Raw genomic sequence first — 72,089 nt, 5'->3', positions numbered from 1 at the left:
GAGAAATGTCCAAATTTAGATGTCTATTGGGTAGAGCTTTGGCAACACCATTGCCAGTTCTAGCTTTTTAGAATTCTTGAAATAATCTTATCAACCTGCAGATGTTTACAGTATCTACAACACTGCCAATCACAGTGTGACCAGTGAAGTAGTATTGGCCTGTAATCTGATAGAGTTCAGAAGTTCAAAAACACAGAAATGGAGAGTAAGTATATCTATCTTTTCTTTTCTTCTTTTTCTGGAGATGGAGTCTCCCTCTGTCACCCGGGCTGGAATGCAGTGGTGCGATCTTGGCTCACTATAACCTCTGCCTCCTGGGTTCAATCAATTCTCCTGCCTCAGCCTCCTGAGTAGCTGGGACTACAGGTGCACGCCACCACGCCCAGCTAATGTTTTGTATTTTAGTAGAGACGGAGTTTCACGTGTTGCCCAGGCTGGTCTTGAACTCCTGAGCTCAGGCAATCCACTGGCCTCAGCCTCCCAAAGTGCTAGGATTATAGGTGTGAGCCACTGCGCCCGGCCAGCATTTCTATCTTTTATAGCAATTTGACACTGTCATGAAATCCAATGTGATCATTTTTCTAGTAATTCATTTTCATTGAATTTTATGAAAGCATTGATCCATGGTGGATTTGAAATTTAAAAATATAACCGGTTTTTAACCATAGGTAGTTTGAGAAATATCTAGCTATCAGATGACTGTGGATGAATTAAATTTAGCCTAAAGCTGCCTCCTTGCATATTTTAAGTTTGGCCTAAAGATTTATCCATACATAGTGAACTGTAACCTAACTGGATGTGTAAACAGACACATCCTACCCTTGTAACAAGCAGCTGAGTCTCAGCCAATCACAGCAGGCATACTTCGACTACTCACAGCCGAATGTTCAAACCGTGTTCAAACAAGGAAAACACTGAGCTGTAACAAGCTGGTTGTCTCTGTGCCTCACCTCTGCTTTCTGTAAACTGCCTTCCTGTTTCTGTCCATAAATCCTTCTGACCATGCAGCAGTGCTGGAATCTCTTTCTATCTATTCTGGTTTGGGGGACTATCTGATTCATGAATCCTTCTTTGCCCAGTTAAACTCTGTTAAACTTAATTGGTATAAGGTTTTTTTTTTTTTGACAACTGAAAATTAGGCATCTAAATTATCTTGAAATACATCAGCGGATGTACATACTATATACTACATAAAAGGGCTACTTGAATGAGGAGCTGAAGCATTTATCAGAGAAATTCATATTTCATGTGCCAGAAATCTCAGAGATGTTCCCCTTTGAGACTAACATGACTATCTGCCATCTGTTAAAATGAGATTATTGGGCTACGGGTGGAAGATAAGATGAATAAAAACCTTAAAAATTAGGGGATTGTTTTTCTGAAATCCAAATCTCTTGGTATTCCCGGTCTTTCAAGAAAGAATAACTAGCAGAATGTCTTTCTACCAAGCTCAAGAGGTTGATTCTTAGGCAGGAGTAGACGTAGCTCTGAGAAGATGCAGCCATCTGCCTTTTTTGATTTATTGTAATATTAACCTAAAGCTACTTTTTTTTTCTATTCACTAGGTGTGAATGGACTGACGTCCACCAGTGGAAATATAGGAAAGCCAAAAAATACTTTTTGTGTTCTTAGACCTACTGACCGTGTGGAAGGAAAAGCTTCCATGGGTAGTTACCCACCAAGGGTACTTGCTAAATTCTACTGATAATCCTGTAGTTTTTCAGTGGGGCTTTAAAAAAATGCCCCTCAAATGCCAAAGAAATTCAGCATGATAATTTAGAAAGCTAACATGGGTATTTGTACTCATCTCAAGAATTCCATTAGATACATTTATGTTGTGCTCTTAAATGCCTCTCCTTCATCAATTCCTGTAGTTTCTCCTCTTTTTAGCTCCCACATTCTCCTATCTCTTGTATTAGGTGATCCTGTTTTGGACTATCAACCCTGGTTTTTATCTTGGCCAATCTTTGGGACAACTACTAGCATTGGATTGGCTCTGTCAGCTTATCTCTGGTAAGAGGTTCTTCATTGCTACTCTCTACTCCTTACCATCCTCTCACTGCTTCTCATCATCCTCAGTTACCTTATATAAGGTTTCTTACTGGTTCCCAGTAAGAAGGAATGGGTGAGGAAGATAATTAGGATGGGTTACATTTAATCATAAGGCTGTGTATCCAGGACATGTTGAATTAGTAATCACCTGTTTTGTTTTCTGAAACTCAATAGAGTGATTGAGAGAAGAGCCACACGTGGAAAAGATGGAAAGAGTCCAGTGGTTCTCAAACTTGAGTATGTATCAGAAACCCATGAAGGCCTTGTTTTAAACAAAGATCCATCTCCTGTCTTTCCCTGCTGAGTTGCTGATTCGCTAAGGGTAAAGGCCAAGAATTGCATCTCTTAACAAATTCCCAGGTGAGGCTGATACTACTGCCTGGAAAATCACACTTTGAGAATCCCTGAGCTAAACAATGTCAACCAGGCAAAGTGTGTGTATTAGCATCTGCAGTGAAGTGGGTTTTTTTGGAAGGGAGGCTAGGTTTAATTACCTTGAATTAAATCAAGAAAGCCAATGTTAAGATCTGAATGCTGCATATTGATTAATATGCTTACCTAGGACACAAACTCATCCATAATGACATCTTCTTTTCCCTTCTGGAGTGTATGGTCAATAGACAATCTAGACTGAGAGGATTCCTTCGTTGCAAGCTAAGTTAGCTTCTGCTAAGTAAATGAAATAGGTGTGTTCTATATTTTATAGGCACTGAAGATTTAAGGCAAGTTTTTATGACCAATGAGAATTCTCTTTTTCATATGTAGAAGTAGCAACCCTTGCCCTAAAAATTATTTTAGAAATTGTGATGGTTAATTTCATGTGTCAACTTAGCTAGGCCAGTATACCCAGATATTTGGTCAAACATTATTCTGCCCGTTTCTTCAAAGGTATTTTTAAGGTATTTTAAGTTAAAGTTAACATTTAAATCAGTAGACTTTGAGTAAATCAGAATACCCTCTCTATTAATCTGTTTTCATGCTGCTGATAAAGACATACCCAAGACTGGGCAATTTATAAAAGAAAAAGGCTAAATTGGACTCACAGTTCCATGTGGCTGGGGAGGCCCCATGATCATGGCAGAAGGCAAGGAGGAGCAAGTCACATCTTACATGGATGGCAGCAGGCAAAAAGAGAAGGCTTGTGCAGAGAAACTCCTGTTTTTTTTGTTTTTGGGTTTTTTTTTTTTTTTAAGTCTTGCTCTGTTGCCAGGCTGGAGTGCGGTGGCACGATCTGGGCTCACTGCAACCTCCGCATCCTGGGGTTCCATCGGCTCTCTTGCCTCAGCCTCCTGAGTAGCTGGGACTACAGGTGTGTGCCACCACGCCCAGCTAATTTTTGTATTTTTAGTAGAGACGGGATTTCACTATGTTGGCCAGGATGGTCTCGATCTCTTGATCTCCTGATCCACATGTCTTGGCCTCCCAAAGTGCTGGGATTACAGGCGTGAGCCACCCGGCCCAGCTGAAATTCCAATTTTTCAAACCATCAGATCTTGTGAGACCACTCACTATCACAAGAACAGCACAGGAAAGACCCGCCCCTAAGATTCAATCATCTCCCACTAGGTCCCTTCCACAACACGTGGGAATTATGCGAGCTACTAATGAGATTTGAGTGGAAACACAGAGCCAAACCGTATCACTTTCCATAATGTGGATGCACCTCATCCAATCAGTTAAAGGCCTTAATAGAGAAAAAACTGAGGTCCCAGGAAGATGAGGGAATTCAGAGCAGATTCCCTTCAGACTCTTTAGAACTACAACTCTTCCCTAGATTTCCAGCCTGCCAGCCCACCCTGCAGTTTTTGGACTTGCCAGTCTGCACAATTGAGCAGGCTGATTCCTTAAAAAAATCTCTTTTTCTCTCTCTCTCTTTCTCTATATATGCATCTAACTGGGTCTGTTTTACTGGAAAATACTGACTAATAAAGAAGTAATGACAACTCCAGAAAACTTCTTGCTACTTGATGGGAGAAACATTTGTACAGCATTTCCTAGGATGTGATCCATAAAACCCCGTTCTGAAGAATGTTCAATAAAAAGGGGGACTCTGGAGATTACCAGTAAGTATTAGCTCATAACAGGCTCTGAAAATCTCCATAGTTAAGAAACTCATTGACTTCTTTAAACTGAGAAGTTCCCAAATAAATATGATCTTGGAATCTTTTTTGCCCTGCATTAGTTACTGGCCACCGAGGGAATCTATATTACAGAACAATTTTGGGATCGACATTTTAATAATTTCATTCTCCCTTACCCTAAAAGTTGTATTCATCTATACCCATTCTTTCCTCTTTCTGAGGTGCAGATGGTTTCTGCATCTGTCTAAGGCTGATCCATCTGTGTCTTAGGCCTCTGTATTTGCCTCTTAGAGTTCTCATATGTCAAGTAAGAAATCCAGCTAACTTTCTGCTGCCATCCTGTTAGGGAGATACCTTGGATGTCCAGCCCTCAGGTATTCTTGCTATCTCTGTAGTCACCAGAAATGTGACTGAAGAAGGTTTCAGATGATTCCTGTCCTAGCCAACATCTGAGAGCAAACACATGAGAGACCCCAGTTGAAAACCACTCAGCTGAATCTGTAGTTGACCCATAGAAGTTCAATAATAATAATAATAATAATAATAATAAATTGAGGTTTCAAGTCACTAGGTTTTGGGATAGTGTCATGTGCTGAATATTTGCTCCACTCCCCCCCATTCATTTGTTGAAATTCGAACCTCTAATGTGATGGTGTTAAGAGGTGGAGCCTGTGGAAGGTAAGTAGGTCATGAGAGTGGAGCCCTCATGAATGGGATTAGTGCCCTTCTAAGAGGATGCCAGAGAGCTAATCTGCTCTTTTTCAGACACGTGAGAGATATCTATGTGCCTGTGTCGCTCATCAGATTTTAAATTCCTGAAGAGCAGATAGTGTGTCTTATTCTTCCTTGGATCCCCAGTACAGTGCCTGGAAACTAATTTGATGAATAAATTCATGTTAAATACTGAATAACATAAAGAGTGCGGGAAGAAGTGCTTGTGAGTTGTCAGGAAGAAGACTATCTTGACTACTGTATTTGAAGGGGGGCTTTAAAAGATGTGTAGGTTATGGCCGGGTGCGGTGGCTCACGCCTGTGATCCCAGCACTTTGGGAGGCTGAGGCAGGTGGATCACCTGAGGTCAAGAGTTCAAGACCAGCCTGGCCAACGTGGTGAAACCCCATCTCTACTAAAAATACAAAAAGTAGCCGGGTGTGGTGGCAGGTGCCTGTAATCCCAGCTACTTGGGAGGCTGAGGCAGGAGAATCACTTGAACCTGGGAGGTGGAGGTTGCAGTGAACCGAGATCGTGCCTTTGCACTCCAGCCTGGGCAACAAGATCAAGACTTCTGTCTCAAAAAAAAAATTATATATATATATATATATATATATATATATATATATAGTAAAAATAAAGAAATAAAATATGTGTAGGTTATTGATAGGTAGCAAGGAGGGCATTCTGAGTGAGGTGAACCATTGATTAAAAGCAGAATGTATTGGGGATACAATGACTAAACCAGTATGCCTGGAGCATAAGTTTCATAAGATTCATAGAGATATTATGAAAAAGAAGATGAGATATGGAGCTAAGAAAAAAATAACGTAGGGCAATGCTCGTTGCTACATTTCAATGGGTTTTGGCTTTTTTTTAATTTAATAAATAAAACCAGCAATTTCAAATAGTTTGACCTAAAGTAATAATAAACATGATCTTGGACAAACCTATTCATTCCTTTAAATTATTCAAGGAAGCAAATGTTATCTTTCTACAAAGTGCCGACAAGGATTCTGTCTGACCCTGATGATAATTAACAAGTACCTAGAGAAAGAAGAGACGAAGAGGTTAAGGAGTGGAAGAAGAAATTGCAAAATTTTAAAAAGTTAAAACAGATCGAGACCATCCTGGCCATCATGCTGAAACCCTCTTTCTACTAAAAATACAAAAATTAGCCAGTTGTGGTGGCATGTGCCCGTAGTCCCAGCTACCTGGGAGGCTGAGGCAGGAGAATCACTTGAATCTGGGAGATGGAGGTTGCAGTGAGCCAAGATTGTGCCACTGCACTCCAGCCTGGAGACAGAGCGAGACTCCATCTCAAAAAAAAGTAAATAAATAAATAAATAAATAACAACAAAAAAGTTAAAAGCATTAGCAGGCTAGGCGCAGTGGTTCATGCCTGTAATCCCAGCAGTTTGGGAGGCCGAGGCAGGCAGATCACTTAGTCCAGGAGTTCAAGACCAGCCTGGTCAACATGGTGAAACCTCCTCTCTACAAAAAAATACAAAAATTAGCCAGGCGTGGTGGCGTGTACCTGTAGTCCCAGCTACTCGGGAGCCTGAGGTGGGAGGATTGCTTGAACCTGGGAGGTGAAGTTGCAGTGAGCTGAGATCACGCCACTGCACTCCAGCCTGGGTGACAGAGTGAGACCCTGTCTCAAACAAACAAACAAAAAAGCATTAGTGAAGAAATAGCAGTATATTTGATTGTTGAAAATAAGATTAGAAAATATATTAAAATGAGCACATACATTTCAATTGATATTTACGTATGTAATTTTATGTACTCAGAAAAGTAACCTAGTAGATATGTAGATATTTTATTACTAAGGAAGGAGAAACTTTTAAATGAGCACATAGATTTCAATTGATATTTACGTATGTAATTTTATGTACTCAGAAAAGTAACCTAGTAGATATGTAGATATTCTATTACTAAGGAAGGAGAAACTTTTTTTGGTCTTACAATTAATGGGAATGTAAGAAAGCTTTGAGAAGTTTACCAGTTTTCACGCCTGTGTTTAAAGAGGACAACTCTAACTTGGTTCATGTGGATTCTTAAACATACCAATCAAACCAAGGACTGCAAACGTGATAATACGATATGAAGCTTAATGCATATCTAAGTGAAATGTTTACCTGTCTTTGTAATAACTACTGTTGTTGGGCTGGGCATGGTGGCTCATGCCTGCAATTCTAGGACTTTGGGAGGTCAAGGCAGGTGGATCACCTGAGGTCAGGAATTCAAGACCAGCCTGTCCACTATGGTGAAACCCCCTCTCTACTAAAAATGCAATAATAATAATAATAATAATTACCATTGTCAAAGGTATCAGTGATTATTATGCTTCTGCTCATCAAATTCACTTAACCTAGAGTGGCAAAACACCATTGATATAATTGACTACTGGAGAAGTCAGAAATCTATTTCAGCATCACCTTTCTTATTATCTTTTGACATGATGGTGCATTTGATGAATATTTTTATACATATATAAATTTATAGAAATGTATGTATAATCTGGTTTGCCAAAATTACATACTTTATCAGCAAAGTGAAAAATCCTAATTGGTTTAAAAAAAAAAAGGCCATGAATAAGGGCTAGGTGCAGTGACTCATGCCTGTAATTCCAGCACTTTGGGAGGCCAAACGGGGAGGAGTGCTTGAGGGCAGGAGTTCGAGATCAGCCTGGTCAACATGTTGAGTCCCCAGCTACTCAAAAGGCTGAGCTTGGAGGATTGCTTGAGCCCAGGAGTTGGAAGCTGCAGTGAGCTATAATCATGCCATGGCATTCCAGCCTGGGTAACAGAGTGAGGCTCTGGCTCTTAAAAAAAAAAAAATGCCATTAGTAACAGTAAGGAAGCATTTGGAAGAAAATGTGCCCTACCAAGTTTGTCTGTATCCAGAACCAACAACTATTTGGCTGATGTTTCATGTTGAGATGCTTTGATGGCATTGCTTTACTGTCTTATTAAATTATGTCAATGGAAGGTTTTCACACATCTTTATCGAGGTTGGACTGGTTTGTCACTGACAGAAGACTTATCTTCAGAGTAAGCTACTCTTTTCTAGACCAATCTTTTTCCTTTTGCTAATTAAGAATTGACTCTTCTGGAATCCTTTTATTGACCATGAAGGGTGGTAGGAAGGAAGTCTCAAGGAGAAAATGTTGGCGAACTGATGCTGTAATCTATTCTAAGCATTATTTAAAGTTGGCAAAGAAAAATGTGGGACATAGTGTTCTCAGTGTTAGCCATTTTTATTCTACTAGCAATTTTCTCCAAAATCAGAACATCTTGAGGTCTCCAGATTGGAAAAGAATCAATTTTTGTGGCAGAGTGAAATCAACCTTTTTCAAATAACCAAGCTGTGGTGTTGTAAATTCAAAAATAATCTCCAAATAGCTGCAACTTTCAACTGTTCTTACAAATAAAAACATTTTTTAAAAAACAGTTTTATCCACTTCCAAATCCTAAGACAAAGAATTAATTAAACTACTTCATGGAGAAGAGATAAACATTTTAAAAAATCAAATGCATTCTGATATAAAAATATTACAAACACTTGCTTACTTAAGATTAGAAAAACCAACCAAAGTGATGCCCATAAAAATGGTGAAATTACATTACGAGCCTATAGAAGAGCTGATCTTAACTATCATATTCAGTATTAATTTTTTGAAAACAATATTCATCTTAAAGATTTTTCACTATTAAATATAATCCAACCTTAACAAACATTTAAAACAAATGCTTGTGTAACCACCATGCACGTTATGAAAAATAATACTGCTGCCTCTCCAAAGCAACTCCATAACCTTCCCCCAGAGACAACTTCAGCCTGACTGTGGCAATCACTTCCCTACATATCTTTTACTTAATATATAAATATGCACCTAAATATGCATTCTGAAATACTATTGTGTGAGTTTTGCCAATGGCTACTGGCTACTACATTGAAACATGCAGATATAGAACACCTTGTCATCTCAGAAAGCTCTCCTGGACATGCTGCTCTAGAATGCCAACAACTTCAGAGCCCAGGCTATGACTCATTCTTCTTATATCTCCATGCCCTGCCCCCCACAACAATGCCGGACACAGTATTCTTTTGACAATTGCCTGTTGGACTAGACTACCTCCAAGGAGGTTTAGAGTCCAGTGGTGAAAATAGAAAATAAGCAGAATGCTAAATGAGGTTCCAAAGGCTGAGAACATGACACAAGTGGCCAATATAATAGTTTCCCAATGCCCTAAATATGTGAGAAGGAGACTATGAAACAACTATTAGTGATCACTTACCTTCAGCTTATGAAGGGGGACAGGTGGTGGTGGGGTGCGGAGAGAGAAAAGAGGAGAGAAAAAGAGATTCCTTCAGATAGGTTTGGAATGTTCTTGTATCACTCCCAGTCTCTATTCATAATGTAATGTGGGATAAGGAGAGGATTGCTTTCTCTTCGTCATAAACCAAGTAAGAAAGGTATTAAGGAGACTGCTTAAAGAGCTTGCATGTGTCTCCTGGAGCCTGGAGAACATAAAGACGTCAAAAATATAATATTTGGAATCCCTGGCTCTTTGACTTGCTGACTGTGTGACATTGGGCAAGTTAGATAACCTCTTGGTATTTCAGTTTCCTCATTTTAAGTTTTGGATATGACAACACCTATTTCACAAGGTTAACATATGCATTAAATGAGAAAATCCATGCAAGGTACCAATACTAGCTAATTACTTCACTTCATTTGAACTGGGTCTGCTGGTTGGCAAATTCCTTTTACTATAAATCTTTGAACATGGTCTTAAGCTCAGCAGCTTATGGCAGCTAAGCAGAAAATCTGGCTTTCTGCCAAACATGTGCTCTTTATTGTAAAATATGGAGTGTTGTCTCTGGGAGACACTTTGCTGGGCTCAGGACTCCTTCCCCTCCTCTTTTCACTCTGATATGCCCATGTCACAATGATCATCAATGGAGTGTGAGTGGAAGTGATCTGTAATACTTCTAGACAAGCTTTCCCTTTTTCCTCCCTTCACACATTCCACCTTATCCACCACCATCTTGCCTCAGGTAGCAGGTAATTGAGTTATTAACTATCTTTAGTTTTTGACATGCTATTATTTCATTTCTTTTTTCCTTTTAGCTTCCATCTCCACACCCTTGCTGTTTTTCCCCATATTCCACAGACAGCTGAACTCTGATATTTTGGTATATCTTTAGATACATGTGTATCTTAGAAAACTCTATTGTCCTGTGTGTTTTAAATTCATACAAATAATATGGTGTCACAGTTCTTATAAAATGTATATGCATGCATCCCCATCAAGCTACCAATGACTTTCTTCACAGAATTGGAAAAAACTACTTTAAAGTTCATATGGAACCAAAAAAGAGCCCGCATCGCCAAGTCAATCCTAAGCCAAAAGAACAAAGCTGGAGGCATCACGCTACCTGACTTCAAACTATACTACAAGGCTACAGTAACCAAAACAGCATGGTACTGGTACCAAAACAGAGATATAGATCAATGGAACAGAACAGAGCCCTCAGAAATAATGCCGCATATCTACAACTATCTGATCTTTGACAAACCTGACAAAAACAAGCAATGGGGAAAGGATTCCCTATTTAATAAATGGTGCTGGGAAAACTGGCTGGCCATATGTAGAAAGCTGAAACTGGATCCCTTCCTTACACCTTATACAAAAATTAATTTTTAAAATTTTTGGTAGAGATGAGATCTTGCTATATTGCCAAAGCTGGTCTTGAACTCCTAGGCTCACATGATCCTCCTGCCTCATTCCCTCAAAGTTCTGGGATTACAGGTGTGAGCCAGGTCTTTTTATAGTTTTTAATTTTTAATTTTTTGGGGTACATAGTAGGTATATCTATTTATGATGTATAGAGGATATTTTTGATATAGGGATACAATGTGTAATAGTTACATTAGAGTAAATTGGGTATCCATCCCCTCAAGTATTTATCCTTTGTATTACAAACAATCCAATTATACTCTTTTAGTTATCTTAAAATGTACAATTAAATTATTATTGACTATAGTCACCCTACTGTGCTATCAAATACTAGGTTTTATCCATTCTTTCCAACTATTTTTTTGTACTCGCTAACAATCCTCACTTCCCCTTGCGCCCACCTCCTCACTACACTTCCCAGCCTCTGGTAACTGTCTTTCTACTCTCTACCTCTGTGAGTTCAATTGTTTTAACTTTGGGCTTCCACAAATAAGTGAGAACATGTGAAGTTTGTCTCTCTGTGCCTGGCTTATTTCACTTAATATAACATTCTCCAGTTCCATCCATGTTATTGCTAATGACGATCTCATTCTTTTTCTTTTTTATGGCTGAATAGTACTTCATTGTGTATATGTACCACATTTTCTTTATTCATCCATCTGTCGATGGACACTTAAGTTGCTTCTAAATCTTGGCTATTGTGAATAGGGTTGCAATAAACATGAGAGTGCAGATATCTCTTCAATAACCTGACTTCCTTTTATTCAGTATATAGTTAGCAGTGGAATTGCTGGATCATATATTAGGGCTGTCAGACTGTGTAACATTTGATAACTCTATTGATACTGAAGACCTGGTTAAGTATCTGACATAACGTTTTATCCTTAACTTCTTTTTATGGAAAAATTTTAAAATATACAAAATTAGAGAAAATGGCATAATAAACCATTATTATTCACACCTAGTGTCAGCAGTGATCAATCCATAACCGAATCAGTTTTATCTATTTCTCTACCCAATTATACAGTCCCATTTATTTTGAAGCAAATTCCAGATAGCATAGCATATCAGTCTCTTAAAGTTAAGGATTCTTCAGTTGGAAACGCAGAAATCACTTGCCTTCTGTATTGGTCTTGCTGGGAGCTGCAGACTGGAGCAGTTCCTATTTGGCCATCTTGCCAGATTCCCTGGTTCATCTCACTGGGACTGCTTAGACAGTGGGTGCAGCCCATGGAGGGCAAACCGAGTAGGGTGGGGCGTCACCTCACCTGAGAAGTGTAAGGGGCCTGGGAATTCTCTCCCTTAGCAAAGGGAAGCCATGAGAGACTGTGCCATGAGGGAAGATGTTATCCAGCTCAGATACTATGCTTTTCTCATGGTTTTTGCAACCCGTAGACCAAGAGATTCCCTCAAGTGCCCAGGCCACTAGGGCCCTGGGTTTCAAGCACAAACTGGGAGGCCATTTGGGCAGACACTGAGCTAGCTGCAGGAGTTTTTTTTTTTTTTGCACCCCAGTGACACCTGGAACCCCAGTGAGACAGAAACATTCACTCCCCTGGAAAGAGGGCTGAAGCCAGGGAGCCAAGTGGTGTTGTTCAGTGGGTCTCACCCCCACAGAGCCCAGCAAGCTAAGGTCAACCTGGGATGCCGGAGGTTGGTGGGGGGAGGGGTGTCTGCCATTACTGAGGCTTGAGTAGGCAGTTTTCCCCTCACAGTGTAAACAAAGCAGCTAGGAACTTCAGACTGGGCAGAACCCACCACAGTGCAGCAAAGCCGCTGTAGCCAGACTGCCTTTCCAGATTCCACCTCTCTGGGCATCTCTGAAAGAAAGGCAGCAGCCCCAGTCAGAGGCTTATAGATAAAACTCCCATCTCCCTGGGACAGAGCACCTGGGGGAAGGGGCGGCTGTGGGTGCAGCTTCAGCAGACTTAAATGTTCCTGCCTGCTGGCTTTCAAGAAAGCAGCAGATCTCCCAGCACAGCGTTCGAGCTCTGCTAAAGGACAGACTGCTTCCTCAACTGGGTCCCTGACTCCCCTGCCTCCTGACTGGGAGACACTTCCCAGCAGGGGTCAACAGGCACCTCATACAGGAGAGCTCCAGCTGGCATCTGGTGGGTTCCCCTCTGGGATGAAACTTCCAGAAGAAGAAGCAGAAAGCAATCCTTCCTGTTCTGCAGCCTCCGCTGGTGACACCCAGGCAAACAGGGCCTGGAGTGGACCTCCAGCAAACTCCAGCAGACCTGTAGCAGAGGGGCCTGACTGTTACAAGGAAAACTAACAAACAGAAAGGAATAGCTTCAACATCAACAAAAAGGATGTCCACACAAAAACCCCATCCAATCAACAGCATCAAAGATCAAAGATAGATAAATCCACAAAGATGAGAAAAAGCCAGTGCAAAAAGGCTGAAAATTCCAAAACCAGAATGCCCCTTCTCCTCCAAAGGATCACAACTCCTCACCAGCAAGGGAACAAAACTAAATGGAGAATGAGTTTGATGAATTGACAGAAGTAGACTTCAGAAGGTGGGTAATAACAAAGTTCTCTGAGCTAAAGGAGCATGTTCTAACTCAATGCAAGGAAGCTAAGAACCTTGAAAAAAGGTTAGAGGAATTGCTAACTGGAAAAACCAGTTTAGAGAAGACATAAATGACCTGATGGAGCTGAAAAACACAGCACAAGAACTTTATGAAGCAAACACAAGTATCAATAGCCAAATCAATAAAGTGGAAGAAAGGATATCAGAGATTGAAGATCAACTTAATGAAATAAAGCGTGAAGACAAGATTAGAGAAAAAAGAATGAAAAGGAATGAACAAAGACTCCAAGAAATACAGGACTATGTGAAAAGACTAAACCTATGCTTGATTGGTGTACCTGAAAGTGACAGGGAGAATGGCACCAAGTTGGAAAACACACTTCAGGATATTATCCAGGAGAACTTCCCCAACCTAGCAAGACAGACCAACATTCAAATTCAGGAAACAGAGAGAACGCCACAAACATACTCCTTGAGAAGAGCAACCCCAAGACACATAATTGTCAGGTTCACCATGGTTGAAATGAAGGAAAAATGTTAAGGGAAGTCAGAGAGAAGGTCAGGTTACCTACAAAGGGAAGCCCTTCAGACTAACAGCAAATCTGTCTGCAGAAACCGTACAAGCCAGAAGAGAGTGGGGGCAATATTCAACATTCTTAAAGAAAAGAATTTTCAACCCAGAATTTCATATCCAGCCAAACAAAGCTTCATAAGTGAAAGAGAAATAAAATCCTTTACAGACAAGCAAATGCTGAGAGATTGTGTCACCACCACACCTGCTTTGCAAGAGCTCCTGAAGGAAGCACTAAATATGGAAAGGAAAAACCAGTAACAGCCACTGCAGAAACATACCAAAATGTAAAGACCAATGACACTATGAAGAAACTGCATCAACAAATGTGCAAAATGAACAGCTAGAATCATAATGACAGGATCAAATTCACACATAACAATATTAACCTTAAAGGTAAATGGGCTAAATGCCCCAATTAAAAGACACAGACTGGCAAATTGGATAAAGATTCAAGACCCATCGGTGTGCTGTATTCAGGAGACGCATCTCACGTGCAAAGACACACATAGGCTCAAAATAAAGGGATGGAGGAATATTTACCAAGAAAATGTAAGGAAAAAAAGCAGGGGTTTCAATCCTAGTCTCTGATAAAACTGACTTTAAACCAACAAAGATAAGACAAAGAAGGGCATAACATAATGGTAAAGGGATCAATGCAACGAGAAGAGCTAACTATCCTAAATATATGTGCACCCAATATAGGAGCACCCAGATTCATAAAGCAAGTTCTTAGAGACCTACAAAGAGACTTAGACTCCCACACAATAATAGGGGGAGACTTTAACACCCAACTGTCAATATTAGAAAGATCAGTGAGAGAGAAAATAACAAGGATATTCAGGACTTGAACTCAGCTCTGGACCAAGAGGACTTAATAGACATCTACAGAACTCTCCACCCCAAATCAACAGAATATACATTCTTCTCAGCTCATAGCACTTATTCTAAAATTAACCACATAATTGGAAGTAAAACACTCCTCAGCAAATGCTAAAGAACAGAAATCATGACAGTCTCTCAGACCACAGTGCAATCAAATTAGAGCTCAGGATTAGAAGAAACTCATTCAAAATTGCACAACAAATGGAAACTGAACAACCTGCTCCTGAATGACTACTGGGTAAATAACGAAATTAAGGCAGAAATAAAGAAGTTATTTGAAACCAGTGAGAATGAAGACACAACAGGCCAGAATCTCTGGGACACAGCTAAAGCAGCATTTAGAGGGAAATTTATAGCACTAAATGCCCACAGGAGAAAGCAGGAAAGATCTAAAATCAACTCCCTAACATCACAATTAAGAGAACTAGAGAAGCAAGAGCAAACAAATTCAAAAGCTAGTAGAAGACAAGAAATAACCAAGATCAGAGCAGAACTGAAGGAGATAGAGACATGAAAAAACCCTTCAAAAAATCAATGAACCCAGGAGCTGGTTTTTGGAAAAGATTAACAAACTAGATAGACTGCTAGGCAGACTAATAAAGAAGAAAAGAGAGAAGAATCAAATAAACACAATAAAAAATGATAAAGGGGATATCACCACTGATCCCACAGAAATACCAACTACCATCAGAGAATACTATAAACACTTCTATGAAAATAAATTAGAAGATCTGGAAGAAATGGACAAATTCCTGGATACATACACCATCCCAAGACTAAACCAGGAAGAAGTTGAATCCCTGAATAGACCAATAACAAGTTCTGAAATTGAGGCAGTAATTAGTAGGCTACCAACAAAAAAAGCCCAGGACCGGATGGATTCACAGCTGAATTCTACCAGAGGTACAAAGAGGAGCTGGTACCATTCCTTCTGAAACTATTTCAAATAACAGAGAAAGAGGGACTCCTCCCTAACTCGTTTTGAGGCCAGCATCATCCTGATTCCAAAACCTGGCAGAGACACACTAAAAAAAGAAAATTTCAGGCCAATGTCCCTGATGAACATCAATGTGAAACTCCTGAATAAAATACTGGCAAACTGAATCCAGCAGCACATCAAAAAGCTTATCCACCATGATCAAGTCAGCTTCATCCCTGGGATGCAAGGCTGGTTCAACATATGAAAATCAATAAATGTAATCCATCACATAAACCAAACCAATGACAAAAACCACATGATTATCTCACTAGATGCAGAAAAGGCCTTTGACAAAATTCAACGCCCCTTCATGTTAAAAACACTCAATAAACTAGATATTGATGGAACATATCTCAAAGTAATAAGAGCTATTTATGACAAACCCATCACCAGTATCATACTGAATGGGCAAAGATGGAAACAGTCCCTTTGAAAACTGGCACAAGAAAAGGACGCCCTCTCTCACCACTTGTATTCAACATAGTATTGGAAGTTCTGGCCAGGGAAATCAGGCAAGAGAAAGAAATAAATGGTATTCAAATAGGAAGAGAGGAAGTCAATTTGTCTTATATTTAGAAAAACCCATTGTCTCAGCCTCAAACCCCCTGAAGCTGATAAGCAACTTCAGTGAAGTCTCAGGATACAAAATCAATGTGCAAAAATCACAAGCATTCCTATACACCAATAATAGACAAACAGAGATCGAAATCATGGGTGAATTCCCATTCACAATTGCTATAAAGAGAATAAAATACCTAAGAATACAACTTACAAGGGATGTGAAGGACCTCTTTAAGGAGAACTACAAACCACTGCTCAAGGAAGTAAGAGAAGACACAAACAAATGGAAAACATTCCATGCTTATGGATAGGAAGAATCAATATCATGAAAATGGCCATACTGCCCAAGGTAATTTATAGATTCAATGCTATTGCCATCAAGCTACTATTGACTTTCTTCACAGAATTAGAAAAAAGCTACTTTAAATTTCATATGGAACCCAAAAAGAGCCAGTATAGCCAAGACAATCCTAGGCAAAAAGAACAAAGCTGGAGGCATCACACTACCTGACTTCAAACTATACTACAAGGCTATAGTAACCAAAACAGCATGGTACTGGTATCAAAACAGATATCTAGACCAATGGAACAGAACGGAGGTCTCAGAAATAACACCACACATCTGTAACCATCTGATCTTTGACAAACCTGACAAAAACAAGAAATGGGGAAAGGATTCCCTATTTAATAAATGGTGTTGGGAAAACTGGCTAGCCATATACGGAAAACAGAAACTGGACCCCTTCCTTACATCTTATACAAAAATTAACTCAAGATAATTAAAGACTTAAATGTAAGACCAAAAACCATAAAAACCCTAGAAGAAAACCTAGGCAATACCATTCAGGACATAGGCATAGGCAAAGACTTCATGACTAAAACACCAAAAGCAATGGCAACAACAGCTGAAATTGACAAATAGGATCCAATTAAAATAAAGAGCTTCTGTACAGCAAAAGAAACTATCATCAGAGTGAACACGCAACCTACAGAAAGGGAGAAAATTTTTGCAATCTATCGGTCTGACAAAGGTCTAATATCCAGAATCTACAAGGAACTTAAACAAATTTACATGAAAAAAATAACCCCATCAAAAGTGGGCAAAGGATATGAACAGACACTTCTCAAAAGAAGACATTTATGTGGCCAGTAAACATGAAAAAAAGCTCATCATCACTCGTCATTAGAGAAATGCAAAACAAAACCACAATGAGATACCATCTCATGCCAGTTAGAATGGCAATCATTAAAAAGTCAGAAAACAACAGATGCTGGAGAGGAAGTGGAGAAATAGGAATGCTTTTACACTGTTAGTGGGCGTGTAAATTAGTTCAACCATTGTGGAATACAGTGTGGCAATTCTTCAAGGATCTAGAACCAGAAATACCATTTGATCCAGCAATTCCATTACTGGGTATATACCCAAAGGAGTATAAATCAATCTACTATAAAGACACGCGCACACGTGTGTTTGTTGCAGCACTGTTTACAATAGCAAAGACTTGGAACCAACCCAAATGCCCATCAATGATAGACTGAATAAAGAAAATATGGCACATATATACCATGGAATACTATCCAGCCATAAAAAAGAATGAGTTCATGTCCCTTGCAGGGACATGGATGAAGCTGGAAACCTTCACCCATGTAACAAAGTAACACAGGAAGAGAAAACCAAACACCACATGCTCTCACCCAAAAGTGGGAGCTGAACAGTGAGAACACATGGACACAGCGATGGGAACATCACACACTGGGGCCTGTTAAGGGGTGGGGGCCAAAGGGAGGGATAGCATTAGGACAAATAGCTAATGCATGCAGGGCTTACAATCCAGATGACGGGTTGATGGGTGCAGCAAACCACCATGGCACATGTATACCTATGTAACAAACCTGCACGTTCTGCACATGTACCCCAGAACTTAAACTATAATAATAAAAAAGAAAAATAGAAAAACTAACTATTGGGAACCATGGTCAGTACCTGGGTTACGGGATCATTTGTACCCCAAACCCCAGCATCATGCAATGTACCCATGTAACAAATTTGCACATATATCCCTGAATTGAAAATAAAAGTAGGAAAAAAAAGCTAAGTACTCTTTAATAAATGTCACAATACCGTTATCATGCTAAAAATAAAAATAATTCTTTAAAATCATTAGATTTCATGTCAGTGTTTACATTTCCAATTGTTTTGTAACTGTCATCTCTTTCAGCTTTTTTTTTTTTGAATTAGAACACAAATAAAATTCACATATTATAAGTGATTGCTGTGTCTCTCAGTTCTATTTTAATCTATAGGTTTTACTTTCTTTCTTGCTCTTTGCCACTTATTTGTTGAAGAAACAAAGTTGTTTGTCCTATATATTTTCTCCTATTGGATTTTACTGAGTTTGTAGTTCGGTTTGGGTTTGCAAAATGATGATATTTTAATTTTATTGTTCCTTCTTCATTTATGTCTATAAAGAAAAACTCATTTGTTACCCAGTGGTATAGTAGTTTATGAAGGAAAGATAGGATAAATGCTTGATTATTTTTATTTAGGTAAAGTTCAAAAATAATGAATTGGTTCTTTAATATTCTTAATGTTGGGAAATGTGTGTGTGTGTGTCTGTGCATTGTTTTGTTTTTGGTATCATTAAGAATGAATAAACTGGCCAGGTACGGTGGTTCACACTTGTAATCTCAACAATTTGGGAGGCTGAGGCAGGTGGACCACTGGAACCCAGGAGTTCAAGACCAGCCCCCATCTCTACAAAAAATAAAAAATTAGCCGGGTGTGGTGGAGCACACCTGTAGCCCCAGGTACTCAGGAAGCTGAGGTGGGAGAATCACCTGAGCCCAGGAGGTCGAGGCTGCAGTGAGCTGTGATTGTGCCACTGCACTCCAGCCTGGGCAACAGACCGAGATCCTGTCTCTAAAAAAGGCATAAACACATGGATTTAAATATATTTTAAAACTGTTATTGCAAAATAACCTCAGACACAGAAAGCTCCACAAGATGAATCTGTAACTTAGTGAGCTATTATATGAAAGGTATGCTTGAAATCACCACTCAGGTCGAGAGATAGAGGTCGAGAACTCATTCCGGAGCTCCTCTCTTGCTCTATCTCAATGAAACACCTTCTTCTAAGAACAACCATCCTGAATTTTATAGAAATCACTTCCTGGACTTTCTTTTTAAAGTATTATTACCCAAGTGTGTGACCTTGACACTATAATTTAGTCTTGCCCATTGAAAAAAGATTGCTGTGTATTTTGTCTCAAAATCTTGTAAACTATACTTTGTTTTTTTCCTAATAATTTATCTGATGAAGAACCTGAGGTATTTGAATTGTAGAGTTTCCCACAGTCTAAATGTTGCCGATTACATATGTAATGCAACTCAAAATCGTCCTGCTATTTGTATTTCTTGAAACTTAATGGCTGGATCCAGAAGTTTGATCACAATGAATTTGATCCCTTTAACAGACTATAGGTGATATTGTGTTCTTTCACCAGGAACCACATAGGCTGGTTGTCTTTCTTTTCATGAGCTAACTAGACATTGATTTGCAATGCCTGGATAAATTCACTGGGAGTTGTAAAATGCTGATTTATGTCATTTTCTATTTATTAATTGAGATGGAATCTCGCACTGTCACCCAGGCTGGAGGGCAATGGCGTGTTCTCAGCTCACTGCAACCTCTGCCTCCCGGGTTCAAGCGATTCTCCTGCCTCAGCATCCCAAGTAGGTGGGATTACAGGCGCCTGCCACCACACCCAGCCACTTTTTTGAATTTTTAATAGAGACGGGGTTTCACTATATTGGCCAGGCTGGTCTCAAACTCCTGACCTCGTGATCCGCCCGCCTCGGCCTCCCAAAGTGCTGGGATTACAGGTGTGAGACATCGTGCCTGGCTTTTTAATTTATTAGTTGGAATATGTATTAGGGTTCTCCAGAGAGACATGTACAGAGACAGATATATATCAGGAGCCAACTTCAATAGGCCTCTACTGGCCAAAGATGGAACTATGTAATCTTTAAGATAGATAGTAATTGCAACAGACTGAAACCTATCAAATAATTTTAAATCTGTGAGTTCATAATAATATTACATAACCAACACCAAAACATACTCTAGTAAGATAGACATATGCAGATATACCCCTGTATATGTCTCTCTGGAGAACCCCGACTCTATATACATAGCTGTATACACAGCTATGCATATACACAGCTATGTATATAGAGTCAGGGTTCTCCAGAGAGACATATACATAGGATATATATACACACACTAGGATAGGTATACACACATACATATATTGTATATACATAAGATATATATACACATATACATGTATATATCTGTATATATCATATATATTCCATATGTATATTATAGGATATATTTAAATATATACATATATATGGATATCCTATTTATATGTATTTATATATCCTATCATGTATATTTATTTATATATTCTATATAGGATATATGTGTGTATATACATCTGTGTATATATCCTATATAAATAGGATACATAAATATATAATAGGATATGTAAATACATATGTATAAATAGGATATATATATCATATTAATTGATAAGGGACTTACTAGAGAAATTGGCTCATGTGATTATGGAGGCTGAGAAGTCCCATAACATGCAGCCTGCAAGCTGGAGACCCCGTGATGAGGGTAGTGTGGCTCAGTCCAAGTCTGAAAGCCTCAGAACATGGGAAGCTGATGGTGTAACTCTCAGTCTGAGGCCCAAGGTCTGAGAACATGGGTGTCAGGAGGAGCAGCCTGGTATAAATCCTGGAGCCTAAAGGCCATAGAAGCTGGAGTTGTGATGTCCAAGGGCAGGAGAAGAAGAGTGTCTCAGCTCCAGGAGAGAGAGAGGAAATCATTTTTCCGCTTCCTTTTTTGTTCTATCAGGGTCTCCAGCAGACTGGATATTGCCTGTCCATGCTAGGGGCAGATACTTCTCACCAAGTCCACAGACTCACATGACAAGCTCCTCTAGAAACACCCTCACAGACATGCCCAGAAATAATGCTTTACCAGTTCTCTAGGTATTCTTTAATCCAGTCAAGTTGACACCTAAAATTAATCATCACACAATTCTTTTACAAAGATAAGCTTCCCCTCATGTCTAATTTGGTTTAGTTCATAGAGGTCTGCACAAATACCTCATTCTTTCCACTTACTTACAAGTTTTCAAGGTCATGAAGTGGCTTCCTGTTATCATCCCAAGGTGACCAATTAGTATTCTATTTCATTTTTGTAATATCATTATGAACTCAGAGATTTAAATTATCTATTTTAAAGACCACATTGCTCCATCTTTGTCTAGTAGAGGCCTATTCGAGTTGGCTTCTGAGTCCTTTGACAGAATCTTAGTAATCTTTGATAGCTTTCCTGGAATCTGGGATGAGAAGATGTTCCCAACTCATCTTGCATATTTTGGGTCATAGACCTGGGATCAACCAATTTCCCAACAGGCCCCAGATGCTAGATCACAGTCCGGGTTCTAGGAGTCCTAGCTATGACTGTGTTTTTAGGTCTCTATAGCGACAGAGCTAAGATATACATGTGGGATATGTGTGTGTGTGCGTGAGTGTGTCTTTATAATAATCCCTGAGTAAATTCTAATCTTTTCCATTTAAATTCAGGATTATAGGATTATGGAGTTCATTATTCTTTTTTTTTGAGACAGGGTCTCACTCTGTCACCCAGGCTGGAGTGCAGTGGTGTGATCATGGCTCACTGCAGCCTTGACTTCCTGGGCTCAAGAGATCCTCCTGTCTCAGCCTCCTGAGTAGCTGGGACTACAGGCGGGAGCCACCACACCCAGCTAATTTTTTTGTACTGTTTGTAGAGACGAGGTTTCACCATATTGCCCAAGCCAGTCTAGAACTCCTGGCTCAAGGTATCTGCCGGCCTTGGCCTCCCAAAGGGCTCTTACTCTTGTGTATCAAATTTGTATCTCCTTTCTTTAACACTGAGAATCCTGATTCTCAAGGACACATTGGTTAAAGAAAGAGAATAATTCAAAATTACTAATACACTTTATTCCACATTACACATACAACATTCTCAGAATAACAATAATATTGCCATCACTAGTATAATTATTGAGAACAGTTGAAATTATTTTTGCATATATGCTCTCCGTTCTCCCCACCTTTTTAAAAGCTGCACTATATCAATGGTAAGTATTTAGTTATTATATACCGTGCTGTCTCCCGTTTAGCCTCACTTAATTACATTTCTACAAGTAACTATATGTTTTATGCTTATCACCTGTTCTTACGACAATGCCTCTCTAGTTATTTTGGTTGTCTGAAGCTCTTTATCTAGTAAATTCCCCAGCAATGGTTTGGGAAAATAATATTCCTTGAATTCTTGCCTGTTGATAACAGTTTGCTTTAGCCTTTCATACCTAAAAGTTAGTTTTGCTGACTTATAAAATCCTTGCTTCACATTTTCTTATCTTGAATGCATTAAGTACATTACCCAATTTTTCCTGGCATGAAGCATTACTGTCAAAGTCTTAATGATAATCTAATATCCCTTCCCTTATGAATCACTTGTTGCTTTTGCCTAGAAGCTCAAAGGACTTTTTCTTTATCTTCAAAGTTCAGTAATTTTATTAGTATATGTTTTGGCATTGGTCATTTTGGGCCAATATTCTCACGTACATGATATGCTCTTTAAATAAGAGTTTTTAATCTTCTTTTTTTAAATTCAGGGAAACTTCCTTCAATGATATATTTGTTATTCATTTGTTTTTTAGTACTTCTGCTGTTCTCTCACTTTTGTTATCTTCTTTAGGCCTCCTATAATCTGCAATTTGGATGTTCTTTGCCAATCTTTAATGTAGTTCACTTTTTCCCAAATACTTTTTCTTTCTTTATTTTTTTAACTTTAAAATATTTCCCTCTTTTTTGCTTTCTACTTCCATTGAATAATTACCTATTATATTTATTCTTTTTTGTGTTCCCTCTAGATTAGTCTTCATTTCTAAAATAATTTTTTCTTTTATTCCAATATTTTCCTGAGTCCTGATATTTATTTTCCGAATTATTCTAGTTTCCATGTATTTTTTTCACCTACTGTGTCATTTTCTTGATACCTCTTTACTATTTTAAAAATAGAAGCTTATGGTTTTAATTTATTATTAATTATGTCTTTTAAGCATACTTTCATTGTCTATCAGGTTGTTATTCTGCTCCTATGGGATTTAACCTTCATAGATTTTTGCTGTTTGTTTCATATGAAATTGGTTTTCCTGTACTTTTAGAAAGAAGTGTGGTTCAGGGTAACTTTCAAACTTCACACAGCTCCCTCTTCTGTTGCTTTCATGTTATGTTAAAAAAAAACAGCAGCTTTCTAAGATTTCTTGGATCCATTCCCCTCTTCCATATTTATCTGTGTCTTCTCTATTGTCTATATCCTGTGTAATTTTTATTCCACTCCCAGAAGTTTCTCCTCTATGTGAGTCTGTCTTAGAAAGCAGCTGTAGTCGCTCAGAATCCTTAGGGGCTGGACTGGTCTAGATCCTTCAGCTGTGCTATGAACCCCTGGCACCCATCAGCAATAATTCTTGACTGCTTTGAGTTCTGCTGTTCTCATGTCCATCAGATTTCCTGTTGCTTTCCTCTGCTCACTCCTGGATAGACTCTCTAGGTCTTGTGGCAGTTGCAGACTTTGTCCTTAGTCACCTTGGAGTTAGTGGATATAACTTGTCATACAGGGTGGTAACTAATCAAAAACTGCCTCAACATTTCCTCTGCTCCCTATACATGTGCATCCTGATATGACACCAAAAGGTAGAGAGTATTTCTCCTTATGAATCTGAGATCTCCTGTGATTGATTGACCAACAGAATATGGAAAAATGATATTCTAGGAACTCTTGGCCCCCAGCCTTCAGGTTGTGAGAAGGCCAAGCCAAGGAGAGGCCATGTAAAGAACTAAAGTGCTCAGAATTACAGCTCCAGCTGAGCTCTCAGGTAACAACTATGAAAGTGGCATCTGAAATGTTCTGCCCCAACTGAGTCTTCAGACGACTACAGCGCTAGCTATGACAGATAACAAAATGGTAGTTGTTTTAAAATGCAAAGTATTGAAGTGGTTTTTGATATAGCAATAGATAACAAAAATACCTAGTTTTATTGTAAATGTTATCCACAGTTTTCAATTTTGTTATCTAATTGCTCCTCTGTTTTTATGTAGGGATTTGAAGAGAGTCTAAAATAATGTCTTGTAATGTGGTCTGCCCAAATCTGCCCGGAATCCAATTCTGTCATAAGATTATAAGGTTCTTTTAGCATAGATCTCAGTCAAGACTCATGAAACCATCAGAGAGTGTAATTCAGAACCAGAGCAAGACACAGGGAATTTATAGCTTCCCCATATGGACTTTGGCTTTCTAAACAACCCTAAATGAAAATAGACATCTCTTTCCTCATCGTCTGCACCACCCGCCCCCGTATTATAGTTCACACTAAATGTGTTGATAATCCATATATCTGACATTAGTTGCCTGAATAAATTGGGCACTCTAATTTTCTAGATCCATGTTAGGAGCATCAGCTCAACTTTTTTTTTTTTTTTTAACAATTAAAGCATTTTTTTAAAAGTCACAGTGAGTTATGCAGATACTGTAATCAAGTTAATAATCTGGCTACTTTTCAAGCCAATCCACTCAGTCATTCAAAGAGTACTGAGAGCTTATTAAGAACTGTTCTAGGTATCCGGGCACTGATTATAGATCAGTAAATAAGCAAACATCCCTACTCCTAAGGAAATTAAGGTCCAGCGGCTGATATTTTCTAAATACTTGTTCAGTGGCCATCCTGCCATCACTTGAACACGCTCCTGGGAAATTGCCAAACCCATTTCCAGCTCCCTACAACTTTTACTATGCTTCCTCGAAAATGTTTTGGTAAATATCATTTTATCCATTTCATTACATTTTCAGTGGTGGCATAGAGTCCCTTGAAGATTAGTTTTCTTGGATGCTACCCAACTAGTATTCCCCTTAATCCAATTCTGATTTCAAAGAATCATTAAAATGTGGCAAACGGGGGAATGATTAAGTGTTAGATGTAAATTTTTTGAATAACACAATAGTTACTTAAGGGGGATACTTTAGTGGACGTTTTATTAGATTAGCAGGAGTTTTGGATCTTTGTGTGTATATGGGGGTGGGGAGATGAGAGGAAAAGTAGGTGAGTAGTAGAGGTTGTTAAAAGAGGAAAAAGGAAGAAATAAAAGCCCATATTCTCAAAACCAACAATTTAAGAAACTCTAGTATTTTGGTAGCTTTCTCCATGTACAACCTGGAAATGTACATTAACAGGAAACTTTCTACCCACCCCTGCCTCCGCCTTTCCCATCCTTGGGTCTGCTGAGATCTGTCGGTGGGTAGAAGACATTGTCATTGTTTATAATGTTCATAAGCCTGCCTGAATGTGAATGACATATATTTAGAAATCAAAATAAAGTTTTGGGAAGATCTTCAATTTAATGGAAACTAGTCTAGTCATTTGGGAACCACAAGAGCTTTTTAGGGAAAATGTGCCTCTGCCAGCTGGAGGAAGTGTGGGTGTACCGGGGTCCCGGTGACACCTTGTGATGTCAGTCACCTCCAGCCTGAGGTTGATTGGCTATGAAGAGCTGCAGCAGAGTTTAAATTCCTGCACAATCAGAGAAGTGTCCAGGATATCAACACAAGAGTGGCTTCATTAGGCATAGATTTCCTCTGTGAGAACGTCAACCTGATTTTTGAGACTTTTTGAAAAAATTCTTTGTGAACTACAGAGGGTAAGTCATTTTCATCATTTAATTTTTTAAAATGACTTTTGCTGGTTGTTTGGAAAATATTAAATACGTATACATGTTTGAGGCATTATACCATGTAGGGAGAGATGGGAGAGCTGCGCTTTGGGTAAAAACAGTTTCTATTTTCGTGCCTGTTGTTTATGCCACAGTAAATAATGATATTAAAATGACACGTTAACTCAATAGAGCCAGGTGTTTTTCTTGGTAATGCTTTAATTAGATCTCTGCATGACACTTCTAAAAGGGAAAGTTTATAGAACAGGAGGCAGATGGAAGGTCATTTTGAAATTTAGTTTTAATTAGCAAAACATATAAAACTTTTACAATGTGTTTCATGAATATGGGAATATTTGCAGCCTACAAGATTGTGAAAAAAAAAAGCTAAACTCATTGAATGGCAGGACTTTCAAAAGAATTTTTTTAAAATTAAAAATGTAGTGTTATTCATCTAGAGAGCATCTAGTAACATTTATTATGAACTGCATAAGTAACTAAAAGATGATTAAACTACTGAAATAACCGAGGGTGTGATAATTATGTTTTTTATCATGTTAGCATGATGCCTTGAATACAGTTAGAATTCAATAAATGTTGAATATAATTGTATTTTAAAATATTGCATTTTAAAACATATATTTTAAAATGTCCATATGTATTTTTATTTACTGTATTCAGTGCACTTCTTCATCTGTATGACATTTAGAAGAGTCCATGTGTTTTAGCAACTTGTCTTCCTTAAGAGCGGTAACTTGTGGTTAACCATACTTTCTGTTTAACTGAGGCTTGACTATCCTATTTTAACCTTGTTGTTCAAAAACGTGAACAAACTATTTTCTAAAGGGTATTAGTCCACTTATCTACCTGAAAATGGTGACGTAAAACAACGTGCCTCAGATGCTTAGAGGCCTTCCAAATCTATATTTAATTTTGGGGGCACCTCAGAGTTATTTTCCTGTGGTTAAAAGTATATAATATTGGATTCATCATAATTGACCTTAAGACACATACAATAGGAAAAATTGGAATTTTTTTGTTTGTTTGTTTATTTCTCTGGATTCCTGGTAGAGTTCATATCCTGGCCAAGTTTGATTCTATTTTCAAAGAGTAATAAGAAAACAAATTCTAGCAGGTTCTAGTTAGTTGGATTCTGGTTAATTTTATTTTTATAAAACCAGCTTATTTTATTATTATCGTTTATTATTATTAAAGTTTCCTGTTAATGTACATTTAAAGGTTGTACATGGAGAAAGCTACTAAAATATTAGAGTTTCTTAAATTGTTGGTTTTGAGAATATGGGCTAGAAAAGTGCCTAACACATTGCATGTTCATAAATATTTACTGACTGCCAATGAATGAATGTATTGTTCAGTTGTGTTCTTGAAGATAACAATACTAAGACAAATAAAGCAAATTAATATGATGAATTGTTTTCCAAAAGAGAAAAGAGTCTATGACTTTTCAAACGTTTATTTTCTTCTTTTGGCCTATTTCCTTCATTTTGGTTTACATAAAAGAAGATACATATTTTACAAATGTATCTTAACCTTGAGAAAATTCTAGAAGAAATTTCCTTACTTAAGAGCCGGAAGAAATACACCTGAAATCTTGACTTCAGTTTCCCTCTCCACATCCTAAACATTTGGCTCTTTTCAACTCTATGAAAATAATTCACAAAGGCAGAAATTCTCTAATACACCGCCTTCCAAATGGATGGAACTCAAGTTGTTGATTTCCTTTTGTTACATCATCTCACTGTAGAAATAACTTTAACCAATCACTGAAGAAGAACTCAAAGTTCTGGACTTTTAATTGCAGGCTTGTAGCTGTGGTTCACATTTATTATTCAGAAAACGGCTACTGCCTATCTGCTTCTACTCTTTTTCGAATAGTAGTCAAAATGTTTATAAAAGTTTGGAGCTCTTGTTTGGAAATGCACTTCACAAAATTATAATTATTTTTATCAAAAATGCCAAACGCAAACCTAATATGGGGTTTAAGATCTGACTTTCTTTAATGCTTAAGGTCGGACTATATTTTTTGGGTGGCAACATCAGCTCTCTCAGAACTCTAGAGTGTCTTTTATTTTAGTTTACTGGACTTGCATCTGGGAAATTATTGCTTTAGGTCAGGGTGCTAACTAGTATTTCTAGAATCCTGAGCAAGTTAGGGCATCTTTCTTGTGTTTTAGACTCTTCCATCTCTAAAGAAACTTGAGCACTAGGCGCATGCACTTCTCTGTGAGAAAACGCAACATTCATTGGTTTAGAATAAATGCACAATGGCATCCCCAATTTTCTAATTATTTAGATGAGAGAAGCTAAAGAAAATACAAGAGAATTCAATAGTCATTGACCTTCTGTCAAGGCTCTAATATTTGCTAGTTTTCAGAGAATCATGTAATTATAACCCTATTCAAATTTCACTTTGAAAATTAAAATGATGAGGTAATTTTCATTTGATCTGTGAAGCTGAAACCATTGAAAGGGTTATTTTGAGTATATCATATTTGAGAAAATTTTGCTTTCCTGAAGAAATAAACCTAACAAATTTTAAAAAAAGTTTTGATCGTAGGATCTAAAGAGAAGTAACATCTATTAAATTAAGCTTGATTTTGGTGTAGTTAAGCATTTTCATATGTTTTTCTCTGTTGATATTAATTGAAGGATTTTTAAAAGAAATTCAGATAGTATCAAACATAAGGACTGATATACACTATTCTGAATTAGAATAAAGAAAGTAGCACAAATTAAGAATAACTATACTGAGGAGAGATAATGCCCATAATATACATGAGAGGTTGTTTGACCATTTGAGTTGTGTGAAAGTAGAAATGAGAAGCCTGTTCAGGCTCCTTATCTTAGGATTGCTATTATTTTCTTGAATACATTAAAAATAAGATTAAATGACTTCTTGAGCCCAATGTTTCAGGCAATATTCAGCATATTCAGGCATTTTTGAGTGCTATATATATATATATATATATTTTTTCTTTTTGAGATAGGGTCTTGCTCTATCACCCAAACTGGAGTGGAGTGGCACAATCATGGCTCAGTGCAGCTTCAACCTCCCTGGCTTAAAGAATTCTCCCCACTCAGCCTCCTGAGTAGCTGGGACTACAGGCACATGCCACCATGCCTGGCTACTTATGATATTTTTATTTCTTAGATCAAGTGTTAAAATCTGTTGTGGAACTTTAAAAACAAACCTATTCCTGTGCCTACCCAAGTGAATGGATTTATTGCCCTGGGATGGGATTTGTGCATTGGCATTTTTAAAACCCTTCCCAGTTGATAGTAATATACATTTAGGGTTGAGAATCTTTGGCTTTTAACTCCTATCATTAGTTTAGGGGCCAAGGGAAAACTTCCCCCTCACCCTCTGAAGGTTCGCTGAAAACCAACTGACAAAAGATAGATTAATAGGAGAAAAGGAATACAAATTTATTTTTATGTGACACAGGAGCCTTCAGAATGAACACCTAAAGATACAGGAGAAACTGTCCATCTGTATGCTTATGTCCAACAAAACATGGGCAGCCATGGAGAAATATGACTGGACAAAAAGATTTTGACCTTATACTAGTAGACCAAGTGGGGTGGCCCAGCAAGGCCTGTCCAGATTCTTCTTGGCCTCTCCGTGCAGCATTTCTTCCTTCTTGATATGGGACAGGACCTTCTCTGGAATGGGAGTCTTATGACCTACAATTAAACTAGGTGGGTCAGAGAATTTCTTTACAGCCAGTTGTTACACAGAAAGACAGGGGGACTTAGGGTAATATTTTTAGGTTTTATTGCTGGCTTTGGGGAAAAGAGGTTCTAGTTTCTATAACCTGCCTTTGGGAAGAGGCATTCTAGTTTCTGTGGTTAGTCTCAGGGGAGAATGAGGGGCCAGAGATAGGAGGGCAGGGGAAGGTCAGAGAGAAGCTTTTGCTTCTGAGGCCTTCATTATGGAGTATTGTTTTCTGAGTTCCTATACTAGTAAACTATTGCAAATCAAAGAAAATGAGTGAGGTGAGTCTCAATTATTTTTGGAGACTTATCTCGCCAAAATTGAGGATGCACCTGGGAAAAAGGAACACAAAACCACCAGAAACATCTATGGTCCATGTTTCTTTACAAAGAGAGTCTGGGGACTTCACTATTATAAAGGGGAAAGAGCGGGCAATAGGAGAAAGGAAGGATAGATAAAAAAGGCAAGTGGTTGCATTCCTTTGAGTCTTAGTTTAGTGCTCACTGAACCCACATTTTATATGTGAAAGGAGAGGGTAGAGGAATAGTCAATTATGCATTTGTCTCATGCCCAGTGAGTCTGCATTTCTACATAAGATAAAATAAACATAGACTAGAGGAAGCTGTCAGACATGCATCTGTCTCAGGTGAGAAGAGGAATGACTTTTAGTTCTGTCCTTTGTCCTGAACTTATGAAGGTAAGCTGTTAATTTACATTGTAAGGGTGAAATTCAACCAGACTGTTTTAGGGTAAAGATCTCAGGGCCCACAGGAATTTCCCTGTGAGAAAATTGTGAGGGAGATACGTAGCCTTTTATCCTTGTAGCTATCTTTTTAAGAACAAAATGGGAGGCAGGTTTGAGTGACCCAGTTCCTAGGTGGACTTTCCCTTTGACTTAGTGAGTTTGGGGTCCCAAGATTTTATTTTCCTTTCACAGTATACATTTGACATTTAAAGAAATGAAACAAATCAACAAACGTGAAATAAACTTGCAAGATTATTTGTGAAATGTATGGAAGTTCACCAGACAAGTATGCTAGGGCACTTACCAGGGCTTACTAGTGCAGGGTAAATTGCGTTCCTTAAACCATTTCAATAAATTTTTACTTTAGCATCTAGTACATCTATTTTTAAATACAAAACAAAGTGTTTTCCAAAGCAACAGTTCTTGAAGTGTGAAATGAAGTTACCCTCCAGAAAAATAGTTTGATTTGGCATGTTTGTCTCAGCATGATTTACAAGTGTATCCCAAACCTCTAATCTTCCCCAAATCCTTCAGTACTGTGAATGACAGCAAAAATAATTTAGCATAATCATGTATAATGTATGACTAAACATGTCACAGTAGATATTAAGAGCTTTCTGAAGTTGTAATATGAAGCCTACTCTAGCGCATCTCTTGCAGATCACAAAAAAAGCAAAAGCAATCTATTTTGTGTAGACATTATTATGCAGTCATAAATGTGACTTAGAAACCATTGTGTGTGTGTGTGTGTGTGTGTGTGTGTGTGAAAACAAATGCCCACCACCTATCACTGGTGTCAGTAAGTGTAGTTTTTTAGGGAGAATACATTTGCTAGGGTGCTCTGCCATACCAAACTGCATAATTATTGTAAAAGGGAATGGACAGAAATTTCTATATTCCTCTTTCTTTACTTTTTCTTCAATTTATCATACTTTATGTGTTAGCATTTGTACATCTCCTCATTGAAACATTTTCAATTTATTTCTTAGGAGTGAGGTTTTTAAAAACCACTTTGTTGAGTTATAATCTATATACCACACACTTCGCTAATTTGAAGTGTATAGCTCAGTGGTTTTCAGTATACTCACAGAGTTGTGCAAACTTCGCTACAATACATGGAACAGTTTCATCACCTCCAAAAGAAATCCCGTATCCATTAACTGTCACCCCTCAACCTCCCATCTGCACAAGCTCTGGGCAACCACTAGTCGACTTTTTGTCTCTGTAGATTTGCCTATTCTGGACATTTCATGTAAATAGAATCATTCCAATGTGCCTTTTTGTCTGGCTTCTTTCACTTAGCATAGTGTTCTCAAGCTTCCTCTACTCTGCAGCACATGTCAGTACTTCATTCCTCTTCATGGTTGAACAATACTCTGTTCTATAGATACAGTAAATTTTATTTATCCATTCATCAGCTCATGGACATTTGGATGCATTTTTAGTAGGAAGAAACTGTTAAAAAGTTGAAGCTACTTTATTTCTTTAACATGGAGAGAAACATCTATGTCCTTCATTCCAGGTAGAGGTATCACACCCAACTATGAAGATCAGCATCCTGCTCATGTTCCTTTGGGGATTATCCTGTGCTCTCCCAGTAAGTATTAGGGTAGGGATATATGAAAAAACCCTTTCATACTTAAAACTCCACAGTTTTCACTGGCTATGAACCAAGATGGCTGTGTATGTTCCAGTCCAGTAAAAATAGTAGTTTCTTAGCACGCTGTTTTCTTAAGAAATATCATTCAAGTTGTTTTTTATTCTGTTCAGTTGCCATTCATATAGATATCATTCATATTTTTCTTTCCTATAAGCAGTGTTTCTTAAAGTGTCATCCTGGAACCACCAGCATCAGCATCAACTAGGACCTTGTTAGAAATCCAAATTCTTGGACCCTACCTCAGAGCTGCTAAACCAGACTCTTTAGGGATAGGCAACAGAAATCAGTGTTTTAACAAGGCCTCCAGGTGATTCTGATGCCTGAAATTTGACTATCCCTACTCCTATGTATGAAAAGTGTTAATAACTATTGCTTCAGAAATTTCTCTTTGGATTTACCATGTGTACTAAATTTTCTAGGTAGCTAGGTATCAAAATAATGAATCTGAGAGTTCTGAAGAATGGAAGGTGAGTAGAAATATTACTTTTTGAAATTTTTTAATTTTAATTTATTATGAGTATAACCAAATTGACTTCATTGCAAATGTTGAAACTGCTAATGACTTCATGAGCATATTAATAAGCTAAGCTATAGAGTTCATAGAAGAAAATAATGCTGTGATTCCAACTTAGTAGTATACTCTGGCAAGGAAGCATATTTTCTGTTAGCTTTCTTCTTATAATGGATGTGTATAATAGTACCAGGGGATGCATGACAATGAACCAAGAGTTTTCAGGAGAGATTATGACTTGAAATCTGTTTTAACAAGAGTTATCTGGTGGGCAAGAGGTCAACTCCTGGCAGGTGAGAAAAGAAAGAAGAATGGGAGGACACTAGAGTCTCTGGAATGAGAGCTAATGTTGCTAGCATGTTATTATATTGAGAGTTAGTAACTCTCAATAACTCAAGAATCATTGCCAGGCACAGTTCTGAGTCTTTTACATATATTAACTTTCTTAATTTTCACACCTCTGTGAATTAGGCATTATGTTTTCTTCTCACTTTACAGATGAGAAAACTGATCACAGAGAGTAATTCAATTGTCTAGGTTACATGGTTAATTAGTGTTAGAGCCAGACTTTGATATTATGTCACTCTAGCTCCAGAATCCACATTCTTAACCAGTGTGTTATATCCCTCTCAGGAAGGAGCGAGGCCTAAGAGGTCAGAAAATTCTCAAGATTGGCACTAAGGGTTAAAATCTTACGTGAAATCAGAGCATTTTGTTCACTACCATGTTTCCTACTGGCTTTTACATATGATAAAGCTTGGCCCCAATGCTTTTGGTGGTGGCCAGATAATGTCAGCGACCTGAGGTGGGGTCCTGTCCATGCCTGAGTCTGGAATAGACTCTGCAGTATTTATTATGAACTTTCTTCGGAGATATCCATAGGCTGGTTAATTTAAAAGCAGACATTCTAGATCCTCTCTCTCATTTAACCAGAGATGCACAAACATGCCCTGTTCTCAAATCCAGCCTTGGCATGAGAAAAATAACCATGTCTTGCTCCCTTCCACCAATTAATTCCAAATGATAATTGACTGGAGCACAGGCTGCCATTGTGCCTGCTGCAGTGTTGCAGGCCAAAGACAGAGTGATGATAGCTCCTTTCTCTAAGGAGATATCCCCAGTCCAGCACCGCTGAGACGCAGGTTGAAAACATGTCAATAGCAGCTCCTCCCTGCTCTACTTTGCACCTTGGGTGTTCCACACTGGACTTTGCCCTCCTCAAGGGGAAGGGGGAGAAGTGATGAGGAGGGGTACCAGAAGTTGCTAAGGCATTCTTATAGTGCTTATGAGACTAAAGATAGTGAAATAAATCAGAAGTATGACTAGGTAAATTTCCGACTTAGCATTTGTTTTTAATACCAGGGCTTTTACATGACTCAAGAAAGGTTTCACGGCTTTCTCAATTCAGTTTTGTTTACTATTAAATTTTATAAGGTGGATGTTGTCAAATGGATTTTTTCTTTAGTTTATATCATGTTAAATAAATAGTTTTCGAGATACTTCCATAGGCATTAGCTGGTTTCATCCTCATAACTACCTTGTGGGGTAAGCACAGTGGGTGTTAATTTCCTTAATTTATGAATAAGCAACTGGTGGTCAGACATGTGAAGTGAATTGCCCACCTTCACCTAGAGTAACCAACCATCTCGGTTTACCTGGAACTTAGGGGTTTCCTGGAACATATGACTTTGAGTGCTAACACCAAGGCTAAAACCAAAACCAGTGAGTTAATTGAGACTTAAATCTGGATTCTGAGTTTCAATGCTGCTTTTCCTATGTTACATTTCCTCTAGGTTGTATGAACAGCCAGGTTCAAAGAAAGCATATTTATTTCTGTAAATGAAATATCAGAAATATAAACGTTGTCTAGATCTCTTATACCCCAAGATCTTTTCAAGCCATTAGTCATTTTACTTTCCTTTTTGAACCATTTCATCACAAAATTTCACTATTACTCATGTAAATGTAAGATCTCTACCAAAAAACTAAAAATAATCACCTAAAATTATTGTAAATAATTACCGTAATGAAATCCATCTGTGAGGGAGTAATTTGTTTTCCTTCCTCTCCTTTTTTGCAGGGTCATTTGGCTCAGGCACCAACACCACCCTTGGTAACTATCTCATTTACTTTTGTCATAAACATCTCATGAAGTAACTTTAACACTCTTCCCGTTGCCTTTTACAGTCTTGAAAGTAGTAAATCCAGACTGGAAGCAATTGATGTCCATCATGTTTTTTTCTTTCCTAAGGAATTACTAAAAAGAAAAGTAAACATTTTTCCCCTTTCAGGAGAGCAGTGAGTCATCAGAAGGAAGTAAAGTTAGCTCAGAGGAACAGGTAATTAAACAGACCTTACTTAACTTTTCAGGCTACTTAGGAATGGAAGGAAATGATGTTAGATTAAATTACCTGGCAACAGTTCTAAATATAATATTTATAACTATGAGTTGTGCTGGCTAAACAGTCACATAAAATAAGAAGAGAAAAAGGAGTAAGGAGAATTCACATGCAGACAAGCTATTCATCTAATTTTCATCACTGAGGCTAGATTGCTAGCACTGTGGCCCCAAATGTCTCTCCTAGTTAAAAAATAAACACACACACACACACACACACACGCACTCACAAATGGTCATTGACCATGTCAAACTTACTTATCAACTTAAAATGTTGCTTTTACAACTGGAGCAGTTCAGATCAGGTGAAGAAGTGCCTGGGAACTTCTCTGTGTCAAGGATCCTGCTTGAAGACAGAACAGGACAGCCCTGAGGAAAATTTAACGAAAAGAACTGCTTCAGTAATGACTTTCTCTTTAAAAATAGTCCCATCTGTGGGACTGGGCTCTGGGAGTGAGAAAGGCAGACTCAGTTTACATCCCTTAAAGCTGGCATTCTTTTTCATTTTTCTAAGACTAAGTGTTGTTACTTTCTTAGCTATGCTATTGTTTTGACCAAACTCAATCCTGTGGGGCTCCAGAGAGTCCAGGAGCCAGATTTCTCCCTAAGACTTTGATCCAGGTTGCATTCTACACTTAGCCAGAGTTGGAAGATGAATTATTAGCCTGTTTATCCCTATTTACTTAAGGTTATCAAAGGAACATTCTAGAAATTTAAAAGCATAGGACTGGAGAAATGCTGTTTGCTGGGGACTTTGTGATTTGTTGTCTCAACGGTCTCTAAGCTTTCAAGTTACGGTAGCAATTCCTGCTTGAGAAAGGGTAATGAGGTATGGTGATTCCTGCAGTTCCTGCTTGTGAGTTGGGTTAACGAGGTACGGCAGGTTAAACCCATGCTCAGTTCCACCACAGTAGCATAAAACTCCAGTGCTAGAAAGAGAGATCAACAGCGTATACACAAGTACTCCCAATTACCCAATTACAGACTCAGACATTGATCAGTAGGGATGTGTAAAGACAAAACAAAACAAAACAAAAACTAGCAGGTATGCTCTGTTGTAGGGTATGGTAAACAGAGCAGATATTTTGGGAACATAATGTATGAAGACTTACTGTCCTTCTTACTGGTACAGAGCATCGAATTGTTTTACTTACAGGGCTCACCTCTCTGACTTCCCACGTAGCACTAAGGTGCCTTGTTGGTCACACTAGTTGGTGTCTTCTAGCTGAATCATCTATAGGCAACTTTTTGGTTGTACTAACGAGGAAGAAACATGGTTTGGGTGAAGTATATACCTTACTGTAATATTTTATTTTCATTTTAGCTAAAGATTTTATCCTCTTGTCCTAGTACATTTTTCCCTCCAGAAGAAAAAAAATTGGGGTCATTTTAAGATCACTCAATATTTTTAAAAACTCTGTTTTGCACCAAACGCTTTAATGCATGAGCATTATAAACCAACTCTAATTCACAAACAATTACCTAAGAGGTTTTTTTTTGTTGTGTTTGTTTGTTTGTTTGAGACGGAGTCTCGCTCTGTCGCCAGGCTGGAGTGCAGTGGCTCGATCTCGGCTCACTGCAACCTCTGCCTCCCAGGTTCAAGTGATTCTCCTGCCTCAGCCTCCCAAGTAGCTGGGACTACAGGTGTGTGGCACCACGGCCAGTTAATTTTTGCATTTTTAGTAGAGATGGGGTTTCACCACGTTGGCCAAGATGGTCTTGATCTCTTGACCTCGTGATCTGCCCACCTCGGCCTCCTAAAGTGCTGGGTTATGGGTGTGAGCCACCATGCCCGGCCCAAGAGTTTTTTTTTTTTTTTAAAGGGATTATATGTACAGTATGGTTTGAATTTCATAAGTGTGATTTCCAGAAAGCTTTTTGAGAAAATGTTGGCAGCATTGCGTGAAGTGTGCCTATATAAAATGGAACCAGTTGAGTTTCAGTTCCTCTTCCTTCCTGTTTAAGCTCTGTTAGAGAGGTTATTGAGTAGTAAAACTGACCATAGATTAGAGGAGGGAACGTAGGACGAAGGAAGCAGAAAGACTAGAAAGGCTCTAGATAACTCCTTCTCTATCAGTTCCTGGAATACTGACCATATCTGTTAACCCCAATTCTAGGCAAATGAAGACCCCAGTGACAGCACTGAGTCAGAGGAGGGCCTGGGCTCTGATGATCGTCAATACATTTATAAGCCAGCTGGTGGCTTCTCCAGGAGCACAGGAAAAGAAGGAGATGATAAAGATGATGATGAAGATGACAGTGGAGATGACACCTTTGGCGACGACGACAGTGGCCCAGGGCCTAAAGACAGACAAGAAAGAGGAAACTCCAGACTGGGAAGTGATGAGTACTCTGATGACACCATACAATCCAGTGAAGATGGTGCCCCACAAGGGCAAGACAGTGCCCAAGATACAACCAGTGAGAGCAGGGAACTTGACAATGAGGACCAGGTGGACAGCAGGCCTGAGGGAGGTGACCCCACTCAAGAGAGTGAGAGTGAAGAGCACTGGGTGGGAGGTGGCAGTGATGGGGAGAGCAGCCATGGAGACGGCTTCGAGTTGGACGATGAGGGAATGCAGAGTGATGACCCAGACAGCATCAGGAGAGAAAGGGGAAACTCCAGAATGAACAGTGCAGGCATGAAATCAAAAGAATCTGGAGAAAACAGTGAGCAAGCAAACACTCAAGATTCAGGTGACAGCCAATTGTTGGAGCATCCCAGTAGGAAAATTTTCAGGAAGTCTCACATCTCAGAGGAAGATGACAGAGGCGAGCTTGATGACAACAACACAATGGAAGAAGTCAAGAGCGACTCTACAGAAAACAGCAACTCCAGAGACACTGGCCTCAGCCAACCCAGGAGAGACAGCAAAGGTGACTCTCAAGAAGACAGCAAGGAGAATCTGTCCCAGGAAGAGAGCCAAAATGTAGATGGTCCCAGCAGTGAGTCCAGCCAAGAAGTCAACCTGTCGTCTCAAGAGAACAGCAGTGAGTCTCAGGAAGAGGTGGTGAGTGAGTCCAGGGGAGATAACCCTGACCCCCCAACTAGTCATGTAGAAGACCAGGAAGACAGTGACTCCAGCGAGGAGGACAGCTCGCACACACTCTCCCACTCAAAAAGTGAATCCAGAGAGGAGCAAGCAGACAGCGAATCCAGTGAGAGCCTCAGCTCCTCAGAGGAAAGCCCGGAGTCCCCCGAGGATGAGAACAGCTCTAGCCAGGAGGGCCTCCAGTCTCACAGCACCTCAGCAGAGAGTCAGAGCGAGGAAAGCCATTCTGAGGAAGACGACAGTGACTCTCAAGACAGCAGCAGATCCAAAGAAGACAGTAACTCCACGGAGAGCAAATCAAGCAGTGAGGAAGACGGCCAGTTGAAAAACATTGAGATAGAGAGCCGGAAATTAACAGTTGATGTCTATCACAACAAACCCATTGGGGAACAAGATGACAATGACTGCCAAGACGGCTATTAGCATCAGCTGTCCTAAGAAGCAGCTGTCACATAAAGGAGTCTTAGGGGCTTGAAAGTGTATCATGATAACCATAATTTATTGATGTTTTGATCAAAAGAATAACCAGATGCCATTTTTTTCCTGAAAGGAATTGCTGGACATTACACTTGTTTCTAGGGTGTCATCATTTCATAGAGGTTTAAATACTGTGGAGTGACACCAGAACACATTCAAAGAGGCTAGAAGCAAGAAAGGATCTGCACGATAACTTTGCAGCTGAGATAGTTGCTAACTCATCAACCTAACAAACAAAGCTATTGGGTGTCCATGATGTACCAGGCACTATGCTAGATGTTGAGAATGTAAAGCAGGTTAAGACTTGTTTCTTGCTCCTGAGGAGCATATAGAAGGATCCACAAAGCTACAGAATTAAAGAGGGATATGTATAAGAGAAACAAGAATTGTTACAACCCAGTATGGTGAGTGCCAAGACAGAGCTATGAACACAGTATCTGTCTGGGAGCACTGAGAAGGGTGACCAATGCGTTGGAGAACGAGGGAGGGCTTCACAGCAGAAGACACTGGAGTTGGAAGGTTGCATAGGGTTTCCTCATTGGAGACCGGGGAATTCTATTCTTGGGATAAATAATAGTAAATTCCATAGGATTAAATACTTAGTTTGCAAAAGCACTTTGAAATTATGGCACAGTGAGTTGTTTTGGATAAGAAAATCTTTTTCTCCCATTTAATTTACCAATTCACCATTTTTTTTGTAGAACTCCCATAAACATCACCTTACTGATCACTGGTGATGATAAGAAGGATTGGGTCGGGAAGAGTGGGAGAAAGAAATTCCTCTTTACATAAATACTTTTTAGCTTTATTTTTTCTAAAATCAGTTTGTGTGCAATGCTAGAAAAAAACTGTTCTCTGAGTCTTTTACAGAGAAAAAGTCTGTATATAAGATTCAATTGATTTTTGCCAAATACCATTTGAAATATTACCTCAACATAAAATACTTGTTTTGTAATAAAGATTATAATACCCAGAAGAAATATGTGCTTATTTGTAATCGTGGTGTTGATTATTATGATGTATTTATGTTAAGCAACTCTTTCTTTAAAGCATTCCCAAATAGTTCATTACCTTCCTCCTATTAAACTGAAAGATTTTCTTAAATTATTTCCTGAAAATTTTATTTGTAATTCAGGTAGCAATTGATAAAAGTACTATGTGTTGCTTATGCTATTTCACTAACTATACCTGTTACAGAACAGGGAGAAAAAAATGAAGCAAACTCTCAATTTTTGCTTGAGGCCACACTAAAAGTTTATGATGTTTAGGTTTAACATTCGTTCCTGCTGGTCTCTCAGACTCATTTGTGTAAGCTCTGGAAGCTACGGAGAACCATATTCCTAATATTTTTATTTCTTCGAAAGAAACGACTTCACCTCAGCACTTCTACTTTACAAATGTGTTTTGACCCACACTTCCACTAGAGTACCTCAGAATTCCCCACAAAATTATTAATAGAATCCAGAAGACTTCCTGGCTGGGTGCAGTGGCTCACCCATGTCATCCCGGCACTTTGGGAGGCTAAGGTGAGCAGATCTCTTGAGGTCAGGAGTTCGAGACCAGCCTGGCCAACATGGTCTCTACTAAAAATACCAAATGAGCCAGGTGTGGTGGCACGCCTCTGTAGTCTCAGGTACTCAGGAGGCTGAGGCACAAGAATCACTTGAACCCGGGAGGCAGAGGTTGTAGTGAGCCAAGATCATGCCATTGCACTCCAGCCTAGTAAACAAGAGCGAGACCTTGTCTCAAAAAAAAAAAAAAAAAGAATCAAGGAGACTTCCTAACTTTCAGTCTTTCAGTCTCAGCCTTCCCATCCTTCACATTTCTCTGTTCCCTCACAAGGTCAAAGGTGTATTTACTTGGGGAGATTTAAAAACTGTGTGTGTGTGTGTGTGTGTGTGTGTGTGTGTATTCTGTAATGCTTCCCCTTGAAATTTTAGAGCTTTTACTTTAGTAGGTCTGGAGTGAGACCCAGAATTCTGCATCTCTAAAAGGATTCCAGGAAATTCTGATGGAGCCCATCCAATATCGCTATTTGGGGTCTCCATTTGGATTAATTAATCTGACTCCATTAACCTACAGGTTCCTGCCAACCCATTGCTCCTTCTGAGAAGAACTGCCCCATGCTCAGACCTCCTGGGTGCCTGAGGCACAGGTGGCCAGGTTCTAACCACTCACATGCCCCACCTCACCACAGGGGATTGGAAAGAATGAGCACCTGCTGTGAGGGGAGCCTGGCTGGCAGCCTCCAAGGAGGCATGTTGCAAAGGCTCTGCCAGAACGCGGATGATGGGGGCTTGAGGTCTAATCTTATTTTCCTTCTCTGCAGATTCGAATATTTAGGGAAAGAGATGTCAGAAAGCGGTTAGAACAAAAACAGAAGGGAATACACATAGAGGCAGAAATAGAGAGCGGGCTAAACCCCGTTAACGTGGCACACAAAGTGGAAAATTATGGAGCTCCTGATGCTGAGGGGCAAAATAATCATCTTCTGGCCTGCAAGTTGGACTTGACTCTTCTATTGCCCCCAGGCCCTCCTGGATTCTGGGATGTTTTGTCTTCTCGAATGCCCCCTGCATGAGGGCACCCACCTTTCTTGAGGCAACTTGAGTGAGTCTTTGTTCCCGGCAACCAAAATGCCTCATGAACAGAGACTTAGAAACTTATGTTATGTTAGCTAGTGTTCCTAGGTTCTGTAACCCAGTGGTCCCCAGACTTTTTGCCGTCAGGGACCGGTTTCATGGAAGACAATTTTTCCAGGGATGGGGGGTGAGGGGGATGGTTTCAGGGTTATTCAAGTGCATTACATTTATAGTGCACTTATTTTCTATTATTTAATGAAATAATTATACAACTCACCATAGTGTAGAATCAGCCCCGAGCTTGTTGTCCTGTAACTAGATGGTTCCATCTGGGGGTGATGGGAGACAGTGACAGATCATCAGGCATATACACAGTTCACAATAGGGTTCCCACTCCTATGAGAATCTAATGCCACTGCTGATCTGACAGGAGGTAGAGATCAGGCAGTAATATGAACAGTGGGGAGCAGCTGTAAATACAGATGAAGCTTCGCTTGCTCGTCTGCCTCTCACCTTTTGTTGTTGTGGCTTGGTTCCTAACCAGGGTATGAGGATCCCTGTTATAATATCCAGATAATTCACAGGACTTTTAGAAGAAAGAACAGTGATAAGAATTTCAGCTATGTTCATGGTAGAACGCCCCTCTGGGGCAGATGTAGGAGGGTTTTCCTTTAAGTTCCCATTGACTCATTTCACGTGCTTGCTATAGGCATTGTTGTGTCTCGTAGTTGGAAGCGGTAGAGACACATTATTCAAAGGGAAGGTGGCTGGACTTGATCTTTGGCTTTCAAGGTATAGGAGTTTCCTCGTGGAGTTCCTCTTGAAGTCTGTAGTAAATGAGTCCACTTGGGAATCCAAATTATAATTAGCAAATAATTTTAAATTTATAATGGGAAAGAGTAAGAATGAAAAGCCTGTATGGTGAGCATAAATGGGAACAGAGGGAGCTATGCAGTGTGAATGCTTAACAGCGTTGGGCTAAAATAAGACGGTGCATCTACGATGCTCCCTGGAAACCTCACAGTAGGAACTGAAACATTCTCTCTCCCTGAAAAGTGCTGTAAAGTGCCATGATTAACTTTTGCCTCAGTGGTTCTTGTTTTTCTAAGCTTGTGAGGGCTGATCCACTCTTCATTAAATTGTCCATTCTTTATTTAAAAAAAAAATTGTTAAACTGAAAAGTAATAACTGTACATATTTGTGGGGTACGTAGCTATATTTTGATACATACAATGTATAGTGATCAGATCAGGGTAAATAGGATATCCATCACCTCAAGCATTTATTATGTTTTTGTGTTGGGAATGTTTAATATCCTCCTTCCAGCTATTTGAAACCATATATATATATATATATACACACACACACACTTTTTTATATATTATGTATATATTTTGTATAATATGTGTATATATATATACATACATTCTTTTTCATCAGACAACCAATTTCTTTTTTTTAAAGATAACTTTTATTTTAAGTTCAGGGGCACATGTGCCGGTTTGTTACACAGGTAAACTTATGTCATGGGGGTGTGTTGTGAAGATTATTTCATTACTCAGGTATTAAGCCTAGGACCTTTTCCTCAGGTATTAAGCCTAGTTATTTTTCCTGATCCTCTCCCTCCTCCCACCTTCTACCCTCTGATAGGCCCCAGTGTGTGTTGTTCCCCTTTATGTGCCCATTTGTTCTCATCATTTAGCTCCCACTTATAAGTGAGAACATGCAATATTTGGTTTTCTGTTCCTGCATTAGTGAAACTGTATATTATTGTTAAATATAGTTATCCTAAAGTGCTATAGAACACTAGAATTTACTGCTTCTATCTAGCTGTAATTTTGTACCCCTTAACAACTCTCTATCTTCCTCCTACCCTTCCCCGCAGCTAGTATCCTCTGTTCTACTTTTCACTTCTATGAGATCAACTACTTTTAGCTTCCACACACAAGTAAGAACATGTGGTGCTTAGCTTTCTGTTCCTGGCTTATTTCACTTAACATAATGTCCTCCAGTTCCATCCCTGTTGCTGTTAATGACAGGATTCCATTCTTTTTATGGCGGAATAGTATTCCATTGTGTATATATACCACATTTGCTTTATCCATTCATCTGTTGTTGGACACCTAGGTTGATGCCACATCTTGGCTATTGTGAATAGTGCTACAATAAACATGGGGATACAGATGTCTCTTCAATATACTGATTTCCTTTCCTTTGGATGAATTCTCAGTAGTGAGATTGGTGGATCACATGTTGGTTCTATTTGTAGGTTGTTGAGGAACCTTGATATTGTTCTCCATAGTGGCTATACTGGCTTACATGCCCACCAATATTGCCATTCTTTGTTTAAGTAAAGTAGTACAGTCAAATTGCTTTCTGTGGAGCCTGGCTGGCCTCGGAGCCATTCTGTCTTGTCTACACAATTTTACATATCTATATAGCTCTTAAAATTTAATTTCTAAATTGCAGTCTTATTTTACTCATCCTAATTCTCTGGTGAGGTGGGCACCTCCTTGTGGCTCCCAAATAAATACAGATTGATGGTTTCCAACTGAGACAATTTGCTCATTAACATCCATTATTTCAATAAAGCACACATGTTATGATCCAGGCATTAGGCATAAACAAGTTTGATCTAAGGAAGTGAATGAGAAAAGAGGGGAGAAGCACATTCCTAGCAGAGGGAACACCAAAGTAAATGTACAGAATTGTTTATGGCAAGTTAAGATGTGATTTAAAAATATCTGGAGTCACTGATGCATGGAAAAAGAGAAAGAGGAAGGGAGAATGGTAAGAGAAGAGATTGGAAAGGTGAGCTGGGATCCAAGGGGAAGATCTCTGAATAACAGACTAAGGAAAGTAGTCTTCAGTTTTCTTGAGAGCTTTCCCAGCACTAGGTTTTCATACATGATATATTATACATAGCACAAATATTTTTGAGATGGATATTATAAACTATCTCCCCCTTAAAAATAGATGTAAAAAATAAAGAAGAGCAAATGAAGCATAAGAAAGCTAAGTTAATTACTCTAGTCCGAAATCCAAGAAATGGCAGGGCCTAGATTTCATTTCAGTTCAATGATAAGGCACTGAAAGTTTTAAGCAGTGGAATAACATTCATGAAAATGACCTTATCTGCTCAAAATAAAATAGGCAAGGGAAATGCTATATTCTCTGTTTGATCTCAACACTTAAAGAACTCAAGAGCCTCTCAGTCACTTCCTAATGGCTTGTTTTCCTAGATCTGTTATTTTGAGAGAACCACATTTAGTAGAGTTCATTCTTATTCTCCCAAAGTTTCCTCATGAAGATATAGATCAGAGTGATAAAGATCACTATTTAAGCTTTTGAAAAACAAAACAAAAAACTGCAGTGGTGATTTTGGAGAAACTCTAGAAATATTGATTTCCAAAAATGGAAGATTATACTGAAGTCTTTAACAAACATGGTTTAGTGCACAGCAGAACTCATTCAGCCTGGAAGCTGCAGATATTGCCACAAAGCACTAGACACTGTGGCTTGTACTGCTGATCCCACTGGCAATAACTCTAGATGCTGCCAATAACATTGGAACTACTGATGCCCCTAATCTCCAGCTGTCACTGCTGCCAGAGATCTTTCTCCATAGGCCCTTGTTTGTTGCATCACAAGTTCTTAATTCTCCATTTGAAGAAGAGCCTATACCAAGTGCCCATGTGCTAGTTACAAGTTAATTTAGAAAGATAGCATCTTGCATTTTTGACGTCTATATCATAAGGTATATTTTGTCTCATGTGCAAACATATAAAGGGATAATGTATGCACCATATGTAAAAAAAAGGTTCTGATGAGAGTGAGCAAAAAGATTAAAAATGTTCCACTGATGAAGTGAAGAAACATGTCCATCCCAGAAGGAGGAGCAGCATTTAATGAGTGGGAATGGCCAAGTCAACTTCCATGGGGGGTAGGTGTGATCTGTGTTGAGGAAGATGGGAGGCATAACACTCATCCCAAGGGGAGTGTGTAAAACACCAAGAGATTCTCACAGAGAATAGAGGAGCCTTGAAATGCAAGTGAACTGACATTTATTGCATCGGCACTATGCCCCAGGTCCTGTGCTAGATGTCTCACCTTAGGCCAGTGCTCCAGGAATTTCACTGATGGGTCCCGGAGACACAGATTCATGATTTTTATGTATACTTTGCCAGGCTGCTGTGAAAAATGGGAGGATATCCTTTTATATATAGTTAAGGCATTCTAAAATTGAGCTTCATGGGGAGATGTTTCCCTAACCCCCCTAAAATTATTGATCTATGTAAATAGAGAATCCATGATTTTCATGAGATTTTCAAAGGAGTCCATGAGCGTGCTGCTGGAATCCATTCAACTGAATAAAGGAATGACATTTAAAATCATAAGACCTTGTTCTGTTAAATTTTTGTCTTCTTGAAAAACCCAAGTCGATGCTGATCTTAAAGAGTTAGAAGTATACTGTGATCCATATTTCATGTGTCACTTACTAGGGTTAGTAGATAAAGCTATGTATAAAGGAAAATAGTATATCATAAAATATCTTTCTGATCAAATAAACCAAAATTTAAGCTTCTGAAGAGTTAAAAAGCATAATGAAAATATCCTCAAAATAAAATTATAAATAATATCATTTATTTATATTCCAAGTATATTTAGATTATGAGTTTTATGAAGATGTTGTTGAGACTGACAATTTCCACAATATCTATTCTCTTCTTCTTTGTATTAGAAATAGAAACCTTTGGTTTTCAGTTAGGTATATGACTGCCTAGATGGAAATTCCAATTTCCTAGCCTTCCTTGCATCAAGGAATACAAATATGGCTAAGTCCTGGCCAGTGAAATGTGAGCAGAAGTGATGTGTTATGCCTTCTTCCTTTTCTCTCCTCCCATTGACTGGAAATTGGCAACTATTGAAATAACCTTTTTGTACCAAAAGATATTTTTCTTCTTGGTTGTTTCATGAGGGAGAAACAAAATTCAACATTATTTGATGCACTGTATTTTAGGATCTCCTTATTACAGAAGCTTAATCTATATCCTTACTAATGTCTATGTAGTATACAAAAAATACACAAAAGAATCAGTTAAAATTAATAAAATATTTAGTCTTGGCAAATCTGGGTAATGGATGCCCCAGCATATAAACTATTCCATGGGAATAAATTGAAGTTACACCATTTTAAGAACTTGTTAGATTACATTTAAAAGGTAGAAAGATCTTAAATTAACAACCTAACATTGCACCTCAAGAAACTAGAAAAACAAGAGGAATCCAAACCTCAAGCTGCAGAAGGAAATAAATAACAAAAATCAGAGTATAACAAAATGAAATTGAGAAAAAAAAAAGTTATATAAAGGATCAACAAAACAAAAAGTTGGTTCTTTGAAAGAATAAAAAAATTGACAGACCGCTAGCTAGATTAACCAAGAAAAAATGAGATTCAAATAAGCACAATCAGAAATCAGAAAGGTGACATTACAACTGATAAAATAGAAATACAAACGATTGTCAGAGACTATTGTGACATACACCTCTATGTGCACAAACTGGAAAACCCAGAGGAAATGGATAAATTCCTGAAAACATACAACACCCCAAGATTGAACAAGGAAGAATTAGAAGTCCTGAATAAACCAATAATGAGTAATGAAATTGAACCAGTAATAAAAAATCTTCCAACAAGCCTAGGACCAGATGGACTCACCACCAAATTTTACCAGATATATAAAAAAGACCTGGTATGAGTCTTACTGAAATTGTTCCAAAAAGTCAAGGAGGAGGAATTTCTCCCTCATTCTATGAAACCAGCATCACCCTGATACCAGATCAGGCAAGGACACAACAGAAAAGGAAAATTACAGATCAATATCCCTGATGAACATAGATGTAAAAATCCTCAACAAAATACTAGCAAACCAAAGTCAACACCACATCAAAAAGATAATTCATCACAATTGGAATGCAAGGATGGTTCAATATCTGCACATCAATAAATCTGATTTACCACATAAAAGTAAATAAAAACACAAACCATATGATCAACTCAATAGCTGCTGAAAAAAAAGACATTTTATAAAACCCAACATCCTTTTATGATAAAAACCCTCAACAAACTAGCATCAAAAAAAAACATACCTCAAAAGAATAGGAGCCATAGAGCCATATATGACAAAATCACATCCAACATCATACTGAATGGGAAAAAGTTGAAAGCATTCCCTCTAAGAACTGGAATACGACAAGGATGTCCACTCTCACAACTCCTTTTAAACACAGTACTAGAAGTACTAGCCAGAGCATAAAATCAGGTAAGAGAAAGAAATGAAAAATATGCATATTGGAAAAGAGGTAGTAAAATTATCTCTGTTTACTGATGACATATCATATACCTAGAAAACCCTCAAAACTCCTCCAAATGACTCTGAGACTTAAGCAACTTCAGTAAAGTTTCAGGATACAAAATCAACATACAAAAACCAGTAACATTTTTATACCAATAATATTCAAGCTGAGAACCAATCAAAAACCCGATCCCATTTACAATAGCTACAAAAAATTAAAAGACCTAAGAATACATTGAACCAAGGCAGTGAAACATCTCTATAAACACAACTACAAAACCTAATGAAAGAAATCACAAATGACACAAACAAATGGAAAAATATCCCATGCTCACAGACGGGAAAAATCAATATTGTTAAAATTGCCATACTAATCAAAGCAATCTGTAGATTCAACACAATACTTATCAAATTACTAAAGTCATTTTTTTCACAGAATTAGAAAAACAATCCTAAAGTTCATATGGAATCAAAAAAGGCTGACTAGCCAAAGCAATCCTAAGCAAAAAGAACATAGCTGGAGGTATCACTGTATTAGTCCATTTTCATGCTGCTGATAAAGACATACCCAAGACTGGGCAATTTACAAAAGAAAGAGGTTCAACAAATTTACATTTCCACATGGCTGGGAGGCATCACAATCATAATGGAAGGCAAGGAGGAACAAGTCACATTTTACATGGATGGCAGTAGGCAAAGAGAGAGAGCTTGTGCAGGGAAACTCCCCATTATAAAACTGAGACCCCATCTAAAAAAAAAATCAGATTGTATGAGACTTATTCACTATCACGAAAACAGCATGGGAAAGAACTACCCCCATGATTCAATTACCTCCCATTGGGTCCCTCACATAACATTTAGGAATTCAAGAAGAGATTTGAGTATAGGGACACAGCCAAACTGTATCATTTTAACCCTGGTGCCTCCCAAATCTCATGTTTTCACATTTCAAACCAATCATGCCTTCCCAACAGTCCCCCATAGTCTTAACTCATTTCAGCATTAACTCAATAGTCTACAGTCCAAAGTGTCATCCAAGACAAGGCAAATCCCTTCTGCCTATGAGCCCATAAAATCAAAAGCAAGTTAGTTACCTCCTTGATACAATTGGGGGTACAGGCATTGGGTAAATATAGCCATTCCAAATGGGAGAAGTTGGCTAAAACAAAGGTGCTACAGGGCTCATACCAGTCTGAAATCCAGTGGGTCAGTTAAATCTTAGAGCTCCAAAATGATCTCCTTTGACTCCATGTCTCACATCCTGGTCATGCTGATGCAGGAAGTGGGCTCCCACAGCCTTGGACAGTTCTGCATTGTGGCTTTGCAGGGTAGAGCCTCCCTCCCAGCTGCTTTCACTGGCTGACATTGTGTCTGCAGCTTTTCCAGGCACATGGTGCAAGCTGTCAGTGGATCTACCATTCTGGGGCCTGGAGAACAGTGGCCCCCTTCTCACAGCTCCACTGAACTGTGCCCCAGTAGGGACTCTGTGTGGGGGCTCCAAATCCACATTTGCCTTCCACACTACCTTAGCAGAGGTTCTCCATGGGGGCCCCACCCCTGCAGCAAACTTCTGCCTGGGCATCCAGGAATTTATGTACATCCTTTAAAATCTACACAGAGGTTCCCAAACCTCAATTCTTGACTTCTGTGAAGTAACAACCCAAGCTGTACCTTGGCCCCTTTTAGTCTTGCTGGAGCAGCTGGGATGCAGGGCACCAAGTCTTTAGACTGTAAACAGCAGAGGGACCCTGGACCTGGCCCACAAAACCATTTTTTCCTGCTAAACCTCTGGGCCTGTGATGGGGGGGCTGCCATGAAGAACTCTGAAATGCCCTAGAGACATTTTCCCCATTGCCCTGGTGATTAACACTGGGCTCCTCGTTACTCATGTAATTTTCTGCAGCTGGCTTAAATTTCTCCTCAGAAAATGGGATTTTCTTTTCTATCACATTGTCAGGCTGCAAATTTTCTGAACGTTTATGCCCTGTTTCCCTTTTAAGACTAAATGCCTTTGGCACCCAAGTCATGTCTTGAATGCTTTGCTACTTAGAAATTTCTTCTGCCAGATACCCTAAATCATCTCTCTGAAGTTCAAGTTTCCACAAGTCTCTAGGGCAGGGGGAAAATGCAACCAGTCTCTTTGTTAATACATAACAAGAGTCACCTTTGCTCCAGGTCCCAACAAGTTTCTCATTTTTATCTGAGACCACCTCAGCCTGGATTTCATTATCCATGTAATTATTAATGTTTTGGTCAAAGTCATTCAACAAGTCTCTAGGGAGTTCCAAACATTCTCACATTTTCCTGTCTTCTTCTAAGCCCTCCAAATTATTCCAACCTCTGCCTGTTACCCAGTTCCAAAGTTGCTTCCACATTTTCGGGTATCTTTTCAGCAGTGCCCCATTCTACTGGTACCAATTTACTATACCATTTTCATGGAGCTGATAAAGACATACTCAAGACTGGGCAATTTATAAAAGGATGAGGTTTAATGGACTTACAGTTCCAGATGGCTGGGGAGGCCTCACAAACATGGTGGAAGGCAAGGAGGAGCAAGTCATGTCTTACATGGAGGGTGGAAGGCAAAGAGGGAGAGCTTGTGCAGGGAAACTCCCCCTTATAAAACCATCAGATCTCATGAGACTTATTCACTATCATGAGAACAGCATGGGAAAGACCTGCCCCCATGATTCAATTACCTCCCCACTGGGTCCCTCCCCCAACATGTAGGAATTCAAGATGAGATTTGAGTGGGTACACAGCCAAAGCATAGCAATCACATTGCCTGACATCAAATTATACTACAAGGCTATAGTAACTAAAACAGCATGGTATTGGGAAAAAAAAAGACACATAGATCAATGAAACAGAGTAGAGAATCCAGAAATAAAGCCACATACCTACAACCAACTGATATTTGACAAAGTTGACCAAAATAAACAACAGGGAAAGGACACTCTATTCAATAAATAATACTGGGGAAATTGGCTAGCTATATGCAGAAGAATGAAACTGTACCCCTATCTCTCATCATATATAAAAATCAACTCAAGATATATTAACAACTTAAAAGTAAGGTCTGGGCAAGGCATGGTGGCTCACATCTGTAATCCCAGCACTTTGGGAGGCCGATGCAGGTGGATCACAAGGTCAGGAGATCAAGACCATCCTGGCCAACACAGTGAAACCTTGTCTCTACCCAAAATACAAAAATTAGCTAGGCGTGGTGGCATGTTCCTTTAATCCCAGCTACTTGGTAGGCTGAAGCAGGAGAATTGCTTGAACCAGGGAGTCGGAGGTTGCAGTGAGCCAAGATGGCTCTACTGCACTCCAGCCTGGTGACGGAGTGAGACTCTGTCTCCAGGAAAAAAAAAAAAAAAAAAAAAAGTAAGTTTTGGGAAACTACAAACATCCTAGAAGAAAATCTAGAAAAAATTCTTCCAGACATTGACCTAGGCAAAGAATTTATGATGAAGAACCCAAAAGCAAATATAACAAAACCAAAAACAGACAAATAGTACTTAATTAAACTAAAAAGCTTCTGCACAGCAAAAGAAATAAACAATAAAGAGACAACATACACCATGGGACAGAATAATTGCCGCTGACAAAAAATTAATATCCAAACTCTATAAGGAACTTAAACAACTTAACAAGAAAAAAGCAAATAACTCAATTAAAAACTGAGCAAAGGACATGAATAATCTTATCAGTAGAACTGATAATAGGATAATGGGTAGGGTGACTTCATATGAAATTGTCTGGGCTACAACTTGCAATGTGCTGATTAGTCCATAATTTGAATTAGATGCTCATCCTGATCATAGAATAGAGTGGCCAAAATACACATGACAAAATGCTCAACATCACTAATTATCAAATGCAAATTAAAATTACAATGAGTTATCTTACGTCAGTCAGAATGGTTATCATTAAAACAATTTTTAAAACCACAAATGTTGGCATGGATGCAGAGAAAAGGAAATGCTCATACACTGTACGTGGGAATATAAATTAGTTCAATCTCTATGGAAAACAGTAGAAGTATGTCCCAAGGAACTAAAAATAAAATTACAATTTGACCTAGTAATCCCATTACTGGGTATCTACCCAAAGGAAAAAAAATCATTATACAAAAAGACACCTGTGCTTACGTTCACCATGGTACTATCCACAATAGCAAAGTCATGGAACCAAACTAAGTGTCCATCAACAATTGACTGGATAAAGAAAATATGGTATCTATACACTACGGAATATTATGCAGCCATAAAAAATAAAATTATGTCCTTTGCAGCGACATGGATGGAGCTGGAAGGCATTATCCTAATCAAACTAACTCGTAAACAGAAAAGCAAATACCACATGTTCTCAATTATAAATGGAAGCTAAGCAATGGGTACACATGTACATAAAGATGGAAGTAATAGACACCGAGGACATCCAAAGTGTGGTGAGTGGGAGAGAGTGAGGTCAAAAAGTTACCTATTTGGTGCAATGTTTACTATTTGGATAATGGGCACACTAGAAGCCCAGCTCCCCACCAGTGCACAATTTACCCATGTAACAAACATGCACGTGTCCCCGACCCCCGCAAATCTGAAATAAAATTTAAATTAAAAAAACAACCTGCTAGATACCATTTGGTAAACTGCTACATCAGAAACTATACTTATTGGTCAGAATTTTACATTGGGACATTAATTATGCAAGTACAGCTTGCAAATCTGTCCGTTATAAATGAATGTCATGAAAATGAGATAAGAATGTAAGCTTGCTCCTACTCCATTGTAGTCTGCCTACTAGTACTAGTTCTCAGCCCTGGGTGCACATCACCTGAGGAGCTTTTAAAGAATGTTACTGTCTGGGCTCCATCCTAGAGATTCTCATTTAACTGCTCTGAGATTAGGCCTCTGTAGTGGTACTTTTAAATTCTAAAGTGCAGTCAGCATTACTTCTGGAAACTTTTGGCCATTCTTGGGTCCCAGGCATATATCAATATTGGAGATAGAATGTTAAACAAACTTTGATCCATTTCTTATGATGGGTTAAATTTTTAGCTCAGTCACATAGGCTCTCCTGCTTCTTCTTCCAACACATTAATAGGCCCAACATTTCAGTAACTGGCACTTGTAGCTTTGATCAGCTCACAGATAGTGACTAGTGAGGGCATAACCAGCCATCTGAAAAAATGTAAGAATAGTTTAGTTTTTGATAAACTGCACATCCCAGGTCAATTATAATGTAATGTCTCTGAGTTTCACTCTCACTGGCTTTCCATTAGCATCTACCTCATCATCAAAAGAAATCTCACCTAAGCGTGTGAATGGTTTCCCTCTGTCCTTGTACCACAACACAACAGATGGAAGAAATTACAGCAGGAAAAATAGCTACAGACCGGAGGTCTCATGGTCAGACACATGAAACAGAAAGTCTGGCCTTCCCTTTTCGGCACAGATCATAACTATTATTTTAAGCAACAAAATGCAAATGTAGAGTTTGCTCAGAGGCCTCATTGTGTAACTGATATGAAAGAGACCGCTACCGTCCTTTTATGCAACACGAGCTATCCTTTATAAATTGTAGGTCTAGCAGATTGGCTGGAAGTCCCCCGTGGGAAGGAAGGAAGCACGCTGGAAGCTGGCCTGACTAGCAGAGGGAGGGTGGGGAGTCTGAATGGGTCATGGTCATTGGGCTCACATCCACCCCCACCTCTAGTAGAATTTCAATCCTCCCTCGTCTCCTTCCCAGGTTAGGTGTTTCCCCACTTAAATCATGCTTCTCCTCCAATCCCAGGAAATATCAAATGAGAGTAATAAATACGGAATTTACATAGATGCAGAAAGGACAAGCTTTGCTATGTTTTAAAATGAAGACAATATCAGCAAGAGAAAGTTTTTGTTTGTCTTTTAGATATTTCACTCTGAGGATGGACCTCAAAGGACCACTGTCCTTTATCCTTCCCTATGCAGGACTTAAGGGATGTGAATTACTCTCCCCACTTTTCTCGGCTCTAGCTTCACCAAGGGGTAAATTTGATGGAACCAAATGACCCTGAGGGATGAGAAGGAGTAAAATAAAAAGGCATGAAAGGAGATAAGAGAAGAAAGAGGAAGACAGAGAAGGGAGACCAGAGACATCCTTATGTCCATGGGAACTGGATACCAAATGGATTAATAATTGTCTGAGTGCCAAAGTAAAGAACCTTTTTCACTGTCCTCTGGTGATTGTATATGTGCTTGATGCTGCAATGTTACGATTTTCTATCTGGGAGTGGACTGTACCTTCCTGACTTTTCAAATGCAGTATTAAGGAGAGTAGTGAACACAGGGAGAGGTTCAACAGCAAGCCTGAAGGTTTATGGCAAATTGAAATCTAATCCACATGAGGTCAGTGGCCTAGAGAAGGTTCTGTAGAAGGAAGTGGGACAGGGTGCTTCAGATCTTGGCCAAAACTAGATTAATATGGTTAGGATTATGATACATGGCAAAGGTACCATAGGGAACATGCAAATGCTTTAACATGAAGAGTTCCATAAGGAGAAACACAGCTTGACTTCCTGGGGCCCCATTCCATAAGCATGCATATTTTTCCACAGTTGCAATATTACAGCAATTTTATTTTCCTCATTTAACTTACATATTCTTAGATTTTTACAGTTTTCAAGGTATCATACATTACTTAATTACTTGTCCATCTTTCTTCTCTCTCTCTTTTTTTTTTTTGCTATTAGTAATGAAGCAATGAACAACTTTAGGCAAATATCATTTTGCTGCTTAAAACCCTAGATTGCCTCTTGTAAATTAAGTAAAGAAAAGAGCATCCATGACCAAGAGTAACACTGAACAACTTTTCCCTCTAGCAAGATGCCTTTTAATTTAATTATATTTATTCTTCCACCCAGTTTGAATGGAGAATCACAGAATCAGACGTGCCTTACCCCCCATCTATTGCAAAACACATAGGCTATAGTTTCTTGATTTAATGCTGGTGATTTAATGGCACTAGTTGAGAGTTAAAATGTAAATTACTCAAAGACAACAGCAATTCCTAAATTGCAGCCTTTCCAGAGTTCAAGTCTAAGAGTTATAATTTAACAATACCGTTATGACATAAACTATAAAAATTATCATTAAACACAACTGGAGCTTGTTCATATTTCTTTTAAAAAAAACAGGATTTTTAAATATACCTTCAAACCCTGAAATCCAAGAATATTTGAATAGATAATCCAATTCTGTAATTTCTCTAATTCCCAGCAGGTGGCGATGTTGCTCGCTGGTGTGGTCCCTGAGGGGCTAGAAAAGTCACATTCAGAGCACAGGCGGATGGTCAACTTCGGACAAGATGAAACATGGGCAGTTCTTGCATCAGAGGGATGCAGTCTTTTGTTAACCACTAAAAACTTCTAAAACTATTTATTAAACTGAGTTAGCTTCACTTTGTAAAACTAACATTCCTCCCACGTCGCCCCCTCCCTACAACTGCACATAGGTTCCCTTTGATTATTCAAAAAGTTTAATTCCTTAATCTGAAAGTTAAGAGCTTTCACCCACTGATTCCAATTTATCTGTCTGTCAGTGGTGAAAGAATTAAGAACATGACGTCACAATATGCTGCTCTGGAATACTGATTATTTGGAGTTGAAAGCACTTGGAAAACAGCAGGTGCAAGAAGGTCACTCTGACTTTCCTTCTGTTTCTTAACAGCAGGCGATGAAAGTCCCATGTGAAAGATGTCCTTCCTATTCCAGAGGGAAAGTTCCATTCTTATCAGCAGGGGGAAGCTAAAGCTGAGGGGAATCTGTGCAAACAAACCTTATTAAATTAACCCTTATCTTCCTAATCACATATGCGCTTAGTTAACTCCCCTAGCCCAAACCCCTTGTCGTTGTTGCATTTTCACAATTTACTGCTCTTTGTCCAATTCAGTATTGAACAGAGTGTTTCCTTCTCTCTCTTGAAGATGGGCACTTTCTCTCTCTCTCTCTGTCTCTCTTTTTTAGATGGAATTTCGCTCTTGTTGCCCAGGCTGGAGTGCAGTGGCACAATCCTGGCTCACTCCCATCTCCGCCTCCTGGGTTCAAACGATTCTCCTGCCTCAGCCTCTTGAGTAGCTGGAATTACAGGCATGTGCCACCACACCTGGCATTTTTTTTGAATTTTTAGTAGAGACAGGGTTTCTCCATGTTGATCAGGCTGGTCTCGAACTCCCAAGCTCAAGTGATCCGCCTGCCTCGGCCTTCCAAAGTGCTGGGATTACAGGCATGAGCCACTGCGCTCGGCCTCTTTTTTTGGTACACAGGGGGAGAAGATGACCATCAACCCAGATCCTACATTTTCCATCATCACAGAAATGGATTCTTTTGTTAGTCTTAGGGAAAGATTTTGATTAGCCTAATTCGGACTGATCATTTGTGACCAGTGGAATATGATCAAGTTGTTCAAAATGGTTGTGTTCTAACCATGCAGATGGGAGAAGCAGGTTGGTTCCTGGAAGATGAGGCTGGGGCTGCAAAGACTTGACAATGTGCCCTGTACATATTGAGGCCTAGACGTGAGGTAATGTTGTACTGTGCCACGGTGATGTTGAAGGAACAATAAAAAGAGGACATACATAGGAGACATTTGGGGGAAAGAATTTGTACAACATGGAGAATGATTAGATAAAAGGTGAAAGAAAGCATCAAAGAACTCCAAGTACTATAAATCAAAACAAGAAAAGGGAAAAGGTGGAACTATGGGGGGATGACATGAATGCAATAGAGTGATTTGAAGATGCAGATGGTTTTGAACTGGCTTGGAACGTCCACCAGGATTTTTGTGGCAGATCGTAACATAGGTCAAGAAGGATTTAAATTTAGTTCTTATATTCTCAAATTAATAACTCAATGGATTGCTTTAAATTTTGAAAATTTACTTTCATGAGAGTCAGATCTGAACTGGCTTCTCTATTTTGGCAGAAGCACCATCATGAATCTCAGAACCTTTAAAAATACACCCAAGAGTGGCAATTTTCTTTCTGGGAGTACAGATTCTATTTCTGACATGTAATTTACCTTATACCCAACACCAAAAATGGGGAGTTGAATCATAAACATATTTAACACTCAGAGGAGATCCTTTTAAATATTGAAAACATAGTGAAATCAGGATCCCAGTCCAAATAATCTGCCTTTTTCTTAAAAGGCAAAAACAGACAGTGTGGGAGACTAAATCCAGGAGTTCTTGATTCAAGTCTAATTTGGACAAGTCTCCATTTAACTAGGACCTCTGTATTATTTTTATTTGATTAAAGAAATGTTATCCATATTACTCAGACTAGACAACCAATAATAAATAGAAAAAAATAGAAAAGGATTATAACTAGACAGAATGTATAGATACACTACATGCTCTCTTTACTCTTCTAAAATCCAGAGGATTGATGATATTGTCACTGTTGCATTAAAAGATCTGTGATTTGGGAGAACAAAGGCGAATTTTGACTAGCCTAATTCGGACGAATCTTCTGCGACCAGTGGAATACGATCAAGTTGTTCAAAATAGATGTGTCCTAACCATGCAGATGGGAGAAGCAGGTTGGTTTCTGGGAGATGAAGCTGGGGCTGCACAGACCTGACATTGTGCCTCGTAATTATTGAGGCCTAGACACAAGGTAATGCCGTACTATGCCATGGAACCTAAATAACAATCCAATGCCCTATCCCACTAGATAGGCACTGAGCTATCTTGGGCAACTGACTTGCTTCTATATCACAATTTGCTATTTCACAGTCTAAAATCGTATCTACACTGAGGAATCTTGGCTGATCTGTGGCAAGGGCTACTCATTTATCCATTCCTTAAACACTGAGTTTATTTAGTGCTTATTTAAAGCAAGTTTGGGAAGGGTTTGTCTCCTTCATGCCTCCACTCCCTTTGTTCAAAATATTTTTCTTTTTCTCCTTCACTTTTTCATTCCTCTGGATTGTCTTGTATCCTGTGTCTGCTCCCATACAGATGAAATTACTGACTTATATCCTGATCAATTTCCCCACTTTTCCTTTAAACTTCTCTTCCACCTCCTACTCAGTTCTTGCCCATTCTATACATGTATTTATTTTGTTATTGTCATGGTAAATACTCAGGGACAGGGAAAGTTTTAGTTATTTGAAGGGGCCTGTGTACTTTAGAAACCAAAGTGTAAAATCTGTGAGTGTATTAGTCATCTGTTGCTGTGTAACAAATTATCCCAAAACTTAGTGGTTTACAAAAAAAAAATTTTATTATCTCACAGTTCCTATAGGTCAGGAACCTGGCCTTGGCTTAGCTGGGTGCCCTGCTTTAGGGCCTTTCATAGGCTGCAATCAAGGTGTCAGCTGGGTCTATAGTCATCTCAAGTCTCAAATGGGGAAGCATCTGCTTCCAAGCTCACTCATATGGTTGTTAGTTGGATTCCATTCCTCCTACTGAAGGCCACAGTTCCTTGCTGGCTGTTGGCTGGAGGCCACCCTCAGTTCTTTGCCACGTGGCCTCTCCATGGGGCAGCTCAGAACAAGGAAGTCAATTTCCACTGGAGGGAGAAAGCAAGAGAGTGAGCAAGACAAGTCATAGTCTTCCATAATCTAATCTCAGAAGTGACATCTCATCCTTTTGCTGTATTCTGTTCGTTGACAGCAAGTTTTTAAATCCAGCTCACACTTAAGAGGAGGGGATTACACGAAGCCATGACTATCAGGAAGTGAGGATCACGGGAGGCTATCTTTGAATTTTGCCCCACACCTAGTATATGCTATATAGTAAATAAAAGAAAGAATGTTACAATCCTAGTGGGGTATTTGAGAGATTATGTTCAGCTGCATTTTTTCCTATTTGCATACCTATGTTTGTGTGGCTATGTGTCTATGTTTGGGTGCTTAGAGAAGAGTAGTTTGTGTTCAGCCAGCAGGAGAGAGCAAGTAACAACCATTCCAAATTATATGCCCTTTCATGAGTTTCCCTCATCACCTAAGCCCAGGATCTCTGCTCTTCTCCCAACTCTCAAGGGCCCCAGGATTCGGTCTTTAGTCCTCTTTTCTTCCATTTGATGAACTCAACCTGTCTTATGGCTTTAAATACCATGAAGTGAGCATAGACTTTATATTTGTGAACCAACTACCTATTCCACCAGAATATTTAACAGAATGTCAATCTTCCTATGTCCTAAACTGAACTCCTGATTTCTCCCCTACCCAAACTTGTTCTATCTATTATCTCCCCATCTCAGCCAATAAGATCTGCATTGTTACAGTTTCTCAGGCCAAAAATAGTGACTCCTCTCTTCATCTCATACCCCCCTGTTCTGATGTGAGTTACTTGTTCTTTATGGACTTGCTTATGCGTGGTTTCATACAACATCTCCATCAGAAAACTCTGCTGGCACTATCTTGAGAAAATGTCTAGAAGCTGCTCTGTCCTCAGCACCTTGGCTACCTGGTCTGACCAGCACCTCTTGCCTAGAGGATTGTAAGAGCATCTTATTTAGCACCCTCCTGCTACCCTCGCCCTAATATTTCCTCTCCCGCACCTGACAGTCTATTCTCCTTCCTGTAGACAGAGTGAGTCTTTAAAACAGGAGTCAGGTCACGTCAGTCTTCTTGTCAAAACCCTCCAGAGGACTCGCCATTTCACAGAAAGTGAAAATCAAAGTTCCTACAACAGCTCACAAGGTCTTAAATGAGCAGAATCCTCTGACCCCAACTCCATTGCTTTTTCCTTGCTCACCCTCCTCCAGCCTCACTGGCCTCCTCCATATTTTTGAAACATGCCAGGGATATCTGCAGCCTTTCCAGGAGCCACTTCTTCCCCCTGAAATCTCTTCCCCAGTTATCCTCATGGCTGACTCTTTCATGTCTTTCATGTGTTTGCCTGAAGGTCACCTTGCCAATGACGTTGACTCAAGTCATCCTCCTCCATGCCCTCCTTTCGCCATCCCTTCCTTTTTACCCCATTTTATATTTTCCCATAACACTTTTATCTTCAAAGTGAAATCAAATTTACTTTTTACTTATGGAATATGTTTATTTGTTATTGCCTAGAGTGTAAGCTTCATGTTGAAAGGGATTTTTGTCTGTTTTCTTCATTGCTATATCTCTAGCTCTTATAAGAGTGCCTCATAGTAGGTGTGCTTTATTAAACGTGGTTAACAAAAATTGAATTTCCAAAGCCCATTGGCTCATTTTATTTTCAATTTTGCTACTTAGCATTTAATGCTACAGATCTCTTCTTCTTTTATAATATTTTTCTCTCTCCTGCTTTCCTGGTAACTTGTTCTCTTCCTGCCTGACCAGTCCTGACCGGTTTCTTTCTGTTTTTTTTATTTTGAGTTGGAGTCTTGCTCTGTCACCCAGGCTGGAGTAAGGTGGTGCGATGTCAGCTCACTGCAACCTCCGCCTCTGGAGTTCAAGCGATTCTCATGCCTCAGCTTCCCTGACTGGTTAGGATTACAGGCACCCACCGCCACGCCTGACTAATTTTTGTATTTTTAGTAGAGACGGGGTTTCCATGTTGGCCAGGCTGGTTTTGAACTCCTGACCTTAGGTGATCTGCCCACCTTGGCCTCCCAATGTTCTGGAATTACAGGACCTGTTTTTTTTTTACAAGTTCTAATTTTCTTAAATATGGGTTTGTCATGATTCTGTCCTGAATTTTATACATTCCCCCTTCACAATCTTATCCACACACCTGTGTTTCAATTACCAATTTCTCTTCAGCCTTGCTATCTCTCCAATGTCCAATAAGACACCATCAGATCTCCCAAAGGTGTTTCATTATCAATAAAGCCAATCTGAACTCATTAATTCAGATTTATTCTTTCTCATTTTCTTTTATCTTTGTGAATAGTATCATTATCCACGCCATTGCCCAAGTTGGAAATCTGGAGGTTATTCTCAATTACACTTTTTCTTTGTCACTGGCTATCGAATCTAATTGACCACATAGTCACATCAGTTTTACATTCTAAATATTTTATTCTAAATATTACATTCTAAATATATCAGACCATCATTATCAGCAATCTCAAACCATACAGGGGTGAAACTTACTTATGCACAGCACTCCAATCTATTACCAGAGAGATCTTTCTAAAAGCCAAGTCTGATGGTGTTGTTTCCTTACTTAACATCTTTGGATGCCTCAGTTAGCCTAAAAGCCCCTGACTTCCAGTCCCTTCTTCCCTTACTTCTCCCTGTACATCTTCATTGCTAAATTACCTGCTATTGCTATTACCCATATTTGTCATACATTTCTCAACTCTGTGTCTCTCCACAGGCTGTGTTTGAAGCACTATTTCTTACTTTCTGATTTTCCAGGGGCTATCTTCTGTATTTAAAGCACATTCTCTCCCCTTCTCCACTCAGCAACTCCCACCCACCTTTATTTATTTATTTTTGAGACAGAGTCTAGCTCTGTTGCCCAGGCCGGAGTACAGTGGCGCCATGTTGGCTCACTGCAACTTCTACTTCCTGGGCTCAAGCGATTCTCCTGCCTTAGCCTCCCAAGTAGCTGGGACTACAGGTGAACACCACCACGCTGGCTAATTTTTGAATTTTTAGTAAAGATGGGGTTTCACCATGTTAGCCAGGCTGGTCTCGATCTCCTGACCTCATGGGATCCACCCACCTCAGCCTCCCAAAGTGTTGGGATTACAGGTGTGAGCCACTGTGCCCGGCCTCACCCATCTTTTAAAATTCATTTTAGTCATCTCTTCTTCTATGCAGTTTTCCCTAAATTTCTTTTTCAAGAAAAGCTAAGTGCTTTTTTGGTTGACTGCTGTAGTATCGTAGACTACATTGGAACTGGTGTTTACAAATATGGCTACCTAATATGTCTACCTCTCTAGGCATTTAGGACAATAACTGTATCTTTCCCATCATTGCACTTCTAGTATCTAACACCGTGCTTGGCCTGTAATAGGCTGTCAACCAACGTCAGAGTAAAGAGAGAAGAGAAATATGACATACTTCAGCAAAGTTTTGTGTCAGTTCAACCTCCACTTAAAAAGCTTGAAGACTAGAAATTGGACATAAATGGAAAAAAGTAATACAATATTTGTAGCACTTATCTCATTATAGGAATTCTTTTGTTAAATCCTGGCTCTTCCTTATAAACCCTCAGTCTACCTCTTATAAGGTAAGATAGTCAGTTGATCAGCCATGTGTCTTGGTTGGGCTTCTTAACTTTCATAGGTACTGTTAAACCTGTCCTCCACCATTTAATTGATGATCAAAGCATATGGATATGTCTTTGGTGAGCAACATCAAATATTTACCATCCAAGTTATTTCATTAAATTATAAGAATATCAATGAGTGTTCTGCTAGTTCCTAACAGTGGATATGTGTCATGTTAATTTTTTCTTGGTGTTTTAATTTTACCATTCCTACCAAACAAGACCACTCATATCCTACGAACTTTGACTATATATATCATTTGACATTCAGTGACTAACTTTTACCAAATATATTTAGGGAAGTTACATGAAATAGTCCTATGAGATGATACTATTTTGTTTATTGTAGGGAATGTTTGTAAAGGACATAACCTTCTGTAGTCCCTCTTATGTTGACCTATAGAGAAATTGCTCTCAGTTTTCATTGCCAGGAAATGCTGTGTCTTTTTGGCAACTGATCTATTTTAAACTCATGCACTCTGTGAATCCTATAGCAAATTGTGTTTCTCTTCTTTTTCAGAAAGTTTAAACACATACTGTGGCCGCGCTTTAATAAGTGCATAGTAGTTTATGACTTGGATTTTTTACATACTAACAGTTCCCTTGGCTTTATTTTATTTTCCTACCCTCATTTCCCTTCACTCAGGTTTGCTCATCTATTTAGTTTCTTCCCGTTTGTGTGTTTTTGTAAGCTGCCTCAAATCCTTTTATAGTAACAACACAGAGCTAAACTAAATTAAATGAAAATACAATTATCCCATTAGGTGTCCATGATTCTATTAGAGGAAAAATAATCCACTATGCACTTCAAGGTGAGTACAGGTTTTATCAGTAGCCAGCAATTACAAAGTGCGTGAGGTAGAAAATTGTTAATTTTGAAAGCCAAGGACTCAGACTCTTCTCAATTAATGGTTATTCCCAGAGTTTTTATATTTTACCTCCCAGAAGAATGATGATCTGATAAAACATGTAAAGAATATTCACATTCTTAACAACCTCTCTCACAAGTCATGCTGTCCCAGCCAGATTACCAGGATGTCTCTGAACTCATCTACTGGGATCCCCAACACTCTGTGAGGGCAGTGTGGATTCTAACACTGGACAGCCTTTTGCCGTCTGGTGGAAATTCACCATTACCCAGCAAGATGCACCATAGTGACTTGTTCTTTTTTGTTTGTTTGTTTTGTTTTGTTTTGTTTTTGTTTTTAGATAGAGTCTCACTCTGTCGCCCGGGATGGAGTACAGTGGCACGATCTTGGCTCACTGCAACCTCCACCTCCTGAGTTCAAGTGATTCTCCTGCCTCAGCCTCCTGAGTAGCTGGGATTACAGGCATCTGCCACTGCACCCAGCTAATCTTTTGTATTTTTAGTAGAGGCGGGGTTTCTCCGTATTGGCCAGGCTGGTCTCGAACTCCTGACCTCGTGATTCACCTGCCTCGGCCTCCCAAAGTGCTGGAATTACAGGGGTGAGCCACTGTGCCTGGCCTGACTTGTTCTTCAGTTATTCAAACTGCTCTGATTTTTTTGAGAATACATAATCATAAAGCAAACGCTTTAAAAAGTTCATTTGGCTGCTTCTAGTGTTTATATTCCTTAAAAAATGATCCTCTACTGTACTCCTACAACTAATTAGATGACACATTATACATGTAGTATCTTCGGTGCTTTACGTATTATTACACATTGTTTCATTTAATCATCAAAATGACTTAATGAGATAATCCTATTTTCTTCATTACAAATTAAGAAATTGATGTTCAAAAAATTTATCCAAAGTCAGATAATGACTTTGGGTATTAAATCTCAGAGCATGTAACTCCAGAGATTATCTGTTTTCTAAAACAGCATGCTGTTTCTCTGGACTCATGCAGTTTCCTTTCCTTTTTTTTTTTTTTGTCATAATCCTGGATAATGGGAATATTGTGTGTGTGTGTGTGTGTGTGTGTGTGTGTATGTACATGTGGGTGTGTATTTTGTGCAATAAATTAGGGTCAGAGTCATAGTAGGTAGTAGATAATTCATTCACTCAAAAGGGTTTAACTTAAGAACATAGAAAGAGATTACCTACAGATATATGGGTGGGGCTAAGGATCCCAACAGAATGGTGAGGCACCCAGAGACTAGCCATAGTAGGACACCATTGCCACTCTTAGGTCTGAAGGTGCCAAGAGAGGGAATTTTGTTATAAGAGCCTGGTGAGATGTCAGCCACCTACTTAGGTAAGTTACCTGTTCTTTATTATCTTGCTTACACGTTGTCTCATACCAGTCTGTGGCCTATTAGAAACTGGAACACACAGCAGGAGGTGAACACAGGCAAGTGAGCATTAACACTTGAGCTCTGCCTTCTGTCAGACAAGCCACAGCATTAGGCTCTCATAGGAAGGTGAACCTTGTCAAAGATACCTGCACATACAAGGGATCTAGGTTGTGTGCTCCTTATGAGAATCTAATGCCTGATGATCTGAGGTGGAAAAGTTTCATCCTAAACCATCAGCAACATCAACCCCCTCACACTATCCATGGAAAAATTGTCTTTCACAAAACTGGTCCCCGCTGCCAAAAAGGTTGGGGACCACTGTCATACATCATCTCCATGCAATAATAAAATAATTCTATACAAGTCCAATTTCATGATTTGTAAAACATATAACATCCAGTTCATGTCATGAAGATCAGGTTACACAGTTGCTTGGTGTGCCAGGCTTAGGCATTCAATATCTACTCACCTGATATGGTTTGGCTGTGTCCCCACACAAATCTCATCTTAAATTGTAAACTGCCACAATTCCTATATCTTGTGAAAGGAACCTGGTGGGAGATGATTGAATTATGGGGGTGGGTCTTTCCTGGGTTACTTTCACGATAGTGAATGAGTCTCATGAGATCTGATGGTTTTAAAAATGGGAGTTTCCCTGCACAAACTCTCTCTTTGCTTGCTGCCATTCATATAAAATGTGACTTGTTCCTCTTTGCCTTCTGCCATGATTGTGAGGCCTCCACAGCCATCTGGAACTGTAAGTCCATTAAACCTCTTTTTCTTTCCAGTCTTGAGTATGTCTTTATCAGCAGCATGAAAATGGACTAATGCAGTAAATTGGTACCAGGAGCAAGGTGCTGCTGAAAAGATACCTGAAAATGTGGAAGCAACTTTGGAACTGGGTAACAGGCAGAGGCTGGAAGAGTTTGGAGGGCTCAGAAGAAGATAGGAACATGTGGAATAGTTTGGAACTTCCTAGAGATTTGTTGAATGGCTTTGACCAAAATGCTAATAATGATTTGGACAATGAAATCCAGGCTGAGGGGGTCTCAGATGGAGATGAGGAATTTGTTGGGAACTGCAGCAAAGGTGATTCTTGTTATGTTTTAGCAAAGAGATTGGTGGCATTTTGCCCCTGCCCTAGAGACCTGTGGAACTTTGAATTTGGGAGAGATGGTTTAGTGTATCTGGCAGAAGAAATTTTTAAGCAGTGACCAGGTGCAGTGGCTTATGCCTGTAATCCTGGCCCTATGGGAAGGCAAGGCAGGCAGATCACCTGACATTGGGAGTTTGAGACCAGCCTGGCCAGCAGGGTTAAACTCTGTCTCTACTAAAAATACAAAAATTAGGCTGGGCACAGTGGCTCACGCCTGTAATCCCAGCACTTCGGGAGGCCGAGGCAGGTGAATCACGAGGTCAGGAGTTTGAGGCCAGCCTGACTAACATGGTGAAACCCCATCTCTACTAAAAATACAAAAATTAGCTGAGTGTGGTCGCGTGCACCTGTAATTCTGGCTACTCAGGAGGCTGAGGCAGGAGAATCACTTGAACCTGGGAGGCAGAGGTTGCAGTGAGTTGAGATCGTGCCACTGCACTCCAGCCTGGGCAACAAGAGTGAAACTCTGTCTCAAAAAAAAAAAAAAGAAAGAAAGAAAGAAAAAGAAAAAGAAAAAGAAATTTTTAAGCAGCAAAGCATTCAAGAGGTGGCTTGGGTGCTGTTGAAGGCATTCAGTTTTATAAGGGAAGCAGAGCATAAAAGTTCATAAAATTTGCAACCTGACAATGCAATAGGAAAGAAAATCCCATTTTCTGAGAAGAAAGTCAAGCTGGCTGCAGAAATTTGCATAAGTAACAAGGAGCTGAATTTTAATCACCAAGACAATGGGAAAATGTCTCTAGGGCATGTCAGAGGTCTTCGGAGCAGCCTATCCCATCATAGGCCCAGAGGCCTAGGAGGATAAAATGGTTTCATGGGCTGGGCCCAGGGTCCCAATGCTGGGTGCAGGCTAGGGACTTGGTACCCTGCATCCCAGCTGCTCCAGCCATGGCTGAAAGGGACCAACATAGAACTAGGGACATGGCTTCAGAGGGTGCAAGCCACAAGCCTTGGCGGCTTCCATGTGGTGTCGAGCCCGCAGGTACACAGAAGTCAATAATTGAGGTTTGGGAACCTCTGCCTAGATTTCAGATGATATATGGAAATGCCTGGATGTCCAGGCAGAAGTTTGCTGCAGGGGCAGAGATCTCATAGAGAACCTCTGCTAGGGCAGTGTAGAAGGGAAATGTGGGGTCAGAGCCCCCACACAGAGTCCCTACTGGGGCACAGTTTAGTGGAACTATGAGAAGAGGGCCACCATTCTCCAGGCTCCAAAATGGTAGATCCACTGACAGCTTGCACTCTGCATCTGGAAAAGCCACAGACAACACCAGCCCATGAAAGCAGCTGGGAGGGAGGCTGTGCTCTGCAAAGCCACAGGGGCGGAGCTGCCTAAGGCCATGGGAACCCAGCTCTTGCATCAGTGAGGCCTGAATGTGAAACATGGAGTCAAAGGAGATCATTTTGGAGCTCTAAAATTTGACTGCCCCACCGGATTTTGGACTTACATGGGGCCTGTAGCTCCTTTGTTTTGGCCAATTTCTCCCATTTGGAATGGCTATATTTACCCAATGCCTGTACCCCCATTGTGTCAAGGAAGTAACTAACTTGCTTTTGATTTTACAGGCTCATAGATGAAAGGGACTTGCCTTGTCTCAGATGAGATGTTGGACTGTGGGCTTTTGAGTTAATGCTGAAAATAGTTGAGACTCTGGGGGACTGCTGGGAGGGCATGATTGGTTTTGAAATGTGAGGACATGAGATTTGGGAGGGGCCAGGGGCAGAATGATATGGTTTGGTTGTATCCCCACCCAAATCTCACCTTAAATTGTAACTCCCACAATTCCCATGTGTCATGGGAGGAACCCGGTGGGAGTTGATTGAATTATGTGGTCAGGTCTTTGTTGGGCTGTTCTCATGATACTGAATGAGTCTCATGAGATCTGGTGGTTTTAAAAATGGGAGTTTCCCTGCATAAGCTCTCTCTTTGCCTGCTGCCATCCATGTAAGATGTGACTTGCTCCTCCTTGCCTTCACCATGTTTGTGAGGCCTCCCCAGCTATGTGGAACTCTAAGTCCATTAAACTTCTTTTTCTTCCCAGTCTCCAATATGTCTTTATCAGCAGCATGAAAACAGACTAATACATTGCCCTAGTGGCAAATCAGAACCTTCTTTTTAGGGATGCTAACGCTGTCTTCACCAATGACTGTCTTGAAAAGGAAGGGTCCACCAGTCCCTATGGAGGGTAGCATTAGACAGTGGCTAAGCATATTCAACATAATATATTCACTCCAATATTTTCACATGTTTAAGCCTTACACTCCTTTCTCAACACTATGCCAGAGAAGTTCTAGCATCTCAGTCATATTGGATACAGGCTACCACTGAGCCAAGGTTTTATTTAAAAACACAGGAAATTGTTGACACCATTGCCAAGAGCTGGAGGAAACACATTAAATCCAAAATCTCAGGAATGTGCACCCATATTAATGAATCTGGTCCAATCCAATAGTGTATTTCACTCTCCTTGCTCTAACATGCTCTGAATCTACTTCCATGCAAGGTCCCCAGAATTGTCACTATAAATTAGGAAGACTCTACAATTTCTTCAGTGTCTATACCATCTCCTCTTAGAGCAGACCTTCCCTATCTAGACTGTGCTGGGATCTACTATATATCTGGAAGCAAGGGGGAGTGGTAGGGTGGATCCCTTCAAAATTTGGTACCCCCTCTTGAAGGAAAATGCTAAATGTGAAGGCTGTGAAATTATTTTATGCAGAGGAATTCTGTTCCCTTAGAGAAGGTGAAAGTTTACTTCAATTGGCAAACATGATTCAGAGAGGTCTGGGGGGATTTATAGTTCTCAGCATGGGCTATTTCTGCCAAAATTTCCCTATACTAAGTTTGAGAGTCCCGGGGCTTTCTGAATGAGGCCCTTAGCTTAGCCTAACTTGATCAGATTGTCTATTTAACTGGTTTTGTAACTCTGTGACCTATACAATCATGCCTTGGGCATGAACCTTAACCATATCTTCCTTACAGCTAAGGATTTTCTTTAGGGACATCAAAAAGGCATTCTGATTCTCCCCCTAAACCTTGATTTTGGAGGGTAAAGCTTTACATTCATCTTTTTTAAAAAAAGTTCTCCAAGGCAGTCAGAAGTATGGGTACAGTTAAGAAAACAAATGGGCCAGGCACGGTGGCTCATGCCTGTAATCCCAGCACTTTGGGAGGCTGAGGCCGGCAGATCACCAGAGGTCAGGAGTTCAAGACCAGCCTGGCCAACATAGCAAAGCCCTGTCTCTACTACAAATGCAAAAATTAGCCAGGCATGGTGACAGGTGCCTGTAATCCCAGTTACTCACGAGGCTGAAGCAGGGAGAATTGTAGGAAGGAGGTGGAGGTTGCAGTGAGCTGAGATTGTGCCATTGCACTCCAGCCTGGGCAACAGAGCAAGAAAAAAAGAAAGAAAGAAAGAAAGAAAGAAAGAAAGAAAGAAAGAAAGAAAGAAAGAAAGAAAGAAAGAAAGAAAGAAAGAAAGAGAAAGAGAGAGAGAGACAGAGAGAGATAGAGAGAAAGAAAGAAAGAAAGAAAGAGAAAGAAAGAAAGAAAGCGAGAGAGTGAGAAAGAAAGAAAGAAAGAAAGAAAGAGGGAGGGAGGGAGGGGAAGGGAGAGGGATGGAAGGGAGGGAGGGAGGAAAGCAGGAAGGAAGGGAGGAAGGAAGGAAAAACAACTGATGGTGAGGCAATCAGCTTTCTCCAACAATAAGAAGTTGTTACCACTCATAGACCTGAAGGATCAAAAGGAGGGAATCATGTAACCAAGGCTGGGAAGAAGTTGAGCTCTGAAAGAGCTCTGAAAGAATTGCTGCCCGACAGGGACTGTCAAAACCATAGCAACATAGGGAGGGAGTGGGAGTATTAATACCCGATCCCCATCTCCTTCCAAACCTCTGATCTCCTGATATTGCTATTTCTCATAGGTCAAAATCAAATGATAAGGGAGCAAGGATGATGTGGAGACTATCCATTAAGACAGCTCATCTCTCTTCCATTTCCAGGTGAAAGGAAATGAAGAATATCGATACCTGAAATATTTTGCTAAGGCAAAACTTCCCATTATAAATGCTATCTACTTCTTATATATTAAAATAATGTGCATTATCTTTTAAGCACGTTCTCACATTATTAAACCTGTTTTTTAATCAAAATCTATTAACATTTTTTGCTTAAAATTCTGCAACGTTGATAGATTAATACAAGTTAAATGATGATACAGGATGCGGAGGTGGGAGAAAGGAAATGTATTCTAAAGCTTTAGGAAAAATATATTTTAAAATGAGATTTGATCAAGATAAAGCCCTAAATTAAATGTTCTGACTACAATTTGAACTTTTTACTTTAACTTCCTGTAAGGGGAAATGCTCAGGAGAACATTTGCATATAAATAGTTACTTGAAAATAATGTTTTGATAAGAATAAATGAATATAAAACAACTTGAAAGGTTTCACATCACACTTAAAATGCTCATGTGTTCAAGGGAGTTAAGAGATACTAGTTGGAAAAAATAAGGTGCTTTGAATTTGATTCATATTTAGAGAGCAGTTCAAGAATCTCTCCCTCTGTAATTCAACAAAGCCACTTGTAACAATAGTAATTGTAACATTTTATTGGAAGTACCTCTTAAATATCATCTAAATATGAGGCCATGATGTTTTCCTTTAACCTTGACAGATACACTTCTTTGATGAGGTGGAGAGGAAGAATAAAGGTTAAAGAGAAAATGTGTATATGAAGTAGCCAAAGGTGTCAGGCAGTTGAGGAGAACATAAAATTTTCTTTCATATTTCCACTTTATACTTCCAGTTTGCAAGTATAAAGATTATGTTACCCCTGTAAACAAATAATGTCTATAAAAAGATAGGTCAATTGGGAAACTCATGACTTGCATTTTGTTTTATCCTCCAATACTTCAATATTTGTGGCATTACTTAAAAACTGACATTATCCAACCCAGCCATAAAATAAAAACCCTGAGCATAAAAACATATAGTAGAAGCTCTAGCAAACTTATTTTCACTTTTTCCCATATTTTTAAGATAATTAAGCCCTAAAACTTTCAAAATTGTTTAAAATCTTTACATACTCAATTGCCTTAACACTTTTAAAATTCTATCCAAGGCTAGTCCTTTATGATTTTAGTTTACTTACAAACATTTTAACATATTATCTATCCAGACATATTTTTACAACTTTTGATGAAAATATTCATTGAGACAGGATAGCAAAAGCAAAACTAAAGTTTAAAAGTTTTTAAATTGAGGTGTACTTTCATAGAGTAAATGCACATATCCCAAGTGCACAGTTTGATGAGATTTGACAAATATGTACACATATATAGCCAATACCACCATTAAGATATAGCATTCCATTACTCCAGAAAGCTCTTTTATGCCTCGACCCAGTTAACTGTCAACTGCCCACCCCCACCCCCACCACAAGAGGCAGTAGCTGCTCTGATTTCTATCACCATAAATTAGTGTTACAGGATCTCTGGGGTGTCCGTTTTCTTTCTGGCAACCTCTGTGGCCAGTGGCATGTTTGCACAAGTTCTTGTCCTGTGTCCAGGAAGAATGAGGTAAGCAGACAAGTGAAGGGTGAAGGAGACAAAGAGGAGCTTTATTTAGTGTTAGAACAGCTCAGTGGAGTACTGCAGTGGGTAGCTCCTCTCTGAAGGCAAGTCTTCCCCTCTGGTTGAGTGTTCAGCTCTCAGCAGAGAGGAGGCCCTGGAGAGGGTGGCTCCTTTCTGTCCACTGGTCATTTGGATGTCTCTGCAAACCTCTGAAGCTCTCAGCAGACAGGATAGCTCCTCTCTGCAGCTGATTGTCCCTTTATCTCATCTTCTTCCCTCTCTGGCTGAACCCGGGGCTTTTATGGACCTCAGAGGAGAGGAAGCGTGTGCCCACTGGTCCTTGGGAGGCCACGGGTATCTAGAGGAGGCACCGCAAGTTCCCACTCTGGTCTGTGGGACTGGCAGGCTGGCTCCCAGCCTTCAGGCCCTCACTAGCCTGAAGGACAGGCCTTTCCCAGGAACCCGCCCCCACCTTCCACCCAGGAATCTGTGTGCCTCACACTGCCATTCATGGTCCTGGGGCTCAGCCCCAAACCTGCTCAGAGACTGGAGCAGGCACTGGGAGAGGATAGAGGCCAGGCTGGGAGAGAAGAAAGGCTAAGCAGTGGAGCGGACACCCCCAGCCTGCAGGCACAGAGGGTATGGGGCTTCCTGGCCCCTGAGGGTGCAAGCTGCGGATATGCCCAAGTTCTGTGCCTGTGCTTGGGAGGGCAACGGCAGCTACAGCTGCACCTGTGGAGCTCTGCCCTGCCAACTCGGAAGGGGCAGGGCTCCCACTTGTCCCCGTCTTCTGCCTGCTCCATGGAGCAGGAGGCCTGGATCTGCAGCTGGATTCAAGCAGCTGCAGTGGCACCAGGATAGCTCCTGCTCCAACTCAGAAGGGGCGGGGCTCCCACTGGCTCCTTGGAGTGTGCAGTCTCAGCTGCGCGTCCCTGCTGCAGCCAGCATTATGGTAGCTGATTTTTGCCTGTTTTAGAACTTCATATTAGTAGAATCATACTGTATACTCCTTTGTGTCTGTGCTTTTTTTCATTCATAACGTTTCATGCGTCAGTAGCTCATCCCTTTTCATTGTCAATTTGTTATATGACTATTCCACTATGTGTTTGTCCACTTTTCTGTTGCAGAATATTTCAGTAGCTTCCAGTTTTTTGTTATTATGATGAAACTATGACTAAAAATATATTTTGGCCCTACACATAGGTATGGTGGAGCTAGCTCTCACTGGCTCAGTAGAGCTGATAATGGGTATCTCTTCCTAACTCTGTGTTCAGTGACATTATGTTGGCAGCTTAACATTGGTCACAGTGGGAGTATTTACGCTACAGAAATTGGCAATACTACAAATCAGGCTTTAAAATTTTTTCACTTTTATTAATTAATTTTAAAGTGGTGGTTAAATATTTATCAGCATACCACTGGA

General features: G+C 39.5%; 1 protein-coding gene and 1 long non-coding RNA gene across 3 annotated transcripts; one reads left to right on the top strand and one right to left on the bottom strand.

The window, feature by feature from the left end:
- Positions 1–25,850: 25,850 nt before the first annotated feature.
- Positions 25,851–39,523, top strand: DMP1 (dentin matrix acidic phosphoprotein 1). Of its 2 annotated transcripts, XM_055296200.2 has the most exons (6): positions 25,851–25,955; positions 31,971–32,049; positions 32,532–32,575; positions 34,700–34,732; positions 34,911–34,958; positions 37,135–39,523. In XM_055296200.2, exons 2-6 carry the CDS (start codon positions 31,992–31,994, stop codon positions 38,491–38,493), a joined length of 1,542 nt encoding a protein of 513 aa, XP_055152175.2. In that variant the 5' UTR covers positions 25,851–25,955; positions 31,971–31,991; the 3' UTR covers positions 38,494–39,523. The 2 variants fall into 2 exon arrangements, with proteins under 2 accessions (XP_055152175.2, XP_055152176.2); XM_055296201.2 differs by lacking the exon at positions 34,911–34,958.
- Positions 39,524–41,421: 1,898 nt separating this feature from the next.
- On the bottom strand, positions 41,422–54,710 carry LOC134731518 (uncharacterized). Its single transcript, XR_010113838.1, has 3 exons — positions 54,678–54,710; positions 45,240–45,320; positions 41,422–41,458 (listed from the first exon to the last, which is right to left on the bottom strand). It is a non-coding gene; the product is annotated as an uncharacterized lncRNA (long non-coding RNA).
- Between the last annotated feature and the right edge of the window lie 17,379 nt (positions 54,711–72,089).

This window comes from Symphalangus syndactylus, chromosome 10 (genome assembly GCF_028878055.3).
Source record: "Symphalangus syndactylus isolate Jambi chromosome 10, NHGRI_mSymSyn1-v2.1_pri, whole genome shotgun sequence".
Taxonomy (NCBI): domain Eukaryota; kingdom Metazoa; phylum Chordata; class Mammalia; order Primates; family Hylobatidae; genus Symphalangus; species Symphalangus syndactylus.
The sequence above is the reverse complement of the archived record's forward strand: the minus strand, read 5'-3'. Positions and strand labels throughout refer to the sequence as shown.

Excerpts from the sequence above, each read along its gene's own strand:
- DMP1 (XM_055296200.2), top strand. The coding sequence starts at position 31,992 with ATGAAGATCAGCATCCTGCTCATGTTCCTTTGGGGATTATCCTGTGCT. Across the intron at positions 32,576-34,699 it reads AGAGTTCTGAAGAATGGAAG|GGTCATTTGGCTCAGGCACC; the intron begins GTGAGTAGAAAT and ends CCTTTTTTGCAG. Across the intron at positions 34,959-37,134 it reads AAGTTAGCTCAGAGGAACAG|GCAAATGAAGACCCCAGTGA; the intron begins GTAATTAAACAG and ends CCCCAATTCTAG.